Consider the following 61484-nt stretch of genomic DNA (forward strand, 5'->3'; position numbering starts at 1 on the left):
TTGCTCGCTACCGTTTTATAAACATTATTTTATGCTTTCTATATGTATATGTATATTACGCGCACGCGCGCGCTCGTCTGTGTGTGTGTGTGTGTGTGTGTGTATTTTGTGCGTAGGATTTTTGGATCGGGAGTGTAGACAAGTAAGTAACAACTAAATAATAAAAATAAATTCTAAACGTTCTTTGCTGAATCGATTTTCTAACGCCGCGAAACAAACACTTTGATGCTAGGATAACCGAGTTTTAAATCCGCAACTGCCGTCCGCTCGTCTCCGACCTAAGCCGAAACGAGGGAGACCCCCCAGTATGTACCAGGAACAACGATCTACCTTTTATCCAACGGTTACTATATCCATGTAGAAGTAACCGACGAGAGAAATTTGGTAAAATTTGCCGATAGAAATTCGAAATCGACCATTCCTTTTTAATCAACCAACACTTTGTATCATTTTAAGAGCCGACTCGGTAAACGGATTCAAGATTACGATATTATCCAGCGAAACAATTTGTAGGGTACCGCACCAACCGACACTTTCTTTCGTTGAATCGACGGTGAAAATTGATTTCCTGCAGACGGCGCAGGCGAACAATTGGTTCGAGGATCGAATCGGTGTTCGCAATACGTATTAAGGGAGGAGCGAGCAACCGGCGAGCGGTGGGAAGCGCGTTCTGGCATATCGAAAGGCGAAGGTTCAAAAGTCGGACGTACGATGATGGATGAAGAATCATTTAGAGAAGAAGCAGTGGGGTCTCGCGGGGAGGACTATTAATTACGACAAAAGGGGCCGCGGTTCGGAGCCGAGTATATAAGCGGCAGAACTGAAAAGAACGAACGATTAGTTACTTTAACCAAATTATCTCGCGGACAATGGGGCCAACAGGTGAGAAGTCTTCTTTTGCTTGGTGCTTCTGCGCCGGAAGATGGTCGCAACGTCGATTAAATGCCATACGGAAATGCACTCGTACGCAGTACGCGTAAGTACGTTTCTGTGGAAACTGAATTTCGAAATATGTACCACGACGATTAGATCGTGAACGTTAGCTTCAGGGAGTCACACGCCATTGCAAAACTTGTCTTTTCTTCGTTTCGATACGTAAAATGCTCCGGTAAATGTTTCTTCTCGCTATCGTTAAACCGTAAAAAAATATTATTTATGGGATCACCAGAAAGAATTCCTCGTTGGCCAAATTCGTTGCCTTCGAAAGTCCTCTGGACAACGTAATGAGAATGACTGGCCAACCAGGAGAAAACGATTCTCGTTATACATACATATATGCCAAAATCGGTAGGCAAATTGACCGAGCACATTTGAGGTACAGTAGCTTATCCAATATGTAGAATGTCGTGGCGGTGTCCGAAACATGAACAGTCGGGTCGTTGTCGTTTTCCCATTGTGTCTCGAGTGGACAGGATGATCGTTGCTCATTTGTTTCTTGGCGGGAGTGGTGGTGGTAGTGGTGGTAGTGGTGGTAGTGGCGGCAGCGGTGGCGGCGGCGGTAACAACAACGAGAACGACGATGACAGGAACGGCGGACAAGGCTGCCTGTAATTTCATACGTCAGCGCCGAATATTAATTCGAATTCCTCCCTTAGACCCGCTTTCCTCCTCCCAACGAAGCGCGGCAACAGCGAGCGAATCGAGAGAAAGGAGAGGGTGTAGAAGCGGAGAGAAGGGGACGAGGGCAGTTTTTGTCCGGTAAATGAAATATCTTCGGTAGCCGGGCGTCCTGCGGCGATCGAGTTCGCTTCCACCGGCTTTTGTACCGGCACTGGATTCTTCGGGGACTCCCCGTAGCGGATAAGTGGAATCATTTCAACGATCCACGAATGATCGAAGTCGCCGCCACGCTCGACTACCGAATAGCGTCTCTAATACGACTCTTTCCGACTGCTCTTAAGAAATCTATCTTGAAGATTGGATCATTTTTAGTCAAGGTTAACGCGCATCGCAACTCTCGCGATGCTAGATCGTGGAATATTCGCCCTCGATGAACCTCGAGGTGTCCCTATTCCTTTTCGAGATATAAGCTTCGCGAGACACGGAATTTCCCCACCCCGCCGCCTAATTCACGAGCGTTGTTGACTAAAGCGAGAGGTCGTCATTCGTACTCTGAAAATAAACGTAGTAAGACGTACCTACCTGTCGATACGAGGCGCGGTTCTAACCTTTTCGTGCCTTACAATTCCAACTACTTTACACTAATTATTTTCCTGGATAATTCTTTATCGTTGAGATTCACATTGTTCGAGGATAATTCGTCTTCGTGGGGTGTTGACCTTTTATGGTCAGTCGTAATAAACTACGTATGTATACTATAACAGTTCCAAGTAAAGCAGTATTTCTATCGACGCTGTTGCTTGCTGTATTTTTTCTATCATATCCCACCTTTCTTACCAGCTTGTTTTGTCCAGTAAATTTGTTGGCCGCGAGCAATGCGGCCGATAGCTTCAGTGCGTAGCAACAGTTTGTTTCTCGGGGCAAAGTGACCCCGAGTACGTTGTCGTTCGCGATGTTAGGCAAACGCGAGAATAGAATCAGTGTTTCTTACGCGGTTTAAAATTATTTCCAGAGCATCGTGGCTCTCCTTGTTTTACAAATCGTCAGAATAGAGTCATTTGTTCGCCGATATAAATCTTCGGTCGCGGTAATTTACTTTTTCCCATTGAAATTGAAACTTTGCGTTACCGGTAGGTACTAGAATCAATGCATCGCTGAAGAGGACTGTTGGCCGATGCTCCACGAGCAAGGAATGTAAGTACGTATATATATACTTATGAAAATCTCTATAATTTTAACAACAAAGTCTAATTGTTTTCTTGCATTTTTGTTGCAATCTCCGGACCCGATCCCTACATCCTGGAAATCAGCAGCAGGACCATGGTGACCGACGGATGACTTGTTCGATGACTTCCACTGGGCAGCATACTGGTCGTCGTACAGTAATCGCAGACGGACGTACTTACCTACTTACTACTTGGTCATTGGTGAGTCGTGGTCGAGTAATATGCGCATTGTATACCAGTTTGATGTTTGAGAAAATTTACTTCGAGGACTTGTGTTTTGAATTTATGAGTGGACGTTTATTCTACGTGAAATATATTTGTTTTGTTTATATTGGTTAAATTTCGTAGCTTAATAAGGGCTATGATCGGTTTCTAAAGCCTGTTGGTTAACTAAATGGGCCGAAAAAATCGATCGGATGTAACGTCTAAGTACTTGTATAATTGGTCGTTATCGAGTAGACTAGGCTTTTCTGTCGATGATAAGGAGTAGGTGGACGCCGGTCCGCTCCGCTCCGGTCCGCGCCCCGCCGCGCCGGCAGCTGCTTATTCGTTCCTCTCGAACACACGCGGATCGTCTTCTTTACACGGTCGAGAGCCGAGGCGGCTCGAGATTATACGGCGTGTCCGGTCGTTAGAACGAACAGACCGATCGCGGCAGATATCAGAAAAGCACCAGCAACGTCGTCGTACGCTGAGTGGCCGCGCCAAAAGAGAGGGCGAGAGATAATTAAGGCGGTCTCGTAGTAAATACTTGTTCGTCGGTGTGCAACGGTGTGCGAGCTGTGCGCGCGTCATCTATATACGCGTAGCTATGTATACACATCGAGAGCAGTACATATCCCATGACACATATTGATGATGGTAGCACTGCCATCTTTTAACTACTACTCGACTCTTTTCAGCCTTTCTTTTTCTCTCGTTTCGTCGGCGGATAAATATTTTCGATAACGATGAATCTGAAAAGGGGGGCGGGGTAATTGTGAAAAATATGTACTCGGTCATTCTGGATCCAGAAATTTTCCGTCCGCGTGAAAATCCTCTCTGTTCGTCCGACAAAGACCGTTACTCCGAACTCTCGATCATAAAAGAAAACATTTCCTGTTGCAGCAAGCAAGATGAAGTAGCGTAGGAAAAAATAAAATCTGATAGAAATTTGCATACACAGGTACGTCGAAGATGCGGCTCGACCGTCCGCGTGTCGCAAAAAAATATGATTAATTCGCGAAATAATAGCGGGCACGCTGTTGCACGCTAAATGCTGCAGCGTGTGCGCGTTACATAATACGCGTATATACGTAAGTACAGAGATAAGCGTATAACACGATGACATGTATTGATGATGCCCGGCATCGCCGTCTTTTCTTTCTTTCCGAGCAGTGGTTGCGTTGCCAAGGGAGATCGGAGAGGAACGACACGACGATCGGAACGGGAGAAGAGCACATTAAGAAGACAATTTGGCAGCGTGCCGGTTGTTAATTTTAATTACAAAAATAACACGGCAAAAACTTTCGCTGCCAGTTCAGCCGCTCTACCCTTATAAACGAGCTGCATACAACGAAATTACGAATAACGAATTTTACTCTTGTCCCGAGCGCAACGTAACGCTATCCAAATATGCACGTATACCGACCGAACAACTCTTAAACTATTAGCGCTAGAATATGTCTCTTTACCGTTGCCGACGCCACGCGACGCGACTTTGCGACGATAGTTGAACTTTTCTGCCAAGTCGGGGAAAACATTTTCTACCCAATATGTAATAGGTAATTGTTTCCTCGGAAAGCATCTCGTTGTATCACGTTGATCCTTTGAAGGTTTATTCCAACGGATTTCCAGACAACGTCTTGCAAGGACCCGTAGCAAGCCGCACAGACCAAGCTGCGGAATAATTTGTCAAACTTGTCACCGTGACAGCGGCGCGACCGTGGTTTCGCCTAATGAAGCGTCGCGAAATTCCTCTGCGAAACACATTGACGATTTATCCGGCTCATTGCGTCCGACTAGCGCGTTATGGGAGCGGCGTTATTTCACGGAACGTTATCGCGTCTTTAGCTCCGTTCCGCGTTTCTTTTTATACAAGAGTTACCTCTATCGCTCGGTCGACACTTGCGCGTAAGTACAAGCTTATACGAAATGGACGGAGGACGTCGAAACGTGTTCCTTGTCAAGAACGAGTCTCTGCAGGGCTATTAAATTAATTACTGTCGTATTCGAAATTGTGAACGATGCGCCACTTGGCATGCTCCGATCGCTTCTTTCCGTGCATTTTAATTACCAAATGCTCAATTATGCGATGCGTTAATGCGCGAGATGCAGTTAGAAACTAATGGCTGCCGTTACTTGGCAAACTCGCAACAGTAGTGTGAATTTCCGAGCGAGCCGACCATTAAGGGAACTTTCCTGGACCCGCGTATGCGTAATCTCTGTAGATTAATTCAATCAACGACTAGAATCAAGTACAAGTTATTTAATTTCGACCTAACGGAACGTTTCTCGCTGAAACTGGATCCTTGTTGATGACAAAAAAAACAAACTCATTCTCAACGTGGTTTATAGTTTCGTAAACAACATTACAAACTACAGTAGTAGGAATATTCCGATTTCATAGAAATCTCTGACATCGAGTGGAAAAAGCGATCGATTTTACGCGAAGCGGTTAAAAAGGTCCTTTCGACAGGTATACAGGTACATACATACTATGTAGACTCGATGCGAGCGTGTTCTCCGATGCGAGCGACAAAGACATCCTCGCCGTGGTCGATGTTCATTTAAACAAGCCGGCTAAAGCAGCTGCCCTTAAGTGAAATTAATTGACAACGATAACTTAACATACAGATAGCAGACTGCGAAGGCAAAGTAGCGCGGACCACCGCCCGCGTACCTACTTACTTACGTGCGGTTTCGTGTGCATTACATGCGTTCGCGCGTGTATGCGTGCGTGCGTGCGTGCATGCGTGCGTGCGTGCGTGCGTGCGTGTACACGATACATGGAACGGTAGTATAAGCGCACTATTCTGCTGCACAGTCGCCAGCATAAAAGGCCAGGTCCGCACATTGGCTTTATGATGCAAAGAAGGCCTACATTAGCCGGCAACAATGGCTCGACCAGTGCCTCCTTCCCCTCCTTTTGCACCCACCACTCTTCGGCACCCCCGCTGCGCTTATAGTATATTTTTCTCACCGGTAACAGGCTTGTTAAAGTAATAACTCTAATTACACACCATCCGAATACATCTTCTCACCTTGTTCAATGGGCCGAGGAGAGGAGCGTCTCGTCTTCTCTGCTCCAATCTCCTCGTCTACGCTGGATCTTTTATTGTTTCTTGTACGTGATGACCGTATGGCTCGAGTCGAAAGTTCCTGTTATTCGCATCCGGTACAAACTAGAGTCTCGGACTTAACCCGTGGCCATGCACATCATTTCTACGTGCTACGTAGTACGAGCGAACCGAAAACTCTGACAAAACTTGGCAACGCATCTTTCGTGTTACGATAAAATGCGATTAGAATCGGCGAGTGGTTGAAAGATGATAGGCATTGCGACTGATCTTAAAGAGCGGAAGTTCGTTTCAGCGGGATCATCGGGTTTTAGTCGATAGTAAGTGTAAGTAGGTACGTAGCTAGAGTTGGAGGCGCAGCTCCGTAAACGATCAGGATCCGTTGATCTCCGTTTGTCACGGGCTGGCCATCATCGGCATGTCCTTTCGCATCGACGCGACGATGCAACGGTTCTCTCGTTCGAAGGAGCTGCCGGTGTCGTGGTAGCCGCGCGTACAATTCGTCTTTAAATCCAATTAAGTCGAGGCTCGAGTCGGTCGGCGGTCGCAACAATAACACTTTACCCTTTACAATGCGGTGGCGCGGTTGCTTAATACCGCTTGCGCCACGCCTCCTAGCTGTCCCTCATCCCTTCTTTCTTGCCCTCCTGGTCGACAGGCCAAATCCCCACTCCATCTATTGCTCCGATGCCCTTTTGTTTCGCGGTACATTTCTCTTTCTTCCTCTTGTTTCTCCTTCTCGCTCGTTTTGCATCGCAACTCTTTTCTCTCTTTTCTGGCTGGCTGGCTGACTGACTGGCTGGCTCGGCCCATCCGACTCTCCGACGGGGTTCTCCAGCAGCGCTACGCTCGACTCGCAGCCCCCGCAAGGACCATAAAACGATAAATTAAGCCGCACCGAGACCAAGAACGACCGTAAAGGCATCATTCACGGGGCACCGCGTATTATTACCGATCGATGAGGAAGATGTCACTCGACGAGACACGTTGGCTAGTTCGCGGAGATTTACGGGCTGAAATATGACTGTGATGATAATGACGAACCTCTACCAGTGAATTTTTACCGATAATTCTCCTTGATAATTATGAATATAATATCAGATGTTGTTACGGGGCTCGTAACGATAGGTCCAAGAAGCGATACAATGGACACGGGTAACGATTAAACGATACCCGTTGCAGAGCATGTAAACCATGCACCATTCCTGACGAGATCATTTCTAATTAAACGTTTGATTTCGTTTTTTCTAATGACGGGGCATTGCGCGGAACAATAGTATACGCGATAGTTCCCTATTTCCGTTACCGACTAGGAAACTACGCTACAAGACGTCTTTTATAATTATACAATTATTCTTGCAACATTTACTTTTCGGCGACTCGTTTCGTTTCTGAGAGCAACGTTCTAACGACTGGTCGAGTAATAACCCAATAATAATAATAATAATAGTCAAAGCATGGTTCGCGGTCGATCACGATTTCCAATTGAACGTTCGATGGAATCGCGTGCGGCAATTGCAACGAACATGGATTTTCTCAATGAAACTAATTCCTAATTAAAGTAATGGCAAGACGATTTCGCCACAACCTGTCACCCCTAGTCGTTTCTTTTTCAAACGAAAGAAAAACAAGAACTGTGACGATCGAAAACCGTTCAATATCTAAGGCAACGGAACACTTTTTGTCCAAGTGCATAAAGTAGTGGCCACGGACGGTAACTATTTCTCTTGGAATGTATCATTATCATTGGGCAAAACGGTATTACCCCATAATCGCGAAGAACGATCTCCAGAGAGACACTTAATTTTCGCCGATTCGCCTAGCCGGCCGGAGTCGTGTATCGAACTGCTCCGAAGCTCGTTCGAGATTGATAATAAGGGCCAGCCACGATGATTGGCCACGATCGTTTCGAAGGACCTCGGTCTCGGTCCGGTCCGGTCCGGTCCGGTCCGGCATGGCGCGGCATGGCGCGGCGCGGCGCGACGACACGATCGTTCGCAATCACAAGCAGCTTTTTCCACGAGTCAAACGCGATCGGTGGTAATTACGCGTTCTCCTTTGCCCTTAATAATGACGGAACAATCCGAGCCATTTAATTTCCAGCTCTCTCAAGTCCTCCCTTCACGGTGCGAGGGAGGATTCGTCGGTCGAGGGAGAGTCCGTTCAAATGACAGTAATATCGCTGTCTTGTGGTTTTGTGCACCATGGTCTGATTATAGCCCACTTCCGCCGCGTAAAGAACGGTCTCGGGACAAACCTCTTTAATGGCCTCTACCCCCTCCGCAATCGCCGGTTCGAGCACCGCGAGTATTGCGGGCTAAATCGTTTTACCCCCGTTTTCTACTTTGGTTTTTTCGATAGAATCGCGATAGTTGGGCGGAATCTTGTCACGAGTACAATCAGCTTTGCAATCCGACTCTGTCCGTACCGAGTCCGCGAGATTAAACAAATTAAAAGACACAACGGTACCTACGCGTTTAAGGTAGCCGCGGTTTCAATAATTACCGATTTCAATATTACTTCGAGTGGCATCGCAACAGCTGCGGTCCTCAAATGCCCAATTATGCTCGGCGACAGAGGCTGCGAAAAAGATACGCGTCCTGCAGGGCACCGGCGTGTCTCGCGTGCAACGAACTTGAAGCTACGGGGCCAAGATAATGAATTGTGTTTCGTTTCGGTTGGTCCGAAAAGGTACAACTCCGAGCTACGAGAGACCGCCTAATTAGACAGAGACATCTGTAGCCAGCGGCTTTCAAACAGCGCTCAACAATTATCACTCACAGCTTCGTTACTTAATTTAATTTACAGTATCATAAAAGACGGAACGTGACGCGCGTGCGAAAAAACACCGACGTACAATGAAATTTTCGTAATTATAACTCGGAATTTATTACGTAACAAAACGCGTTCAATGAGATGATTCGTAACTACGATACTTCGTATGTACGATTATTCGGATCCGTATTGTACGCGATCGGACACCGTATTAAAATCGAGTCGTTTCATCCATCCAGGTACCTACTTACTTACTTACTTACTTGTACGTCCATGTACTCCGTAAGACAGTCTCTCTGGGTCATGTAATTGAGAACAGCCAAATATCTCTCCGTAAACGTATCGATGAGAAAATAATTTTTTCAAACCTTGTATAGCTTATTTAGAAATGTTAAGTTACATATATTTTGTCAACCGCCTATGCGTTCCTTCTACACTTTGAAGGAACGTTCGACGTAAAGGCAACTTTGCATCACCAGGCACGTCTCTCTCTATATCTGGCATCTGCAATTTTCTACTAATCTCGCTCGCCACCAGGAGAAGATGTTATTCCCCTTTGCCAATCGCGAACGTAATCTTTCTATCTATTACATACGACCCGGTTCAGCGCGTTCGTATCTTGGTCGACGCAAACTTTTCATCTTACTATCGGTGTGTGTACTTACATACGTACATTACATTATTCACGGGGACGAAAGAAGGTGTTCCGGTCGATGAAACGAACGCATCTTTACCGTGTTGTTACGCTCGATTTTCAATTCGTAAACTTTCCACGATACCTACCTTGACGTAGCGTCAGGTAGGTACGTACTCGTCTCGTATGTACATATAGTCTCGAACGTTGTCACCGTTTCGGTAACGATTAATATCAATGAAAGAATAACTAAGATCATGAAGGAAGAAAGAACCGAATGGTCGTTGAACGCAAACAGTTATCGGGATATTGTTGAGAATACCGCGTTTAACGTCGTTTATGCGCAAAACGGCAGGCGAGCGTAGCTGGAGATTCCGGTTATAAGCCGTGTGACAAATTGGTAACCGTTAGCCAGACAAATGCGAGGACCCGTGGTCATTGGAATCAAAAATTTGCAATCCTTTATTTAGTCAACAAGGTAGAGGGACACACCCGGTTCCTCCTTTTGTCGCGACACCCTTCATTAGACCCGCTGGCTCTTAAGGCAAGTTTACAGCTCGTCCCCGAAGAATGTGTTCTCGGTTGAATTCGCCGATCTGTTAGCAATTCGAAACGGGCGGAAATGCACGCCGAAAGTGTCCGGTCAAAGAATCGTTCGCATTAACGCACACTGTTCCCCGATATGACGGATTAATGTCTTCCGGGAGTCACGTTTCATCCTACGACGATCCTTTTAGTCTCCATGCAACCTCCAACAGACGATTCGTTATTATTTATGCGATAAACTGATGAGAAGATGAGACGCGATTAGTATCAATGGAAATTAATCAGCCAGTCGTTTCGTCGAAAACGTATATTCGAATTACATCCGAATCGAAATTCTCGGTCCCTCGTTTCGGAATACGTACATATGTACTTACTTACGTATGTATGTATGTAGATCGAAGACTGAACGTTTTCTGAAAAACTGTAGAAAAACAAAGGAACCTAGACACCTTAATATCAATGGGTTTTCACGATTCGTTTGACGATAAATTTTTTGAAAGATTGCACAGATGCAAAATACGCAACGCGTACTTACCTTCACAATCTTCAAAAAATATACATATTGTACATAGTGGTTTTCGTTGCCCGGTTGATTATGGCAACGTGCTAATCGTTCGAGACAGCTCGACACTTATCTCGTTTCTCGTAAAAAAGGGTTACGGACGAGTGTGCCCATTTCTTCGTACGACGATCTCGTATCACGATTTCACGTTTTACATACGTGCGCCTCGTCAGGGATCACCGAAGAGATCGTGCTGGCCCGATCGTATTACGGGATTCCCGTCCCTTCCAGTTCGTTCGACCACATTTCTTGCATGATCGCACCCGAATTCGTCCGTCGCGGGCATGGGTATACCTACCCGTAATACCTCCCTCTTCATTGATGCTCGGCTAGGATGCGGCTCGGCTCGGCTCGGCGCGGCTAGGATGCGGCTCGGCGCGGCTCGGCGCGGCTCGGCGCGGCGCGGCGCGGCACGACGCGTGTATTAATGATTCTCGTTAACAGCTCGCGCACCGACAGGTAATCGACGTTACATTGGAAGAGACATTCTCCAATCATCGATCCCCCTCTATCTCCGACGGGTCGTCAAAATGCTCGTACATATATCGTTAAGTATTTGTTGAAAGCGAACAAGCGTAAACGTCGCCGGATGTTTTCTGATACTGGTTTCTGTTCGGTAGTTTGAACGCGAACGAGAGAGTGGATGCAAAAGTAGAGAAATTTTCTCGGAAATTTAATCGCAAGCGAAAGATTTCCGAATGCGGCAAAGAGCATGCCATGGAAGCCTCTTACGGAGTTCCAAGAGTTCATCCTTTCGGAAGAGATACCGTGGACCTCCCACGTTGGGAATACGATACGTGGGTCCCGGGTGACGATCCCGATCACTAATTGACCGTGTCGGTCTCGGCGATGATCTTTAAAAACACCCGGCAGGTCGTAATTGTCCGAGACGTAGGACGTCGTATCGTCCTAATTTAATAAGCCACGCTGAACGAACCTGTACCTACCCTTTACTCTGTCAAATAATCGTAAACGAGCCTAGAGAATAAGTAGGAAAGGAAAAGAATCAAGTCGATCTTATCCTTGGTAAAAAATGATTTTACGCGGAAAGATGGGAAAGGTACGGAGAGGGATGATTGGTCATGGACGGAAGAATTCGACGATTGTTTTCTAACATGCCAGTACGATATTCAGCACGGTAGCAGACCGATCCGTCAGCACGAATGCCACGCAATCACGGCGAATTACTCGACTGATTGGATCGTTTATGCTGATCCTTTGATCTCATCCTTCTTCCACCCTCCGCTTCCAGATAGCTCATCGCGATGTGGCCAACCGTGGGTCCGTTAGAGTTTACATTTGACCAAATAAGGACGGAATAAAATAAGGAACGATGCCCATTCGTGGATCGAGCTGCGGTCAGGGACAATCAGCCGGCGAATTACCGATATGATTGCTACTGAAATATTCCTGCCGACAAAGGTCGAAACGTCCGAACGTTGGTTCTCGGTGCTTCTCCGAAAACAAGTCTCCGTAAGTTTACGTGTGCACAGCATGCACACCGTGTGTACCGAGCAGCTAAATTAAAATAAACCAGTAGGACCTGTAGGACTATTAGGTAGGTTATTGTTTTCCGAACGAAACGAATTTCGCGACGACGTTCTTATCTCGGAAAATGCTTGGTACGCGTGGTATCGATCGTCTAACTGAATTAGAGAACGAGACAGGGGATATGTAACAATGGCGCACGGTCGCGCAACGAGTAAGTATGTATAAGTACCATAGGCCAGCCTTTTCCCCTTTCGTGTTTCACCGACATTTTACCGGAGGCAATTTTCCAGTACATGACAATGGGAATGCGCGTTCGAAGATGACGATAAGAGTAATGGCGCGACGCGGTTCCCTTCTTGCTGTCATTATCGTTGCTGCTTTATTATCGCGTCTCTGAGTAGACGGCACGTTATTGCCAGCCGTTAAACGAGACCAAAGGACTATAACGAAGCGGCGGTGGCGGCGGCGGCTACGAGCGTTGCCGCTGTACTCGCTGCCGTGAATTAACGCGAGCATAAATTCCCATAGACACCTCCTTAATCGGCGTGTTCCTCTTCACACCTGCCTCCTTCGAGAGAACACATTCCCGTCAGACCCGGTTATACATACGCGTTCAAGGCACCATGAAGACGTTGCTGACAATACGGCTAATGCATGATACAGTAACTGATACAGTTATCTGTTCTTAATTGTCTGCTGTTCGCGAGTCCCTCTGACGCGTCTTATGGGAGATTTCGTATCGACGACGACGACGACGACGACGACGACGACGACGACGACGACGACGACGACGACGACGACACGGTCTTGGTACATACGCATTAATGTCTATTTTTCGTCAGAGCCACGTTAACGTTAAACTTTCATCAACGACCGAGTCGACTGTTTCTACAGTCTAGTTTCCCTTAGGAATGTCCACCAAGTTCTAGCGAATTTAATTATTTATTTATCAAAAAACCGAACGATACTTGGTATTGTTCGGATCTCTGAATCTCTGCAACGTAAGTACACGCACAAGGTGTCTGTTACAGTGAGTGGCATAAGGTAAACGAAGACACGACAAGGTAAAGAAAAATGCTGTAAAAGTAGATAACCAGGATGCGTTTCGCCCTTTGGATTATTGCCTTACGAGTTTTCGAAAACGAAACGATACAATCTGCGCAGCTTCCGAGGAGGAAACTCCTGGGCACTAAAAGATACGTTTCAGATTGAATTTTCTGGCCACGGAGTATGAGCGAGAAATTAGCACGGTCTTTGGTCACGAGTCTGAGCGCGGAAACCCCGCGGGCACGCAGAAGGATTTGCCGTGATGGTGGTTGTAGATGGATTCGCGGCAAAGTCGGTGCGGAACGACGGCAATTAATAGCGGGTGCCTATAGGGTGCCTGCGGAAGTAAAAATAAAACGGCACGAAGCTCGCCCCTTTGGCGGCACTACGGCGGCGAGTCATTAAGCGGACAGGCAAGGGGAGAAAAGAAGGGGAAGGCATTGTATAATATCTCGTGCGTTACCGCGAGACCAAAACGGTGCATGTGCACGCGCGCACGCACCGTGCCATTCCTCTTCTTTCTCTCTCTTTCTCTCGGTTGGTTTTTCGGGACGGTTTGAACGGCACGAGCCGTGTAATAAACTTTCTAATAGCCAGCGATCGCGTGTGTGTCTTTTCAATCGATGAAATCAACGCAAGCGAGTCTGTTTAATTTTTCAAACAATTATTTTCATCGACTGTCGGAAGCTACGGATGCGATGCAGTTTTATCGTAAAGACCGCCAACCGAACCGAATAATTTCGATAAACCAAGAAAGAACTTGTTGGCACGATAGATACCGACCGATGAAAAATCGATGTTCATCTGTGATATTAATTTTCATATCGTGACCGGAATGTTGATTTGACAGGCGATCCAAGACGAATCGTTCCAAGATGATCAAAATGATCCAGGAACGTAACGCAAACGAAATCGGCGGTGGCGGCGGCGGCGGCGGCGGTGGCGGGGGCGGGTGGGGTAAGGAGGGGATGGTCGAGGGGGTGTGCGAGGGGGTCTGATCAAGCACGATCACGCAGGCAGCCTCGCTTAATGAAGGTAATTAAGTTTTTCTGCATCTCGAAGTCACCACCGCCGCGCCGCGCGGTTGATGGATGCTTCGGCCGATCTACACGTAAGTGGTAGCATGCAAGGGTGTGGAGGGGCCAGATAGACCGAGCGAGCAGACGAATGAAAAATTAGCTGTTCGGGAGCACGTTTTTGCGGCGACCCTTCGTCACTCGCGGCGAGTTTATTCCCGCCTAAGGTGTATCCCGCGTCGATGCACTCGTTACTCCCTGCAACGAAACGCGCCCGCTCTAATCCGATAAATTACGCGTTACGTCCAGTCTGCCGATTTAAACGCCGCGCGACGCCAATTTCGTGCGACCAGAAATTATGACGGATATACCTTTTCTACCTTTCAGGCGACAAACCGTTCTATGCAACAACGCCGCGCCGATAACGTTTTCGAAACACGTGCGAAATAAGAAACCGCCGCGAACAATAGCAACGAGACCGAGTCGATGGATAACCATATCCGGTAAGATAGGCGGCCTGCGGACCAACTGCTTGCTGCAAAATCTCAATTTAGCCGGAGTGTAACCATCCGTCGAAAGATTAAAACGATTACCGAGATTGAGGAACAAGATGGACCGAGCGTACGGTAACGGGGATCGAGCACCAAGTAGCTAGCTGGAATTCTTGTTAGTCGATTACGTCATTAGTAAGAACCACCGGGTAACAAGAGAAAAAGATGCGCGGTCGTGTATACGCGCGCGCTTACATTTTGCATTTATTTCATTGCTAGACGCGTGATGCACGGGAACGTGATACGCTCGCGTGTCGGCATGCGTTTCATTGCTATTTTATCATCGGACAAAGTTAGAAGGCTGGCTGCTATCTGCCGCGCTAGGTTTTAGAACATGCGCGGTACAACGAATTACAAAGTCGTTGGAACCAACCTGAAACGATTAGAATCGATGATATCGTTTCGACGCTTTCCGTACGAATATAGTCGTTGGCAAGCCATCGTAGGTACTTATAGAGGAAGCGACGAAGCCCGATCCCGGTCGAGGGATCGTAAAAATCGTGGGCATTGCCGGATCGACGAATTCATCGATGAGATCGAGCCGACGAGTCGATGAAGGGACCGGTTAAAGGCGGAATGTGGTCTTGCCGCAAGAGAGACTTTGTAACCGATCAGCCAATCGGTACTCTTGCAAGCTTGCGCAATGCTCCGAAGAATGGGACGCGATACATCCAACGGTGATATCCATTCCCGTTCCTCTCATCGGACGTGTGCCTTTTAAGACAGCGTTTCCTATAATGTTATTCGATTACATGGTTCAAGAATTTCAACTATAACCTGATCGACGTAAACTCTCATTGGGCGTGATTCCTGAAACCTAAATCCACTCGTAATGCGTGCCAAGAGACACAAGCGTCAGCTATCGTTTCGAGCAGTATTCTCCGTTTTGGCCGTTCTTGGCTACTTACCGGTCACGGATCTCCCTTCACTCTTTCGAGCACCGTGCAACTCGTACGGCCCTGGCCACACGTTACGGGCTTCAAACCACAGAGCCTAACGTTCCCATATGTATCATATGTTCTGTCCTACCGTACACCGTCACCGTCACCGTCACCGTCGCCGTCGCGCCGTCACCGTCACCGTCACGCGCACGCATACGCACGCACGCGTGTCAATTCTCACGCACTCGTGCACGCACATCGTCCACTTAAGTCCTTTCGCGAGCAAAAAAATTCATGTCGGAATTTCTACGGAGCGATTAGGTTCGCGCGCGACGAAGAAAACGAACGTGTGCTGGCTGGCTGGCTGGCTGGCTGGCTGGCTGGCTGGCTGGCTGGCTGGGAATTGAAAGTCGGTTAAATTTACCAAAATCTTTGCAAGATATCAAACAGTGTCTGTCCGGTGATTGTAATAAAAGTTTCAAAGGACACTGTAAATGAAACAAACGACTGCTACGAATGTGCAAAATTTCCACCATAGATTTCGAAACATCCTTAACAATTACCGTAGAGGGTAGGTACATAGTACAAGTAAGCAGGAGACGGATATATGTACATACAGGAAACCGTGCCGGGGACAAACTTTAACAGCTACAGAACTGGCTGCGGTTATTGCGGCCTTATATTCGTTTACTTTACGTTAATCATGGCGTTTTATAGTAATTCAATAGCGTCTTTCCCGTGAGTCTCTATCTTCCAGCCAGCCTCCCCGCTGTCTACTGGATTACTTCACAGTGTTTCGTTCTGCAATCGATCCTGCGTCGCCGGATCGTACACGCCGGTTGGTAATCCGATCGATCTATCGATCGGTCGATCGATCGATCGATCGGTTGTCGTAGTTGCCCCCGGCCAATTCACGGCTCGTCGATCAAGCCGTGTCCCCTTCTAAGGAGAGCCGATTTGTTCGTTAATAATCCCATGTCGTTACTGCTTAATTAATGCCTCTCGTAATTAGCCTCTCTAGGCGAAGGTAATCTGTTCGTTTCTCTTTTTATTAATAATCGCACCTACATCGATTAACCGGTTCCTCGTTCCTCTTGCCCTTACTTCTCGTGTTTACCGTCGGTTTATCGTCGGTTTATCGTCGGTTTACGATACCAATGAGTTACGGCCCGGGGTTATACATATTACCATTACTATACAAATATTTCTTTACTTTGCTCGCAGACGCACCAACAATTTCCTAGATATTTTCAACGGGACACCAGGCAAGAGCCTCCATCTGAATTTCAATTAAACTTCTCTAATCGTGGACGTAGCGCGGCTATATCGCGATGATACGGTTTCGTATCTATGTAATTCTCTGTCGCACGAGAAGCATTAAGAACAGGATCCATTACGAATAATCACTTCTGACAGTATCGCGGCGGACAAAAGTCATTGCTCCTCGAGGGACTGGCCGAAGAGGTTTTCTTGAATATTTTTCGACACATAATACTCTGGGCGGTTAGCTCCGTGCTCGCTCCATCAACTTCGATCAAATCGTACGAGCAAGACGGAGAGAAAGACAAGTCTCGAGGGTCTCGATAATAAGCTTAGACATCATCTCCTCGAACGGGGAGAAGAGAAAACTCGGAGACTGAGAGAGGACGTTTGCGGTTAACTCGCATTATAATGTTTACGATACAATTCCGATCAACGAAGCGCTTCTATTCGTACCTACCAGTATGTATCTACATGCTACATACACAAGTACATATGTACCTAATAACGCACGAAACATACCGAACGATTTTACGAGAAATAAATTCCTCGATAGAGAAAGAGATTTCTCGTACGAGAATCGATCGTACAAGTCTGTACCTACTTGATCGCGTCTATCCTTTCACGATCCTACTCGTCAGAACTGTTTCATTAGTTTTTTTGTTCGGCAACGTGTGTTCTTGGAATGACAACGATCTAAAAGAGCAATTAGTTTTTCAGACGACGTAGGTAGAAAATTCAAGAGAAACCGACGCGACCTACGGGATAAATCTTCCTGAAAGAGGAACAAGAAAATCAGGGAAGATATTGGACGAAGACAATGTGTTGGACGATGAAACAGACAAGGAAGAAACGAATGATATTTTTGTGGTAGCTGAAAGTTAAGGCCGTGGCCGCAGAGCAAACGTCGGTCGGCCGCAATCTTCGGTCAATTTCCGAGCAAGAGGCAGGCAATCTTGCTGTGCAAACAAAAAGGTGGCCACCGGTGGGGTTATCTTTCGAAAAAGAAACGGGACGAAGCGAGATGGAGGGAATCGTTGATCGACCCTTTGTCGGTGGCCTTTCGTCGAGCGATGCTTCAGTGGCAATCGCATCGATAATTTCACTTCGTTTCTCGACTACTGTACCCGACCCCCCTTGTAAATGCAATCCTAGGATGCCTCGCCTCTCTCCTATCCTCTCTCCTATCCTCTTCCTCATCCGATTTTTCCAAACTCACAAACACCGTTCTACAGCCTCGCTTCGTGGAACTTTCATTCCGTCCAATCACCTAAGATAATGCACCGCGTTTTTCCCTCGACAACGTCGATACAATGCTTTCTTTCCTCTACCTACTCGTCCAAACAATTTACGTCTTATCGTCTTTTCTAACAGATTTTCTTCGTTCAATGATCGTTGGAGAGCAACAGGTCGGAAGAATACAATAACATGCGTCGGAATAGAAACAAAGCTATCGGCAGTGTTTCACAGAATCGTTCTAGTCAACGTACGCAGCTAAATTATCGCGATTTCCCTTGCACATCAGTTTTCGATCACCACTCTATTACCGGCCAATCTAATTAATGTCTCAGAAGTTTCCTTATCGAAGGCAGTTGATTCTATGAGAGTCCGGGGTTAAGACATCGGTCGATCGATCTTTCCACGCGGCGGTGAAAACAAATGAGCTCCGGACAGCCGAGGTTCGAAGCGGTCCTTTTGAGGCCCTTTGATGCCCGGCAGCTCTTGGGTCAGCCAGTGCACCATTCACGGTAGCCGTTCGGTCTCTTCACTGACCTCGATTCTTATTTTTATTTCTTTATTTCCATCTCTTTACTCGATATGTACATATTTCGTTTCGACCATCGCCTAATTCTCAACTGCTTCGCTACATCCGATACCGTCCGTTTATCAGGTAAATAATATGTAGTGCCCATTAATAATACCCCTTCCTATCTATCTTATTGACATTCGTGGCATTCGTAATTTGGTCATTTTTGCATACCTTTACTATCCATTCTCTCTAACAAAGAGAGCTTACAAGACTCTTACGATTAGATTAAAAGATTATTCTCTCCAGTAGCAAGAAAGTAAAAGATATTGTAACTCTGACCGTTAAGGTATCAAAGTATGTATGTACATGGTTTTATTGATTTTTTCAAAAGATACAATTTACGCGAAAGCAACTTTGATCGCATTGCCGCGTATTTTCGCTAGGCCTACAGTTTATAAGCTAAACCATGACAAGCATCCCTCGAGCCGAAATGTGGCAAATCCTCTCTTACCCGAAAGGGTAATTAATTAAGTTTGACTTACCGCATGAATTACAGGGGCTCCAAGTCAATTAATTAATTGTAACTTAGTCCACCCTCGCAAACGGTGCTCCAAGGGGATTTTGTCACCTTTTAAAACCTGTTACGGACAACTCCGGACTTTGGAGGCAATATAATGAATATCCATCCCAAGAAAACTCTCCTTTGACTCTGTTATCGATTTAGAAGCTATCAGGATAAAATCTATCGCCAATTATTTTATTTATTTATTCAACGAGAGGGGCGGGGCGGGGCGGGGAGGGGAGGGGATGGCCGTAATAAGAGGAAGCGAAAAGGATAGAATGAGACCGATAGAGTGGAAAGGGAGGGTATGAAGGGTGGTGGGGGATGTGGTTTGAGAATACGCGAGAATAAAAGAAAAGTAGCAAGAAGAGTAATGCCTGGGAAAGCAGTTAAATTCGTTGCATGTGTGCCCTCAAGAGATTTCTACTCGCCCCTACACCCTTTGTTTCCGCGTTAGGTAAGCTTTTGTTTCGGTTATACGAGCGAGGATACCGCAATGCCCCGAGACCCAATAAAACGAAAAACAGAGCCCCACTTTACAATGCCATGCATTTGCATAATTTCGCGTAATCTCCGCCATTTTCGCTCTTCGTGAATCTCTTCGCCCTTGTACCGCAGAAGGAGACGGCTACGTTAATTTCGCGAGCTCGGTTAGTTTTGCCAAACGTTTGCAAAGTACATGGCGTTACGCGTTACAGGTTCTAACGCTCTATCTACGTATGTAAGTACGAGTATGTATTTACGTAGCTGCTCCTAACCGGTCCTAACCGGTCCTAGACAATCGTTCGAAACGCTCAAACAACGACCATCGACGACTATCGATAAATATTTTAATCGATGTCTGTTATTGACGGGGTAAAGGAGCAAAGATATTCGGATAAGTTTCGCGGCGTGGCAAGGGAACGACGGACAGTAATGGCGAACGGAACTCGCTGGAGAGATGAATTCGAATGATTAAGAACGATTGGATTGTAGGTGCTCGCTTCAATTATGAGCAAGGCACGCCATTCCCTCGTTATATCGCGCTATTCTCGAGTTACAACGACCGAAGACGCCGAGTGCACCGGCCAGGACGCGGAGGCGCGAACTTTTAGTATGTGTGAACGCTCCTTTATTAGTAGCGTGACCAATGATCGCTGACGCTATTAATCAAACCGTCTAAGGTCGTTCTGTGTGTGCCGCGCATACACCCTACCGAGTATGTAATACGCAAACCGTTCTTCCTCCTGCAGGGAAAACATTGCACGAATGGAAAATAGATAAGTTTACCAACACGCGTCTCAACTCTTAACCCCCTTGTCTAACGTTAATGTTATTTTTCAAAAAAGTATTCAATTCGCGTTAAATTGATCGCGACATTACGCGAAGCATCCACACCCGAGAAAACTAATTTCACCGCGTACGACGTATTATCGTATTTTGTTAATAAAATGAACGAATCGATAGATCGGTTCGTCGTAAAGTTAATAGAATCAGAAGTCGTTTCTCCTTTGCGTTGAAAATAACGGTGAAACGATGCAAACGCTGAAACCGAGAAAGAAACTTCTTTTGCTTTACCACTCGTTTAAGCCAGATACCAATCTCTTCTACAAATTAATTTATGGAAACATTTGCGGCGCAGTGAAAGCGGAAGTAGCGTGTAAAAGAAAGGCTAATCAGTGTAACGTGCGTACGAACAATTCTGCGTGTAATCTTTCTGCCCGGTATGTACACGCGTATCTACATCAACTTATCCGCAGAGTAGGTTTTTTTTAATTAGAATGATTTACGATATCCAATTATGATAAATATCAACGGTATCTCGTGACCGGTAGCGAATGTGTTGATTCACCGGCTAGAACGTAACTTACCTACTTGTCTTTTTCGTTTGTCAAAGTTCAATTTGCCGCCCAACGTTCGCATACCGCTCGATTAATTAATCAACCGCTTTCGCACGCCGTGACACGTTTCTACCCGAGATTCTCGTACATCTCGTTTGTGCCTCTGTAATTAACGCGTCGGATTGTTCCGTATGGTGCGCCACGGAAACGAGAATGCGTGTTAGTGCGATCGAAACGCGACGCACCGCGTCCCGGCGGTCTCATGGATTCGCGTCGATCGTGTGCAAATCCAAATGCAATCTGGCAGTGCCGGTGACAACGAGTAACGGTCGAGAAACCTTAGGTGATCCGATGGGATCGAATTTCGAAACAGACACGACTGCATCGTATAATGGCCGGGCGGTATTACAGGTACCTACTACGTTCGTATACTATGTACCTTCATCCACAATCCTTATGATAGTTTCGCATTTTATTTTCCCTACTTATTCTGGGACTCCTCGATTCGTGTGCTGTTAATATTCTAGTTCAGGATATATAAAAGTGGACAAATTATGGATACGCGGTAACAATTTGTCATTTTCACTGTTTGCGGTTCTAGAATATTTAACGCGATTTAAATTTACGAAAAATACTACCGAAAGTTGAACGAAAGGGAGGAGGATAAATTAATCAGAGTGATCGATAAAGAGGAAGGAAAGAACCTCCGGAACTTGTCGCGATACAATCTTTAATGTCATCCAGAACAGGTACCACTACTCCCTTATTAACGGGCACGGAATAATTTAGCAAACCGAAACATCTATAATCACAAAGTTTTTCCTCGTCCGGCTTTCTTTATCCCTTTTCGTCGAGTTTGCAATAATTTCCTTTTTCGGACGAGCAGTGGAGGGTTGGATAGGAAAGGAAAGGAAAAAAAAAAACTTGAAGGGGAACAGTGGTCGCTTAAAAGAGGTTCAAAGCGACTGACGAACAAATTACCGAGAAGTTTACCAATCCCGCGGACTTCTGCTTCTGCCCACCACCCTTCTTTACCCTCTCGTCACTCACCACCCTTCCCCCTCCTTGGCCGTACTCACCTTTTTTATATATTAATCCCACCGCAACGACGCGCTGATAATCTTGGAAAGGGCTGTTTTAAATTGGCTTCTTTGACGCGATACGCCGCGCGATGAGTTTCATATCGGAATAATTTTCGAGCATCCTTCTCTTCCCTCTCAACATCCACCCTCTCGCCTCTTTTTCGTTCATTTTTTAAACCGTCGTTTTTACCGCGACCCGTCGACAAACACTGCAATCGATTCGATAAACGCTACACCACGGCGACGATAATTCCTTCTCGAGAACTACCTACGTACTACATATGTATTTCCTTTAAACGCAACTTTGTATTCCTAGTTGCATCGATAAGGCCACTAATTTATTAGAGATTTTCTCCTAAGCAAAATCTTAACATTCATTCAACTATCAGTTTATTCGGTTACCGTAACGTTGATCGTTAATCTTGGATCGATTGTGACTGTACGAATCGTTGAGATCCGCGGAAAGGAATGATAAAGTTAAGAGTAACGTCGAATGCGAACAAGTTGCAGGCGTAGTCGTCGGCACGATAAAGCCACCGGTAAGCCAATTAAGTCCCAGAAGTGTCGTTAAACTACTACTCGTTAGCGCTAAAATGTCGCTCTGGCGGATAGGTAGGACGGTTTAAAACGAGGAAACGGACGTGAAAAACGACAATTAGTGGGCGTTGCGGCTTTATCGCAGCCGTCAGGAAACTACCATGCGAGTTGCGCACCGACGAAATTGTTACATAAAATTTCGCAAAACGTATGCTTACAACACTGAGTTTCTAGCCGCGAAATCCGTTGATGCACAAGCGACGTAAAAGGTATAAAAAACAGCATATACTGTAAGCGATAAGAATCGATGGGACACTATTATCGAACGTATACGTAGATATGTATAGACCCGCTGTATCAGGAGGACATCGAAATGGATATAATAATAATAATAATAATGAAATTGTTATATACACCAGGCGGACCGAGTTATACATACATACATATGTTCGCGACCCGATGAAACGGCAACCGATTACTGCAAATACGTTATTACCTTTGTTGATCCTTTCAATACTTATCGCTATTTACATCGCTTGATTGGTTCATTATATTTTTTCTCCGTTGATCCGTGTAATTAGCAATTTCTATTTTCTGTAATGGGGATTCGGAAGAGAAACGCGAGCGAAACGAATAAGCGCGATCGTTGTGGGCACGTAAAGCGTAAATAATGCACACACGCAGAAACATACGCATACGGTTGAATTACAGATGCAATTCGGTGTACATATTACGCAGCAACGGGAAGCTGTTCCAGGAAACGGTAACTTATAATTTTCTTAGATCTTGATCGTGAAATTAAGGCCATCGTTACGTCGAGTTTACCTGCGGGCAGACATACATACATACATACATACATACATACATACATACATACATAAATACCGAACGAACGATCACGTCTAATCAGCGGCATTGTTCCACGAGCAGATAAATGCGCAGAAGGCGGGTTTAATTCACGCCTGAACAGTCAACAACAGAGTCAGTTGCAAGGAGAAAAGAAAGTCGTATTCGCGACGGGTTTCTTCTTCAAAATGCGGATACATACATATTTAGAATGCGAGGAAATGAAATCGCCTGGTTGGTTACTCTTCGTGCTCGTTTGAGAACCGGAAAGATGGTAAAATAAAGTAATTGTTGCTATTACAGGGCGACGATGGGTCCGTGTTAATAGATCGCGTGCGTACGTATGTATATGTAGAAGCGTGAGATTGTAGAAGGCGCGGAACGCGGGTGAAGGTGCGCGCATCGAGGATTCATTCTCTCGTTTCTGCACCGGCTTGTGAGAACCCGAGCAATTACGTGCTCTTCGTTCGCTACGGAATATCTAGCTTGTTTATAACGAATTAATTTAGACGTCTTAATTGCCATCGGTTAATTGTTGCGGAACGCGGAGCGGCAACAACCTAGCGGATCCTCAGCTCAAAGACACCCGGAATTCGGGAAATGGGATTCCGTTGCTTTCACCAAGTCCATGCATGCTTCCGCTACTACAAGCGATCGTTCATTAAACTACACCAGAGGATTTCTCGACAAAATATCACTGATATTTTCATTATTGCGATCGCAAACTGATTACAATATGATTACATAGTTGCTTTTCAATTGATCGTTGGTACATAACTACGACACTAAAATTTCATAGGAAAACGGCGCGCGGTGTGGCGCCAGTTACTCACAGTAGGTTCATCGCTTAAGTTGCTTACGCGCAGAATTCTATTTTTCTAAATTACTTCTTCGTATATTAACGACTCGAGGAAATGATAAAATTAAACGCGTACGCGTCGGCGATTACAAACGCACATTATTCTCGCTTTCCTCCTGGGAAAGTTAAGGCATCGAGCGTGTTAATTATAATGAACGTTAAGTAACTGCCGCTATACAACGGCCGCGCTATTATCGTTTGTACCAAGCAACAAAATCGCACAGTCCTGCATCACGTCGGGGAAAGCAGTTTACAGCTTGTTACTTATCGCGATGGAACGCACTAATGCGGTAATGCACGAGAAATCCTATCGACCGGCAAATCTACCATGAATTGAACATAACGATGGTAGAAACGGTACAACCGGTGCATCGTAATGCATTTTTCGCAATTTTTCGCTTACGCGATTTTTTCCGCTTTTACGCGTCCCTTCTCCTTTTTATTACGCAGCTATCCGCAAACGATGAACCAATTCCTATTAGTTTGCGCGCTCATGCCGTGAAATAAAAAATTAGAACCAATCATCGTCGCTATCTTATTTCTATAGCGCGGTAGAAACGATTTCGTTCAACGTGGAAATCATTTCGCTACTTCCGCACCAAGTCGACGATAATAGTCAAAATCGGTCCGTAAACAATCAACACGTCCAACTCTGTATTTTAATGTACTTTGACTTATTGAAAGGTAGACTACTGGTTCGACGCAGAATTATTAACAAAAATCACGATAGTTTTCCATTAGGATAAATAGAAAATGAAACGAAACATGCGCGGTCTCTTAGTCTATACACGACGATCGGGCAACTTTATATGTATTATATGTATGTAGAAGCATAGGAAAGGTTCTGGTAGGTTCGAGACTGCCAGATTAAAAAACCAGTCGTAAAATATTGCAACTCTATATACATATACTGTGTATGTATATGTATACTCGACTTTGTCCACTCACGACGGTTGGAAGGTGAACGAAAGAGTGTTGTTCCCTTAGCTGCCACGACCAAAGAATTCGTTTAATCGTTTCCAGGAGAGGGAATGCAGGACGTTGCTGGTATAAATCGCGTTCAACAGACAAGAGAGACATTAATTGCACCGTTATCAAAATAATTAAATCAATAATTGGGTTTTCGTACTGGCCAACTATTACATCGAATTACATGTTATTTTATTTCACGGTTACTTTGGTTTTCATACGCGATCGTTTCGTGAAACAATTTTCACGATAATTATTCACCGTTCGAGATAATCGATAAAACAATCAACAATGTAATGCATATACACTTTCGATACGCGGTAATACTATTCTCAGATAACGCTATAACGCTATAACGATAATATATCGAAATGAAATTTCGAGTAATTATTTCGTATGTTAATTTCGAATAAAATTTATTCAACACTCATCGATGAAATAACCTTGATAGATACTTTGTGCAGCGTCGATCAGGAATTGCGATGCTTTTTAATCGTTTCGATAAGAGGGTAAATACTTTTTACGAGAAAGATCGTGAACCGACAGGAAATTGGCAATTGTCCGGAATAATCAGTTCCTTTTATATCTGCTTACCTTTTTTTTCTTCTTTTTGGCCGCGCATTAGTCTCGGACTGATATTTTTGTACGTAAAAGCGAAACACCACGAAGGATGCACGGTCAATCCTCGCGCAGTCGACGCTTTTTCTGTCCCGCGCTTCTTTTCTCGCCCGTTTCTGTAATGTTAATCGGAGTCAAGCTGCGCATATCCCCCGGTACCGAGAAATCTACCCTTTCTGCGGCTTCCTTTTCCTTTCCAATTCGTTCGAAGCAATCTATGATTATTTCTTCGTCCACGGAACCTACTCGACGAACGATCGAACGAACGAACGAACGAACGAACGAACAAACGAACGAACGGGATAGGTATATCCTAATCGTTCGGTTCATTACGAGCCGCGCGCACGCTCGCGATGACTATGACTGATGTTAAGCCACGACGAATTGCGATGCACATTACGACTAAATATCGCACTCTTTGCTCCATTCTGTCTAATGTGCCCTCTCGCAGATTGCTGTCAGGATGGGCTATCGAAAATACATCGGCTATAAACGGAGGTGCAGCGTCGCATTTAATTAAATATTTCGTGTCATGGAACGGTTGCCATTTCCTCGCGAACAGAAGCACGTTATTTAGTTTTTACGATCGATCGTTCCGCGGCAAATCAAGTCGTTGTATTTAAAAGAGAAAAAACTGAAATAAACGATAGCTAAGACACATTTATTCAAGCGTCGAGGGATGGGAATCGTTCATTAGGTCGAAACACACGAATTTCTTTTCATATGTATGGAACGATAGGTCCGTGAAATTTGGCAGAAATGCCAAGACGTTGCTGTTAAACGATCAAGCGAGTACGTTGACCGATTAATGGAAACTCGAAATCTATCACGCAAATTCGTAACACCGACCGATGGCGGCCGGCGAGAGAAGCAATTCAGGTGATTCCGGGTTCGCCATTTATCTTCCGGCGCGTTGGTAGCGAAGAAAGAAGGCATAATTAAATTAAATTAAGCCCGGCTGAGCTCTTGGCCTCCGCTCCTTCCTCCCTCCTCCCTCCTCCCTCCTCCCTCCTCCCTCCTCCCTCGTTCCCTTATTCACCCCCTCTTACCGTGTGCCGTTCCTTTGCTGTCCTACCAGCGGCGACAGCAGTCGACGCCGCCTTTATTTGCAAGCAATTTGCGCTCGCGGATCGTGGTGCAAAAAATCTGAAAATAATGCTGCCGTATTAATCATATCCTTCCGCCCTTATTCCTCTTCCTCCTTTACTTTTGCCCCCACCTCCAATCTCACTTGGTCCGCGCACCGACGTATGTATCCACTACGTAGCCACTTATTTGCGTCTCCATTGTGTAACAGAATTCAACGGACCTGAACGACGGAATTGAACGTCTTTCGTGAACAATTTAATTCGGTAGCGATTCTTTCGAACCGATATACAACACGTTCTGTTATTATAGCTGTTTATTTCGTTCCTTAAAATAGTACTCGTACGAATACATTTGAATATTATGTACAAAACCATGTTGATGTTGACGTTGTCACTGCTATAGGAGACGTCGTGTATCAGTTAACCTGATTTTTTGGTTAACCGTACGGTTAAAGGGAGGGTGTGTCTATTTAGAGGAGAAATGGAAATGACGGTAACGAAATCGCATTCTGTTTACTAGGTAGCCGAGGTGTTAATGCGACGCTCAGGATTTCTTTGGCTTCCTCGAGGGCTCGAGGCCGCTGCCGTACTCGGAGGTGTTGAGCATCCTGACTTTCTTCAGCAACCCCGTCCTTGGCTCGTCATCTGGATGCTTCGGTTTCTTTGCTGGCACCCCGTCGGCTCTGAAAACCCAGAGTCCGGTCCTTAATCGTCGCATTAGGGCTAACCCGCAATTTTCGGTAATTCGACGTAAACGACATATGGCGAGGACAGAGCGCGGTAATCGAAAATCGACAAAAAATTAGCCACGCTTCGAAAACCGGCGATACACCCCCCCTGCTGACTGACTGACTGACTGACTGACTGACTGACTGACTGACTGGGTCGATCTCGCGACCGAGAATTTCGACGGTAGTTATCTTGCCGAATTTCGGTGTTCGTTGCAGCGTCGTTTTCTATCGCACGATTAATCATCGCCGATGAAATAACACGATTACTACAACTTTCCAGAGATGTGTTCTCCAGCGCGCGAACCAACAAACTTTCCGTATCTCGTAATCTATCGCGGAAAAAATGGTGTTTGCGCGTGTTCAAGGGCGGTCGCAATCACACGTACACCCACGCGCAAGCACAGAACGCACACAGAGTAGGGCGTAATGAGATCCACAAAGGCGTAAACCTTGGGCCTCTCTCGATCCATTGGATCGTCGGACCGGGTGCCCGCCTTTCACTCATTAAAACGAACTTGTTCTCTCCCTCTCTCTCTCTCTCTCTCTCTCTCTCTCTCTCTCTCTCTCTCTCTCCCTACCACCCGGTGGAGGGTATCCGTCGGTTCCCGTACAGTATATCGACAGCACGCCCATTCGAATCGCATCGAACAAGTTAATGTTTAATGACAGCCACGAGAAAAACGTTCGACGCGTGATGAAAATGGTGGTGGGTGATACCGCTGATCGTCGAGTCATAGTACGGAAACGGAATCGAATAATTGACTGATTCGTAACTGTAACTTGTCGGTGACAGTGTCCTTGGTTCGTAGGAAACAGAGATGAACGGGTCCGATTGGAGAAATGTTAAGTAAACGAGATGCTGCGCCGAAAAGAATTGGGTTTTCCATGAAACAGGATAAACTGCGAAAGGCTCGACACATACATATAACGAATAGAGAACCACCGAACGATAACGGGCGATGAAGAGAAAATCAGAGTAGCGGTATGAGAGAGATTTCTACAAAGTGGGAGAGGATAAGAGAGAGGTAGAGAGTGGAGGGAGGGAGGCTCGTGCTCGTCCCGTGGTTTCCGTAAATGGCGCAGCCAGAGCCGGAAGTAGCGGTCGCATCAGTCTGTTTAATAGCCGTATTGTATAATTATGAACAATGGAGAGACGGAGGAGGAGAAACGGAGAGCCGGAGAGTGTCGGAGAGAGAAGAGTAGAAGCCTGGAGAAGGGTAGAAGCCAGCCGAATGCCATGTGAAATGCATACCCGACGAGATAGACGGAGACACACTTGGAGAGAACGCGATCACTGTTGTGTCAGATAGAAGGAGAAACGAAGGGAAACCGAGGGAGACGGCGAATAAACGAGGATGAGCACGACGAGAGCCGTATGGCTTATGGCTGCCAGCCACCGTACACCACGTCCGCTCGTTCGTCGTATATGACGAATGACACAAAGCGACAGTTTTGACGTATCTAACCTCTCTAGGAGCTACGAGCTGTCCTCTCGTTACGTGTGCGCCTACTCTCTGTTAATACACGTGGTTGCGTTTGTTAGGAACCGTAAAGGGAGAGACACCGAGAGGGGGAAATTTGGGTGCATCGCGGTTAATAAGTCAAGTCACGCATGAATCCGTCATTAATACCGACGAGTTTGATCGTCTTGGCGATTATCTACCAACCGGTCGACTCACTCCGATCACCTATTTCACCCGATCGCTCCAGTCTTTTCTCCTTATTTCAACTATCGTCGTGTTCGGTCCATTATTCTGTACCGTCTAACTAAACAAAAAACGTTGTAATACTTACCGTTCGTTCGCAAGTCTGTTGGTATGCTGCTGTGGCTGTGGCTGTGGCTGTGGCTGTGGCTGTGGCTGTGGCCGGTGCTGTGGCTGCTGCTGCTGCTTCGAAATATTCTTTTCGTATATTTTTTTGCTTATTCCGTCGATTCGTTGCGGAGTTTCTCTTAATGCGAAGCTCTTGGCGAAATGCCCTAGATGAAGATCCTTCCGATTGAAAATCTCACGCATATCCCGCGGGTAACTAGCGTAGAAGCGTATCCAGGAGGTGTAAGCTGAAAATCATTCACATTTTACTATTTATCATCGATTCGTTTTGCCACAGCCGATCCTAGTCCCAGAATAGGACAGGCGCAAACTATCTGACGTTCGAAACTCGAAAATCTGAAAATTCAACGAATCATGGGAATGGTGTCGAATACATTTCTAAAATGCATACGTCCCGCCCACGTGCGTCGTAACTCGGACGTGATCATTGACTACTGCGTGTGTAGCGCGCCCTTATTAATCGAGCTTCCATTAGGTTCTACGGGGGTTCGCGTATTGCGATTCTATGGGGTGTGTGCCCCGCTGTGAGCTATTAAGAGGCATTAACGGGGGCCGAGTCAAGTGCTGTGGCTAATAGTCGGCCCGTTATCCCCTCTTAACTTCTCTAGCTTCCACGCGTGGCTGAGAAACTCGGGGGTTCACCGATCCTGAGAGAACTTGACATGTGCCAGTATTGCTGTCATTTCGTGCGAAAAACTACCGTCGAGCAGGTACTTTTCTCTCCATTCTCTATACGATATTCCAATATACATACATATGTATCGCAAGTAGGAAGCGCCAGCAAAATGCACAGACTATAACGTAAATGCGCGCCGGTGGTATTTCGAAAAAAAGATTCGTATACGGTGGTTCCGATTCGATCTCCGTTAGGTGGAAAGGTGGCTGTCCTCCATTAGGAATTATACAGCGATTACGTTGGTCAGAAAAGGATCGACGTTACTTTTGATCGTCCTTAATTTTGATAATTAAAGGCGGTAGACCTTACGTCCTGATAATATCCGGCTTGATTTCCGTTTCTCTTCTATACCAAGACCCGTCTCTTCCGCACATAAGAAACTTGAAAAGATCTTTCTGTCGTAGACCGGTGTCGGCGCGTTGAAAAGGGAGAAAAATGTTTTTCTCCATTTAGCACATAAATCACCCACGGGGTTGGTATCTAGCTGAGAAGGCAGAGAAGCGATGGTAGGGGATTGAAGAGAGTGGGCTGTGTGTGTGTGTGTGTGTGTGTGTAGAGAGAGAGAGGGAGGAGATTGGGGGTAGGGGGGTAGGAGGGGAGCCGGCATTGTTCCTAAGTGATGTAACTGCGTCTTATTGTATTTGTATCCTGTATCGCATTGTTAAGAGTCTCTCGCCACAAAGCGTAAGTGGTTTTGGCGGAAGCCACATTCAGTGGTTGGATTGTGTTTGCCACCCTCTGCGAAAGGCGTACGAGTAGTACATATACACTAGATTCGATCAAACTCCCAACGTAAGTACGTTTCAACCACTCGTTTCCAGTGGAAAAACGATAAAGATTAAACGTTCATTTTATTATAATTTGTATACTTTCAAATGCACAAGATTTATTGGTATACGCGTAAAACGGTATTAGCATTCGAACGTGATTGCAAATATTTGTACTATTTGGCGACCATTTCAGAAAGTTACGCCAAAAAGGATATAGCCAGGACTATATGTATATGTACGTGTACGTGTACGTGTACGTGTACGTGTACGTGTACGTGGACATGTATACGAGACCGAGAAAATAAATTTCTGAGCTGGATCGAGGGTAGTGGTTGGAGATTAGGGGGTTGTTCCATAGAATTGTACTCGCTATTCAGGGCTGTTTTGCTCTATTGGGGTGATAATGTTACGAATTAGCGATATTTCCACTTGTACGTATACGCGTACGCTGTTCAACCGCTACATCGATCAGGATGAAATATATTTTTAGCAGTAGGAAAATGATTTTCTTTTCCATCTTCTTTACTTTCTTTCTTAGAATTTCAATCTCTCGGATCTCTTAGTTTGTTGGGTGTTATGTTGCATGGAAAAACATTCCTTATCCCTCTCCGGTCCTATCCCTCCATGTCTGGTAGCCAGCCAGCCTCTCTCCGGTGGAAAGTGCAGCGTCGAATCGTCGACGACAATTAATCTATCAATCACTCGAAGCACGTACAGGAACGGTCAAGTGGTTAACTGTGTACTGTCACTCAAATCTGAAGCGGCTAAGCGCTCAAAAACCGTAGCTAACCTTCGTGTAAAGCTACGCTTGACGCGAGACAACTGCAAAACTGAAAAACCTCTTAGAAAGATTTATGGTCTTTATTTTACGTTTTGGAATCGATCGGTTCATCGAGGTTGATCTAACGCTGTGAGACACCGTGTGGCTGTTGGTCGATCGTTACCGTTTCTTTCCTTGCTCCGTAAAATTTTGAAAAATAGAGAAAATCCGTCGTAGAAAGGCAGAAAGATTAGAATAGTTGAGCGAAACGGTGAATATTACACTCCCCACGAATAAAATACGAATCATCGTGGGCTAATGGATTTATTATTGCAGCAAATAAATTCCTCACCCTAACAGCCGTAATAGAACGACCGTGGCATGGCAAACAAGATCATCCTTCCTCGTCCACAGAGTATGTAAATAGCTGAATGGCGAACGAAAACCGAGACAGAGCGAAGAAGGCTCTCTCTAACGCGACCGTATGGGGTTACTTTATATGCGAGTAGGGTGCCCGTTGGAATTGGCTTAGTCTACCCTGAAGTCGGCTCACTTGTGTTCCGATCCAACTGAATCGAAATAGGTGCTCCCTCATCACGAGTACTTTGTGTGTTCGCCGAATTGTTAGAGGTCGGAAACGCGTTAAGCGAGAAACCGTAAAATTGATTCAACTTTCTCTTAAACCGCCTCTACCTAAACCACCACCTTGGTCGCGTACATACAACGCTTTTCGTTTTTCATTATTTCATGCGCGGCGGAATCCCCGGTAGAATCCATTAAAAAGTTTCACTCACCTTTACACGCCTTCGCCCGGAGCTTCGATTCTTGGAGCAGCAAATTCTCAAACTCGTTTTGCAGCGCGATCGCGGCATTATAGGCGGATGAGTGTTGGGACCGAGGTGTCAGCAATTTATTTAAAACATCGTCCATGCTTTCCTGTTTTATTCTGATGCGTCTGGACTCGAGCATTCGAACAAACTCGATTTCCGACGGTACCAGAAAGATCGTCGCTACTCCAGACAATCCGGCTCGCGCCGTTCTACCGATTCGATGTACATAATCCCTGGTTGAAGTTGGCGCGGTGTACTGAATCACGCAATCCACTTTTGGCATATCCAAACCGCGAGCCGCAACATCCTAGAGAGAACAAGATTCGGCTTAGGAATGAAATAGTGTATACATACCTAAGTACACACCATCGAAAGGTCTAATAAGACGAAACGTGAATCCATCCGTGAATGTTCTGTCTCGAACACCTTTTTTTCGAGACCGTGCGATCCGTTGCTACAAATGTCTTACAAACCGCCTTCGTTTCTCGTTTTGCACAGAGGTGAATGCGCGCGCGAGCGCGGCTCCCAGTGAGCGCCCGCTGTGGAACCCCAACGGCGAACGTTTGAACACGGGCCTGATTTCCTTGCGTTCGGTTAACCAATGATTTACCGAACGGAGCGCGTCGAGACCCTGCTTGACGGCTCTGGGACTAATCCTGGACCATCAGTAGGGGGGCGGCGTCTCGTGGTCCCGAAAATTCTTTCGCGGCACGATACGGATACGTCTGTCCACCTCTTTTTTTTACGTCTTTTTATCGAATTAATTCGACGCCGGTCTATCGACGCCAGCAGAGTCCAGGCGCTGCGCTGGTGCGAGGAATAAATATCGAACAATTCGACGTCGCGTTGCGTCGCCTCGCCTCGCCTCGCCACTCATCGTTTCGTTATGCCGGTTTATTTCCTATCATTCTCAACTTTTTATCATGAAACGTATTTGTAAAATACGCAGGATGTACATACATACAATATCGTTTCTAATGGACACAACTTCTAGAATTAATTTTCTATAACACCGAAAGAGTAGACAAAGTTTATATTATATTTCCTTTTTTCGGTAACAATGTCCCTTACGTCAAAACGTTTATATCATCTTTCTTTATCATTTATAAATTTTTCCGTGTTACATTCGCATATGGTTATCGCATATTTTTCATAATCGCGATGATCGATCGGCAAAAATAACTAACTGCAATTAGGATTTACAGAAAAATAATTCGATAAGGCGAAACCAGTAACCAAAGGGGACGCCTACGTGTCTTCGGAATAAACAAGCAGCGTATTTGCCACCACCGCACCGGTGCGATATAATGTAACGAAAACGGGGACGAGGAGCGATCGATGGAAGCGATTAAGACAGACGAACGTTTAGGAAAGAGAGACCGCAATCGCGGCCGCCAGGAAGATCGAGAACGGATCGTTCGCTCAAAACATCTCACTCGAGCTATAGATCATCCCTTGGATCTGGGTTAGGTTCACCACCGCAGAGACCCGCGTAACATTCCGTTCACAGGGGCTCTCGTAACTTTTCAACGTGGAAATTAATAACGATGCCACAGAATATCTGTACAATTTATACCGTAAAATGCACACGGCTTTTCTCACTGTTCAGTCTTTCAAATAAACAGTTAGAAAAATAAATAAAATTTATAACAGTGAATTTAATTAAATATTATTATCGAATTCTTATCGATCTTTATTAGCCATTCGAAACGGTCACTTTCACTGGTAATTACAATGATTAAAGAGTTATCACGGAGTCACGATAGATCCGAAAGTTGATCTTCCGTTCGATTAATTTGAACATGGTATAATCAGTAAACGAAAGAAAGAAAAGTGGTGCTGTCGGTGGTACGCCATTTTTCTTTCAACTATCGTCAAATAGGAAACGCATCTTGTCTTTCGTGTTAACGGCATCATTATTGCGTTCAAGAATTCGAAATTACGCAGAGTATTATTGCGGGACCGAGGCCATTTTCCAATAGAAAATTCTCAATTGTAACAACTAAATATCGTTGCTGTTGAGCTATTCGATATTTCAAAACTAGAGAAAAGAATTAAAGAAGGGACCGACGCATAACGGACAAACAATCGTAATTATACTCGTTACGAAGGCCTCGTGTGCGCACATAATTTTTAACCTCCGGACACAGCGTGGGTCCAGAGATATTAAATTCCGCCCTGAAAGAATAAGCCGCGGGGTAATTTACTGCTCAGGGAGTGCCGTCGGCTATTCCCGGCTTTTCTTCTGTCTTATCCTTCTCTTTATCCGCCCTCTCATTCATTTACCGTCGTTTTATACTAATTCCTGTTCTTGCAGAACAGTGTCATCGCTTTCATACAACGTTACACGATTCTATAATACTTAAACGTACCACGTAACAATTGTCACATGCCTACAGGTTTAAACATTACGCGGTAAAAACTTACCGTACAGAAGAGAACACCGCTTTTTCTTTGCCTGAACGTTTTGAAGACATCCGTTCGCTCCTTTTGAGTCATGTTACCGTGCAATTTGTAAAAGTCTACATCGACCAGAGGATCGGAATCGTCGTCATCTTCGTCGACCGGTTTCATGAGCACGGACGACAGTATTTCCGCGTGATAGTCAACCATGTCTTGAGTCGCCATAAATACTAAAAGTTTGTGCTGCCCGTGACTCTGATAATTTATATTACCAATGAGATATTCATGAAGCTTGAAACGAAAGGCAATAATGAACGATATACATATGTACGTGTACGCAACAGTGAATCTACCTGACACTTTCCCGCGATATAAGCACTCAAGGTTACCATCCTCAATTTTGCCGGCGTAACGATGTAACTTTGGATCACACTTTGGGGGACTATGAAATCTTCGTTTGGACCGTTTGTGTCGTCGCCGGTCGTTTCCAAATTTTCATTCGCGGCATCCACAAATACAGGACATTCCATCGCAAGACCCGCTAATTTTTCTACAGCTTGCGTCAAAGTCGCGGAAAGTAAGATCGTCTGTCTTCTGAATTTATTTTCACCTTCTTTCTCTCGAGTATCACTTTCTACCGAACTTGATACTTTATTTTCGTTGGATTTCGAGAAATCCTTCGATTTTACGAATCGTTTCTCTTCTTCGGAATCCTCGTCGCTATTAAAGCGATATCGTCGTCTTTGTCTTTCTTTAACGTCCTCTTTCTTTCCACAGCCCTCAGGTTTCCAATTTTTCTGCTCATCGTCGTTCTCTCCCCCTATCCTCGAATCAATGGTGTTTACAATATGCGCGACATTTCCGTCATTAGAAACCCTTTTTATGTTCTCTTCAAGTATTTTCATCGGGTCGTATTCCGAATTTTCGTTTAGGGTAGACAACTTTAAAGCGCTCGCTATACTGAAATTACGTTAGAAAACAATACTTTATCAAACGGTCGATCTATTCTTCATTTCCCAATTTCCGACAAAACGTACCCTGATATATCTTTTTCATACCCCATGTCAAACATTCTATCTGCCTCGTCCAAAACAAAGTATTTAACATGACCAAGTTTTAAAGCTGCTGTTCGTTTTATATGGTCTAACAATCTACCCGGTGTACCGACTAAAATATTGCAACCTTTTCTTAATCTAGCTTTCTCTGCTTTTCTCTTTTCACCCCCTGCCAAATACCCTGGCACGATCCACGTAAACGGCTAAAATTGTACGAAAAGCAATCAGTATACGTATACGCAATCAGTATCCGTCCACTAGAAAATATTATTTAGAACCGCTCACTTTAATTAATTTCAAAAAACACTCGTACGTTTGCAAAGCTAGTTCTCTAGTTGGTATTACTACCAAAGCTTTTACTCCGCTATTTCTGGTCAGTTTTGGTCTAATATTGTGTAAAAACTCAACTATAGGTAAAGCATATGCTAACGTTTTTCCAGATCCAGTTTGAGATCTAATTAAAGTATCTTTGCCTGAAAATATGCAAGGAATTGCTTTCTGTTGAACGATAGTCATCTTAGCAATTTGCATATTCTGTTTCAAGTTGGATATCTGGTAAAGTTTTTTCAAAAATTACTACAATTACGTTACCGATTTTTAAATATTATTCGGATAATAATACTTACCGTGAAAGGATGTATATTAAGGTCGGTAAAAGTTGTTTCCGTAAAGACCGGTTCGCTTATCGGTCTTACAAATCGTTGACCAATATTTGGAACTTTAGGATTATGTCCAAACAAGGAAGATATTTTACCACCGGTCTTAAAAGGCAGACGAGTACTTTTACTGTTTTGTACGTTACTATGACATTTCATCGATTTTTCTACAAAATTTTTATTCTTTTCACCGCGAAAATCTTTTGTTAACGGTGATTTATTAGATTCCTTGAGTTTAGGTTTTTTTCTTGGTACAACATCTTCGTCCGTATCTACTTTTTTAAGCGACTTTAACAAATTAACTTGTACGTTTTCAGACTCTGTTCGCTCAGAGAATACATTAGGTAGCGTTTTCCTAGAGTCCGCGTTCTTAATATTTCTCTTCTTTGCTAATAACGTTTTGGCAAAGTTCTCTCGCGTAAATTTAACAAACGATAGAGCAGAGTCATTGGAAATTTCAGTTTGCTGAGTTGCCAATGTCTTATCCGTTTCTACAACCGTCTTATCTGCATTTAAACGTATTTTGTCTAATGGTTGTTTGGACTTTCTCCGCTCTGTATCTACGGGTCGTGTTTGAAATTTTCTTTCCTTCTGTACAAGATCAAGTACGTTGGATTTATCAGTGTCCTTCAACCGTTGTGCGACGATCGTTGACAATAATTTTTGTTTAACTCTCTTTTTCTTTGTACCGATAGTTACACGAACTAAATCACGTTTCGGTTTATTGCTATTTCTAACTTTACTTTCTTCGGTTTTATTTTTTCGCTCTTTCATTAAACTAAGTATAAAATCATCTTCGTTTTCATGTTTCTACATAAAAGAGGTTAACCTCGTTTAAGTAACTGTTTAAAAGCATATCACACTTACCTCTCACTTACCTTCTTGGCAACAGGTTCTGCAGAAATATTTAAAGAAATGTTTGTGTCTTGTACAGTCATTGTTATCGAGCCGTCTTCTCAATTTTCACGCGTAAAAAACATAAAATAACGTTCGAAAAATATATGAAACTTAACCTAGAAGCACATGTCAAGCGCACATTTATGCTCCACTGACATAAACTACTGTGCATGCGCAGACAGTGGCGCGCGACTGGTTTCAAGGCTATTATTTCTTAGATGCTTTCAACGAACGATTAAAAATTCGAGAAAAACTGTTTGTTCAGAAATTTATATTATCGCATGCAATCGAATAGCGTAGAAACATGTTTCTGATCGCGGTTAGGACATAAATAAGGTAGGATAATAAAAGAAAGCGATGCTACACCGGCGCGTTATTATTGCTAGTTCGATTGCGATCGATTGATAAGATCGCTCGAACGAAAATTTATCGCGGTACATATTCGATAATCGAAGCTCGTGAACGATCCAGCGCGAACCCGTAACATCGAGGTTCTAAATACTTATCTGTTTACTTGCGGACGTTTCTGTTTACACTTTTAACGGAGCATCGGTCGAACGAGTGTCGATGCAGTAACGAAAATCGTGATTACTAGGACGTTCTGGCATTTCGTGTTTCCGATTCAACGCATCAAGGCGGTCACAATTCGCCATGTACAAGGTATGCTGTATCGGATTGTCATTGGCCGCGAGGATCATCGGCACATATACCATGGTGAGTGACGAATTCAACACGTAATTACAACATTAAACCGGTTTGTTGCACGTGGCAGGATTACGCGGAATATCATGAGATTTTCGCTCATAATTCGCATTCGTTCCTGCCAGCGATCAACGTTAATGTAATTTCACGTCCAATGTGTTTCCTTCATATTCTTCCAGTCGCTCTCGATACTCATGATAAACGTGCTAACGAGCAACTATTTCTCAAGAGTAACGGACAACGTATTCTTCGATTCCGTTGAAAATTGGGCTCTCCTTGGTTTGAATTGGATGCAGGTCTTAAGAAATTCGCAAATAGAAAGGAAAGGTGGGTTTTCGAACGAACGAACGAGCGTGTGTGTACAGACTGTCTCAAAATACGTGGTATAACTTGACAGAAGGAGATTCTTCTCGAAAATGTGTACTTGATCAACAAGTTTCCAAGTATCAGTCTCGATGCACAAACTGTTGCCTACTTAATCCTCCTGTTTTTAGCTTACTTTTAACTCATTATTGAAATATAAACGTAAAGTCAGTTATTTTCGTAGCTTGTAAACGCGGCCATTTCTTTTTCCCCCATTCGTACGTGTCTAGCAATTGTTGAGAATCCGTTGCATGGACTTAATTAACGACGCGACGATTACAATTTCGTACCACGCATGTTGCGACACCCTGTACATATAAACATTTCTTCAACGAAGGAACAAAAAGAGAAAAAGAAAACATGAAATTCGTAGCGGAAGCGGCCGTGGTGTTTCTCCTCTTGTACGCACTTTCATTCTTATTGGCCAGCGCGTATCTTGCCTTGGGATCTATCTCCGTGAGTATATTAAGTTTATGTGATCAGTTGCCCGACATGTTCGATCGATTCGAAATATGTATGTACTTTGGAAAACATCACGTTCAACTAGAACGTAAACGAAAAAGTCATGTATCGAAAATGAATCGATCGAAGGCTTCTTCGTTCGAGAATATGTATGTATTTTCGGCACGTAACAACCTCGCTGAAACTCGCTAACAATCTCCGCTAACTTCCGCGTACGTTCACAGAGAAGGACCAAGTGTGCCGTGCCTTGGATGTATTTGCAAATGTTTAACATAATAGATCAGGCTGTAGCACTGTCTATTCATCTGACGCACGAGCCTCAATACGATGTTTACGATAAATCAATATGGTACATTCCAGTGTCCAGCATCTATCTATGTAAGTACATTGGAATTACCTATCAGACTGTGCATTTTAATTGATACGATTGGACTGGATCGCTCTTGCCGGTCGCGATCTGATATATCAGTAGGTATGTACATGTATGTATGTAGCTGCGTTACGGTACACGTAGAACGAAATAACGAGTAGCGTTTTACATGTTTCTGTCGATCTAGTGGTATGCGCGTATATTTGGATGGTGGTGCAAGGCGCTCGAAAGGAATGGTCCGACGAAGAACAGAATCGCCATGATTTCGCCACGAGGGAAGCCACGTTCGCGGCACAATCGAACAATGATAACGGCCCGAAGACGCCGTCTTTTCTTTCGCAAAACTTGTCGATGTTCGAATCGCCAAGGCCATCCACGATTCTACCCAAGTAGTTAAACGAAACTCGCAAATTTGAAGAGACTCGTTTGTGCTTCGCGTCGGTACCTGTTTTTTTTTTTTTCGCACGGTGCGAAGGAGGCCAATAATCAACGAGCGAATCGTAACTAATTATCTAGATAAACTACGAACGCATGATTTAGGTGTCTTCAAACGTTAGCATATTTATTTATAGATCACCCATCCATTGGGTCCTCCATCTCCCCGTCCTCTCTAAAGCTCAACCACCGATCGAACGTTACTATTGCTTACGTCGTATTGTTAATTTACGGTAGTAGATATTTCTCTTTTCGCGTTAGTAAGCGTTCTGTTATTCTTAGTTGTCTGTTTCGCGAAGCTTGTTCGTTTCTGGAAAATATTCGAAACTTAAGTCCGCGTAATAACCGTTGATCACTCTCGACTAATGGAACATGCGCGGAGTGCGGGCGAACTACCAGAACGCGATTAATCTCGGTTTCGTAACGGGGAGAATGTATGTACATATAATAACGCAGGCGACTCGATAAATCAGCCCGGGGGTGCGACTAATAGAGTGTATCAAATGCGCCCACGGTGAAGCGTGGCTGCATAGAAAACATGAGAAATGGCTCCGTTTTAACGTCGAAATACTTTTAAACTTTCAGGATTTGAATCGCTCGCAAGCATATTTCCTATATGGAGGCCGCCGTCTCCTGGATGGAGCTCGATTTGTCCGAAAATGGTCGAAACTTTTCGCGAAACTTTCGAGAATAACGATCGAGTGCACAATAGTCGATAGAAGTATCCACTCGTCGCAATTCATTTGGGGCGTTTCACCGCGTTGCCCCCGCGATCATTTGCGTTCGAGTAAAATGCCGTAGCAGCGCAACCGATAGCACAACTTTGCGACACACCACTTCCGCAATAATGTATCTTGCCGTATAGAGCCGTACCAGTTACATATTTTTATAAATGCATAACGATCATTTTGAGACACTTGAGAAGAAACCTGTGTCCGGATGCCGTTCACTGCACACAATTTACGGTTCGTTTCAAATCCGTAGTCCGTTGCTAACGCCGCTGGTCTACGATTATACCAAATTTGTTGCTTTTAGATAGAAATTGGAATAATATTCGCGGAAAGTTCCGTAAGCTTTGGTGGTAGCACCTACCTCCGTACAACCAAGGACAGAAACAGAGAGAAATACGCGACGTGGTTGGTTGGAGGTGCTTTTAAAAAGAACTGAGCGAGCCAATTTGTAGGCTGTCGGAAACTTTTAAAACACTAGTTGACAGCCGTCCCCCACCCCTGTCGCAACTCGTGCACTCGCCCGACGCTCAGCCAACCATCCTGAAGGACTCGAACCGCCATCGAACGTTTCTCTTTTCCTGGGACTGGAGCACCAGTCTTCGACGACGACGACGACGACGACGACGAAACTTACCCCTCCGTGGCGTGGAAGCCGATGGATTGTAAAATAAAACTAACTTGGCTCTTTCGTGTTCTCGGGAACGGAGTACCGGCGAAATCTTATTCCCTTGGGTCTCTTTTATTTTCGCGTACCCCTTTTTTTCTGTTTCATCCTCCCGTGTGCAATTACGAAATAGAGTTTCGCGGAAAATGTATACGGAGCTAGAAGAGAGAAGATCCATGTTCGATGAAACGAAAATGTCGTCGTTTCGAGCTTAGACTCGGTGAAAATTGTACTGGTTGCTGTTACGTAGAAAGAGAGTAGTTATGCTTTTGAATAAACGGATACGCGAACTCGGTAAAGTAAAGAGAGCGTCGAACGTTGCGAGTTTCAATATTTCCTAAAAAATAAATTTCCCTTTCGTTATGTCTGTTGGATAACTCTCCAAGAGTTGGAACACTTTTACGTGTACCCAACGAGTACGGAGAAGGGTAGTCACACGCATGGGTCACATAAAAGGTAGCGCAACGTAATTAATCTTCTTGTATGACACTTTGGCTGGTTACAAGGCAGAGCTTGCCAGAAGCCAGAACACAACATCCCACTTAAGCCTCGACGCCCAGAAAACAATTAATACGAAATTGATTAATAATTATTGCGTTCCAATTTCGCTCCCTTTGTCGCTCGGTGTTGCCAGTCACGTAACCGTGAAAAATGAAATTTTCTCACCGACGTCAGATCGTTGGATCCTCCCCCACGGAAAGTTTCGTAACGATCGATGTCCGACGTATCGTAGAGTTTTATACAATAATTCCAGCTCGTTTTCCGCATTTTCAAACTCGAGACGAGAGAAAACGATAGGTGCATACTTAACGCTGCTCTTTTAAATAAAGACGCTTCGCAACAGATCATTTTACGAACAAGATATTCCTTCGGATGTCTGGTATTAGTTTCGAAATATCATGTATAAGATTAAAAAGTCCGAGCTCGACGGGCGAGTCGGAGCGTGCAACCGTTCCACTCCTTTTGTCACATTTATTTGCTCGCTACTGAAAACGGCCAGTCGATTTGGCATTACTTTTCCAGACAGACAGATTTTATTGATCTGCCGCGTTCGCTCTCTCCTCCCGGCGGAACTGAACGCTCCATAAAGCTAACCAATGCTAATACTTCGCATCTCCGCAGTGGCGTCCTTTTGCGAACATGGACCCTTCGGTTGGTCCGTTCACCGGCACTGGACGGAAAATCCGTCGCGACGCCGCTGTTCTAGACCGGAATCGGCAATAAACGCGTAACCGAACCTAATTCGTAATGTTGGCTCCGTCATTGTGGTCCATTGTGAATTCTCTTCCCCTGTTATTCCGGGGGCCAGGAGAATAATGGTGGGGTTATCGCAGGAAACTGCCAGTAACGACCGTAAGTGGCACGTACTCTTTGAAACACGTTCGATTCGTTTGTCCCCCGATCCTCCGTAAGTTGTAACGTTCACTGGTTTCCCGTTGCTTGGCAAAACATGGACAAGTGTCGGTCGATCACCCGAGAATCCTGGTTTAGGCGGTATCAGCGGGATTTTAGTCGTATAGACGGTGAGTTTTCGTGCCAAAGACGGGCATAACAAGTTTGCGAAAATATTTGCGAGTCACGTAGAAAAGTTTTCGAAATGTCACGTTTATACCGAATAGTTTGTTTACTGAAAATCGTTGGTTATATCAGCAAATCCACTTAGCATACGAATACGAGGGTAATCATCTTTTCGTCCCTTTCTCCTTGCGAACAAAAGCTGACCGATGACCGCTCCTAGGACAAGAGCGGGAGGAATCGCATTACTTTCGAATTTCTCCGTAGAAACGGGAGGTGGCACGTGCTCGTGCTTTATCCTCTTCTTTCCAAGGGGAGACGGATGGACGAGAGTGGGAATCGGGGAAGTAAATTTGTGAACGCGATAGTCGACATCGGTGACACATTAGCTGCGTTTAATACTACATTAAACACGATACAGAGCGATCGAATCTACGACGATCACCGAGACAAACAAAGTTTTCTCGATGTCACTCACTGTCCGAGTCATTAACGACCGAGGGATGAAAATCTATACGCACGTGCATAGAGTAGTCTGTACCTACTCCATCCGAACGGCTGACGGTTCGATTTAAAGATTCTCGGTTGCAAGATTCACGTTCGTGCGACGAAACCGAAAAAAAACAATCTTATCGTCGTGTGCAAATGCAATAATAACCACTAGTTGGATCAGAATGTTTCATAGACGCGATTGCGACTCGTTTCACGATATTTCATTGTGGCATTGTATCGTCACGTTAAGTTGAATTACTTGGGTCATTATCCTTCGAAAGAAGGAAAGAACGAGTAGAAAAGGGGTTTCCTTTCGATCGACTTTCGGCATCTAGACGAGCTTTCTACGGTCCCGCACATGCGCCGACCAATGCGCACATAGCAATCAAGAGCTAGTCTCGTTATCGTGCCACACCACCGGCAATTAGTAATTGTCGGCAACTGGCCGAACGATGTGACCTCGCTACGAACCGCTATCATGGTTGCACCTATCGATTCCACCAAGCAACTGGGTGGGCAAACTCGCTGGCTCGAGAAATCCTTTCACGGGATAGTTGATTGAAATTCGGAAGTGGAAGAGCGTCAATGTGTCTAATCGCACGGTTGTATCGAGAAACTCGAGGTCGATTCTCGGTCGGCGAAAAATCAGTGTGAGAGGAGAGGGTAACGGTGTTTGGTTATCTGATCTCGGTCGATTTAAAGTGGCGGATGCGAGCGACGAGAAACCGGCGCGACCTGACGGAAGATGCCGGTTTTTCGAGAATGGCCGCCGTAGGTGTCGAAGGGGAACGGGGCTTGAACGAGGCCGCAATTAGACGGTCCCGGGGTCGACGAGCACCGACGAGGTCGGGTATTATGCAAAGTAGATTTTAAATTTAGATGTGCACACGCGGGCACCCCCTTGGTACAGAACTTGCAGCAACTACTTTGTAGCTTTGACTAGAGAAGGAGTATGGTCACACGGATCACCGGAGACACGCGAGAGAAGAGGGAAGGGGCGAACGAAATTCATGTAGATACTACTTACTTACAAGTCGTGTGTCGCACCGCGTCGAGCCGCACCGCGTCGCGTCGCGTCGAGCCGCGTCGAGCCGCGTCGAGCCGCGGCTCGACAAATTAGCGTGTTTTAAATCGAATCCTAGCCGAAAGGGGAGAGCAATCGTTATAGACGATGTCTAAGGGAGAAGGGACGAGGAGGAAGGTGTGTGTGTGTGGGAGTAGGGGAAGGTCGAGGGTTACTCGACGAGCTGTTTTGCATATTTGGCTCGATCGCGCGCGCGACCGCGCGCACACTCAACATTTGAGGTGTAAAATATTAAATTCAGACGCCTCCGCCATATCGCCTACGTCCTCGAAAGAGGAGGAGGAGGAGGCGGCGGCGGATGGAAACGGTACGCAGATAGGGGTGCGACGCAAAGGGGGTTGAGAAGGGGTCTGCTGGCAGATGGGGGAGGATATGGTGAGGGCGGCTCTGCGGCGCGCACTCAGCGAGTTTACATTTAAATGTAAAAGTGCCGAGTGCTGCTAGGCGAAAGCTGCTGTTTTGCATTCGAAAGCTCATGATTGCCTCTGAGCTTTGCTTTTGACGTCGAGCGTTTCTCGCTGTCGACGGATGACGGGAGGACGTTTGCTCGTCCCCGGATTCGCAAAGCAACTATAGTTTTGGACAGACGGAATGATCTCGGAACTACCGGAAAAAATTCATACAAACGGAATGGATTATTTCGAATCGATTCTCTTTCACTCGATATCTTGCGGTTAAACAAATATTTTGCTTTTCTTTCGAAACACTATCCGCATACAGAGGTAATATAGGGTACGCTATAACGACGTTATTATCACGTCGGTATCAGACTGTTGTTTCGCGATCAAGCGACGTACAAATAAATATGACAGCACGAACGAGATTAATTGAATAGATTTTCGAAAGTGTTAATCATTTTTCCTTCATCGTTAATCGGTAGTGATTGCACGCAGACTTTTAAGATTCCATTAATCGCAAACATTGATCATTTGCTCGTCAAGTATTGAAAGATTTGTATCGGTTTAATATCTCAGCCGAGCACTTGCTCGGTTTAGATGTACGAAAGGAGGAAACCGCTCCTTCGGTTTCGGACAACATCTACCAGCGACCGACATCTACCCGTCATTCCTTCCATCGTTCTACATAATCCAACGATATTTTCGCTTTTTACCAACTCGGCGTCGTTCACGGAACGTCGTGGATCCTTTTTCGAGCACACACGTACTTACTTAGGTACGCAGACGCATGCGCTCACACAAGCATACACGATTTATTTCCGGACTTTAATCAATTCTCGGAACGGAACGACTGACACGAGGTTACGAGCGAGCGGGCCCGCTGTTATTCTTCTAATATGTATGTTTCTTATGAGCGCCGGTAAAAGGGCTCCGTGCAATTTCCTATGATAGATCGAGTCCCACGGACAAGTTCCATTACGGCCAGCCTCTGAATTATTGAACTAGCAATTCCCCGGCGACACGCGGGACACCCTGCATCAAAGTGTCAACGGGCTCATTAAGCCTCCAAATCAGGTGAACTAACGCGCTAACCGTTCTACCCTTGGTGAACATTCTTCTGTGACGAGTTAATGAATTTTGTTTCTCATCTGCTACGACGCAGGAAGCTACCGAATGTATAACGTACCTACACGCACGTGCATGCATCATCATCGAGTGTGTACTATAGACGACGACGACGACGACGACGACGACGACGACGACGACAACGACGTTGTTTTCAAATTCCAACGATTTTATTCGGTAAGGTTACAAAGCGTAAGGTTACTCGAAACTACGTTTATACGCCATTCACTCCTTTTCCCATATGTCATTACCCTCTTGCGGTAAGAGAGGAACGAGCATTTGCATTCCATTCGATAGATCAAAAAACAGAGGACCACCGATAAAGTAGGGCTATCTGTGATCCCTTGAAATGGGGCATGTGACTGCAAACTACGGTATCTGTGCGCGCGATCACCGTCACCGTCACCGTCACCGTCACCGTCACCGTCACCGAGAGAGACATAACCGCGATCGTTATCCAAAGTCGCCCTGCTAGTCCATATGCTGGGTTAATAAGAGCCCTAATAACGGGTGCCAGCCACCCCATCGATACATAGGGACTGTCACTAAATATTTTTCTTCCTGAGCGGTTGCTTTGGGAATTGAGCAGCGGTACCGCACCACTGTTCAATACTGTTGAATCGCTTGCTGATTTCCACCAGAATCGAATGCCCTGATGCATTTTACAACGATTCACACGTTAATATAACATTTGTTAACAGATACGTTATTCTTTTTAAGAGCGTATAGTATTTTCTTACATTCAATTCAATTCTTTGTAGATATAGTAAAATTCCTAGGATCCGTGATACACGGGAACTTGAGGAACAACTTTTCGAATATTTTTACAATTTCTGCACATTCTTTGGCAAAATACGCGTCGTTTGCGTTTCGAAACATTAAAATCCTCCAATCCGTTCAGGAGATATGATCTTTTAACGAAACGCGTGAAATTTCAGGGGAATCATTAATTCATGGTCAGACATTATATTTTCGGATTTTTGGGGTATGCGTATTAAACAAAAATGACTGTAATTGTCCCCCGCAACGAAAAATAATTACCGGTAAGTACTGTTAGCATCGATAGCCGAACAATATAATATTGTAAATAAGTTGAAAAATGAGCTCTGTTGTTGCGTTTTCTGTAACGCGGCCATTTTAACATAGAAATATTGAAACGCGTAAAGATAAAATGGAAAGACACAGGAGAGTAACACCGGTTTCGTACCAGTAAACTTGAGAAAATATTTTTTTATTAATTCGTCTCGCTTGAAATGCAAATGGGCCAATCACGCGTCCAGAAGGCTGGAGCGACCGACGCTTACTCGAGTAATTTATTCGTAAGGGCGTTAAAGTTTCATAAGTCGTGCACATAAAATGCACTCGAGAGTGGAGAGCAAGGGTATCCTGGTATTCGTTCCCGCTACTCACACCCCGACCACTTTCACCCTCCCCCGACCTCTCTATCCTGCCGCGGCAGAAAATTATGCAGATGGCGGAGAAAAGCTTTGATAAACACGACAGTCTCTGATCGTTATGCAGATCTGCGCCACTGTAAAATGGCGGCAATCTCTCCCTCTCATTCGACCATCCGCCCCTCTCTATTTCTCTCCCCTCTGCCTCTTCTAATTCTCCCTAGCTCGCTGGACCCAGGGGTGTTGCAGCTTCTTGCTCTCTTCCAACCATTCCCTTCTCTTCCTCCTCCTCCTTCTCCTCCTCCTCTTCCACCACCTCCTTTTCCTCTTTCTCCCTCCTTTCATCCTCTCTGGCTTCGTCACCCTTTCGACGCCTCTGCCACCGCCGCCACCGCCGCCACCGCCGCCACCGCCGCCTCCGCCTCTAGCATGGCTCGCTCCTGATTTTCACACCCCGGCCACGGCATTACCAGCCCAAGTCGAGGGTGGAAATACGCACCCTCCTGGTGATTTTCATGGCGCGTCTGCGCCGGCTTGTACCACCCGACGCGACGGTACGTATGCACTGAAATTTCATTGGAAGATCGTGCTGGCACTCCAAGACACAAACAGCTTAGGCTCGCATAAGCTCGAGCCAGCAGTTATCCACTGCTGTTCAGTTTCTTGTTTTTCCGAGAAGAGTTCGAGGTAGTGTCATCGAAACAGCAGAACCGCGTATACATACATATATTCTCCGACTAATCCCATTCTTGACGCTGAAACGACATCAAAATGGTCGCAGAGAAGCTACACCGTGCCGCTTTTCCATGTTTCATGGTCGCTCGCGACCGCGACTTGATGTTTCGTGGTCGTTGAACTTTGAACAGAAACTCGTGTTACGAGTAACTGTTGACGACTACGAGCACGATATGCAATACGGCGGTGATCTTGTATTCAGGCAGCGAAAGCATCGAAATTTTCTACCTTAAAAGTCATCGATGATTACATTTATCCGCGTATCTTTGAATAATCCTTAAACGCGGTCCGCAATTAAACGATGGTCGCGCACTGAAACAATTCCAAACATACATAGTTGTATGTATAAACGCGATACCTTCCGATTTATTGCGAGAATAAAAAAGTTCATACGCAACGAGCGTCGATTTTTCGAGAGCCTCGGTGAACGAAAGAACACATTTTCCCTCGTAGATTGTTTCAGTTTTCCGCTATGCATTATGTATGCATAAGGTAGATTTTTAATTTGTACCGCGTGGCGAGAAATCGTTACTCTCGATAATATTTCATTACCTTTAGCAGGAATTTGTGGGGGACAGGCGAGCATCTTGCATATCGAACGACGATAAATGATAAATAACCCATGGAGAAATTGTTGTGGCCGATCGGTAGGTTGGACGGTCAGAAACGATATTTGTGCGATCGTGCGTGGTACGCGGGCACCTTCGCAAGGCGGACCTTCCGATTAAAGGATACGTAGGTAGTTATAGAGTCGCGTGATTAAAACGAGTCGGGAGGAAACGTTCGTCGCAGCCGATTGGTCGGCGTATCACGAATGCTCGGGGCGTGGTACGGTTACCGACTCTCTTCGCCAATCGCTTTTTCCTTTCAATTATTATTTGATTACGTTAATCGTCCGACGTGATCCATCCCTGCATTGCGATTTCTTTAAAGCAAATTCGATGTAAACTCTTGTTGGAATCTTAACTGTTAACTTAATTTGTTAATTCTCGGCTGCGATTCTCCTCGCTGTATGATAAAAAATTCACTTAGATATACATACTAACTTAGGTGTACACCTACTTTTGTTGACGGACATTGTACCTACGTGGTAGGATCGTACGGGCGTAGTACATATGTATGCGGTTGGGTGCGCAAGCTGATTGACGATGACTGTAGTGCATCGGTGGTAGTATGGAGAAGCTTTTTTGAAGCCAGTGTGCATCGGGACGCGCGAGTATAAATTGGCTCGTCGCGAAATTGGTCTGACAGTTTAACTATGACAAAAGCACAATAGAATACGCCGTTTCCTGAATTCAGCATGCGGCTGTAATTCTCTGTCTGTCCATTCGTATCTCGCTCCCTCTCTTTACATGGTTTCCCCATATTCATCTTCATACATGCACCTCCTACCCGCCGACTGTTTTCTACTCTCCTTTGACGCATCCTTTTTCGTTGCCCATTTCCCACGCGGTCCGTTTTTAAATGGCGGATATCGCGGACAGTTTAATGTCACGTCGCCGTCACGAGTATGTAAGTATGTACTCGTTAGCGGACGATACTTAAATGTAATCGAATGATAGTCCCGGAACTGTTGGCGTTACGTGTTACCGTACAAACTGAATTCTGCATTTTTTAACTCGAACGGATACTTTTTTTTTCAAACAGCTGTTTAAGTTTCCAGAATACTTGAGGAATTTTGAAACTTGTACGACTCGAGAACACTCGGATCGGAACATTGATAAGTGTCGCTCGCGATACTTGATCTTTGTAGTTTACATCGTACAAGTACGAACGTTAGCGTTTAACATCGAGTGATTTTTCAAAGAGAAACTCGTCGATTTATCGAGTGTGATCGATCGAATAAACCGTCGTTATCGTAACACGCCGTTACCTACGGCCATAAATAATTAAGTTTCTCTGGTATAAAAACATTTCGGATAAAAGTAATTATCGGTCGAGTATCGAATTTTCAAAGAGTACATAGTTGGTGTTTAAGGTAACAATAATAATAATAATAATAATAATAATAATAATAATAATAATAATGACGACGATAGTGATAAATAATGATGATGATGAAGAATAAAAGGAAGAAGGAGAAGAAGAAAAGGTGATGATGATTTTGTTTTCATATTAAATCTAAGCGACGCTAGAATTAATGATCAGTGGTAGAAAGAAGGAAAAGGAATGTTGCATTTGATCGGCGGTTTGCTAAATAGTAAATTAATCGATACGACAATTTTCGATCCTGTCTTTTGCGATGTCGATGAAATTTTCAATCCCTTCGATACTTGTGATATCTTGTAAAGAAAAAGAAGGTACTTACACAGATACAAAAGTACACGATCGTAGAGAGAGAGAGAGAGAGAGTAAAGTTAGGAAAATGTGAAATGGGCAAAATGATCATTACATATTCGGCGTATTAGCGGACAACGTGGGAAAATAATTGAAGAAGATACGTTTAAGTAAGTCATCGTCAGACCTTCACGGTTAACAGAAGCCATTATTTCTCAGAGAGGAAGATGCATAGACGAGTATTTTTTAATTACACGCATCACGTCATCGGAAGATTTTTATTCTATTATGTAACTTAATATTTATACGATATAAAGACGTTTAACCGATATTTGTATCGTAGGAACGTTAATTACGTTACCGACACGAGTTTGTCAGATGCTCGACTATTTAAGAACGGTAACGTACAATACGTGTATAGAAATGGCCCGAGTGTCGTGCGATAATTGATGAAGAGAACAAGTACTTATGTAATCTGTGACAATTTGTTGCCTTGAACGATCGATTATTGTGGTTTATCGATTCGAAAGTGTAGGTACTCGTACCGAACAGCGACGTAACAAATCTATGTAACGAATCGTTCTCTTTAAGATAAAAATGTTTCGGAATGGGGAAGGAAGAGGATTGTATTTAGAAGCATAGTATTAAAAATGAAAAGTTTCGAACGCGTCGAAGCGAGGTTATTGCGTCAGAAAAGCCGTGGTTTCCGCGCACAATAGTAAAAGAACGAATTTTCCACGTGGAAGCTAGTCTGGTTCTAAGTGGTCGTCGTTTGATGACGGTTATTACCATGATGTGCTGTTTCCTGCGACCGTGAGTATCTTCCATCCATAGGTTGGCAAAAAACGGCGTGGTGTGCGCTTGTGTACGCGGCATGCAGTGGAAGCATAGCCGGCACGAAACCTCTGATTCGTGCATATGCACAACCGGAGCCGGAGAATGCCATGGATGCCGCGCCGAATACGGTCGCTGTCTCTTTTTTCCTGCAACCGCCTATTCCGTCATTATATAATATACTCGTTTACACAGAACATTATTGCGGCAAATATGTCATTAATGTCGGAAATCACTGGCCCGTACTGCGACCGCCCTTGCGTGATGCGGTTTTTCAGAGTTTGCTGCGACGATTCCCGTTCACGGTGTGTACGCGGCTGTCCGCGGACAAGCGTTCTTTGCACAATTAGCTTTGCTTACCCGGAACTCGCCAATACGTTTTTACTAAACGAATCGCTGTCTCTCGTATTCAATATGCACTATACGTATGTATCTATGTATCGTGTATGTTCCAAGACTGCTTCGGGCCCTCTAATCTTCCTCTCGTTCTCTCCCATTTAATTTAATTTAATGTCGACATAAATTCTGTTCGATATAGAAGAATTCTTTGTTCGAAGACGTCGAGGTAGAATCGTTGGGGAAAAATTTGAAATAAAACGGTAACAGGTTTTGTACGCGCAACACTAGGCGGCATCGCAAACGAAACTGTACTATAATATATTAGAAATATGAAAATCGGTCTCGTATCTACCAATAAACTCTTTGTCGGTTTCTTTGATGTTTGCGTCGTCACCGAACGAACGATCGTCGCGAAGCAAGTGGTCTCTTTCTCGCTCTCTATCAGTCACATCCCGTGGGTAATCACATAACTCGATTGAAGAGAACGAGCGAGCGAGCGGGCGGGCGGGCCAATAAGAGGCTCCCTTTAATCGGGTTACTTCGTTACCGCGTTGCTCCGTTACTCGGTTGCGGTGATATCAGCGGAATATCAATTGTAGTAATTAACCAAGACGCTCGTCGCGGGCTGAAACTTTGCTGAACCTCTAGAGCACCGCACCGCACCGCACCGCACCGCACCGCACCGCACCGCACCGCACCGCACCACACCAGCTAGGTAGGAAGCTAGACGGAGAGAACACGAAGAGGATAACACCTTTTGTCAGACGCGAATTAGCCCGACGGAATATTCAAATGACCGAGTCCGCTCGAGCGGAGATCTTGGAAGCATTTCAATCGGCGGCGTTCTTCGAACTAGCAGCAGGAAAATCTGGGATTCTTTTTCACCGAAACTTGTCGCGAAACGATTACACCAGATTGTCCTACGGTAGGTAAATAAATAAATGATATTTTATCATTGTTCGTTGAGGGTGAACGTGCCCGAGGAAATTCGTCAGCAATTAGACGGATCGAGTGATCGGTCTCGGTGAAAGCAAAAATGGACAATGAATTAGAGTCGGCTTCGTGATCCGGTAAAATTAAGCCCGAGGCCACATTATAGTAATGCGAGATTCATACGCAGTGAGGAGGGTGATTCTCGAGGCGTACACTCGACACAGCTGTCTGCTGGAAACGTACATGCTATTGTGCAGCCCAGCATACGGTCTAACCAATCGTAAATGCCGAAAATCTAATCGAGTAAATTGAATTTCGCGCGCACAATACCAATCGCGGCGGATTATCATCTCCAATTATTGTTTTATCGACGAAATAACGCCGCTATAGGCTATTTATTCTTGTATTCTTTGCGGTTGTCGATCAATCGATTAATCTCTATAAGAGACGACTCTTGCGCCTTTCAATTTCCATCAAAATACTCGAATCGTCTATTTTACCCCGTACCCCATTCCCATCGTCCATTCCCTCCTCCTTGTACTCAGCTACCAAATCCTTGAACCACTATGCCGGGCTCAAAGAAGCGGGGATTGCCGTATTAGGCGAGGTGAATTATCGTAGAATCAAAATGATTCGATAGATGGGGTGCCGTGGCACGTATTGCAACGTAGGGGTGACTATTTCTGCACGTTAGGGTGCCAAAACATCCACCGTTTTACGATTAAATATTGTCGACTCGTCTCTCTCGCGTTGCTTCGTTCATAAAAATCACTGCTATAGTCGACGATTACTCGTTACTTTTAAAGAAAAGTTACGATAGTCGTGTTTGGCTCTCGATCGCGAACAGAAAAATATATGTCATGGTTTCTCTCGCACGAACCACTCCTTTATCCAAAGGCGTCAATAGTTTTACGATCCGGCATGATTCGATCTGTTCGTACGGGGTAATTTTTTGGGCGTGGAACCGCCTATTAGATCGTTTTGTTGTACCGTAGAGCAGATCGATTCTGTTCGTCCCGCGACTCGTAACCGACTTCTACGAAAACCGATCTTGGAATAAACGTGGAATGAAAGCGGCTTCGGACCGTCTTATCTCCGAAACTAGCCACCGCATCGACTTCAAACTAAAATCGCTATATGTATCTCCGGAACTAATAAAGCTATCGACTCGTACAAACTCTCGTTTTAAAGGGCATTTCATTCTCTATCCGATCACTATAAAAACTATTATAATTTATTTTATCTTCTATGTTTATTTTCACATTTACTTTGACGCTACATACCTAAAGAAGTTTCAGCAATTCCTACTGATCATACGACTGTATATTATACGATATGATGCAAAAATTAGGCGATTAGAAATCATTCGACCGGTCATGGTAGGAAGAGGTATACACGAAGTGTCGATACGTGTTAATATATGTATATATGATTGCTAAAATTGTGAAAAAATTGTCAAGTAAAGTTAATCAACCATGACCTTATGGAAAATGGCCGGTTAAATAAGCTGAATTTTTCATATGATGTATAGTTCATGATGTCCTGATGAAAAGTTCCTAATGCTCAAGCTCCGTAAATTGAACATTTTTCGAGATACAAGGGATCAAGAGTCAATAATAGCGCATCTTATTTTATAGACCATGTTTGAGCATATTTAAGTGTACTGTTGTACATTGTTCATTTATTTGACCACTTCCACATTGTATAGGAGCTTCATTGTGCGTGGAGCATGAAAACCTAAGCCCTAGAGATTTGGAGGAAAAATATGAATGCATAAAACGTGGTTTATCTTATGAAATTGCCATCATTACATGTATATCTACAGCAATTATTACATTTCAATTCATGCTGGAGCAGATGAATCATCTTCCAAACTTCTGCTGCTGTCACTGTACCTATCTCTTCTTGTATTTCTCTTCCTGTAGCCTCCATTGCAGCTATAATCTCCTTGCATGGAGCCATACTCCTCGAGTTTAAAGAAGAACAGGGTCAAAATAGACCCGCAGAACGGGGTCAAAATAGACCCGCAGAACAGGGTCAAAACAGACCCGCAGAACAGGGTCAAAACAGACCCGCGGAACAGGGTCAAAACAGACCCGCGGAACAGGGTCAAAACAGACCCGCGGAACAGGGTCAAGTCAGACCCGCAGTAAAGGGTCAAAACAGACCCGTAGAAAAGGGTCAAAATAGACCCTTAGGGTCGAAATAGACCCGTAGAACAGGGTCAAAATAGACCCCTAGAACCGGGTCAAAATAGACCCTTAGGGTCGAAATAGACCCCTATAGCAGGGTCGAAATAGACCCGTAGAACAGGGTCAAAATAGACCCGAGACTAAATAACTACTTCCTGATTTCTTATTATTGGTTTTTTGACCGTAAAATATAAAAGTGCTTACTTATGGTAGTTCGTAAGAAGCATTTTCGACGCGGATATCATTGTATTTTCAGTGTCACGCTCTATGACGTCGCTTCTCGTCTCGAGATATCTCGATGTTCGTTAATAATATATCGATAAGAGTGCATAAGTTATACGAGTGGCTCGCGGCAGCAATCATGGAAGTGTAGGTCGCTAGAATGATCTACAACTACGATCTTAAATTAAGCATACGACACTCGAGATCTCCGAAATGTAGAATTATTAATTTCGTAATATCACATCTGTGACGCGAAGGTCTGTTTAACCCGGATATTGTCCGTACTTACCCTGCAGACAGATAATGATAGTAATATAATAATATTTTACTTCAGTCTTATTCTACTTTATTTATTTCATTTTATCAAGTACCAATCACCGATCTTGGAATAAACGTGGAATGAAAGCGGTGAGAAAGGACACCGTCGAAGCGTATTTAAAACGCGGAAAGATAAACGGTGGCGTGTCAAGAGTCGTCAGGTGGCCGGTTTAAACGACACAATGGCTCAATTCGGGACGAAAATCCGCCGGCTAAATCTCCCATTCAAATGCAATTTCATCCCCCTGCGACAAATGGGGCCTAAGTAGCTACTTAGTTGCGCATTTGGCTTGAAATTCTCGATACACCCTCGGTCCCAGAGAAAGAGCGTGGTCCTATAGCGCGACGCGCACAATCTGAATTCGCGATGTTATCTTTGGTGCGCGATATAAGCGCGCTACCTGAATCTACACGTGACGGTAATCTGCTTGAAATTTGGTCGGCCTTATGGCCACCATGTATCACGTTACACATTCTTTGCGGGGATGCAATCTTTACTTGTACATGCCGCTACCTATAGTATAGGCGATGCGTAATTATTTATTTTCGTCGATCACACAAAATCGTTGCTCGACGATTAACTCGGTCCCGGATATAGCCTGGGTCGTCCCTATCCTACTATCGGGACAACGTAGATTTCGAATATAGTGGATTGGGCATTTTTTTCTTTTTCTGCCAACACTTTGGAGAATCTGCACGGTAAAAGGAGCGAAAAGTTTGATGCGAACGTACCATATACATATGTATATGTAGATAGAAGTTTGCATAATTGAGAATACATAGAAAAGGAACCGTCCGATACCCGATATAGTTATTTAGCAGCGACAACGAGCCTCGACGTTCAACATTTTCCCGAGAGGCTGGCATACAGAGACACTAATTAAATCGGCATCAATTATCCTGGCAAGTGTTTTGCGTATGAATTCGCGACTAACGAAGTTTCTATTCCCGAGCATACAATTACGAGCGATCGGAACCGCGGCGAGGGTCCCTAGGTTAGCCGATACCGCACCGCACCGCACCGCACCGCACCGCACCGCACCGCACCGCACCGCACCGCACCGCACCGCACCGCACCGACGGAGGATAATTAGTTTTAATTGCCCCTGCCGAAACTTATCCCTTCCCCGTTGACGCATTAAGACTAAAGTTAGACGAGCCACAGGAGGTTTAGGTTTCGCGAAGCGTAAGCAGGTGAGGTATACACGTACTACGTGACACGGTTGGTAAACCCAAAGCTGGCTTTGTTAAGCTCGGATTCTGAGTGCCTTTGATACGTGTACTTGCACGCTAACTAACCAACCTAAGCTATCCGCAATGGGCTCGCGTACGTACGCAAGCCGAGCGTGTGCGTTATACACCTTCCTACGTTGTCTATGCCAGGGACGTCTACTCCGTGGATCTCCCGGAAATGTCTGCTGGATCGAATTTCGAGTTAATTACGAGAAAAAAAAAAAAATAACTTTGCGACTCAATTTGTTAGCTGAGAAAGACAAAATAGCACGTCGGTCGGTTCAATAAATTTTCTCATTAGACAATGCTAGGGAGTTTAATAGTAAGATATGGAAAGAGTGTCTTGCAAAAAATTTCTTTCCTTTTTATTACATTTCACGCATGCATTTTCGAAAATTATTTCAATCGGTCACTTGGTGCGGCACAACGGTTCTTCCAACCTGTACTATCCAAACAAGGATAATATCTTATCTCCACTGCGTATGTGGAACGCGTCGATCTAAATGTTTAAAGAAAAACCCCTTTTGGTTAGGAGAGGGGGGGGGAATCGGACACCCCAGGCTACGGGGTTTATGTCCGGGGGAGTTAGATCTGTGGCGTTACCTCCCATGCTCGCCACCAAAGAGGTCGCGCTCTCACAAGCGATCGAGCGAGCCTTGCCGATTAATTTGCTTTAAACTTTTCAATGCGTTATTAATATTGTAGGGAGCATGAGTAACTCCCTAGTTACTCCCGCAGATGGCGCGATTGGCGCCGATGCCAACCGTTGAGAGAGGCCGGGATGCTATAGGGAATTTGTTCCTAGGTACTCCCTGGGGCCTCGAGAGACAAGAGAGAATCAGGAGGTATTCCCCGAGCAAGCCTGACAGACGGTCCAATAATATTATGTGTTTTTATGTATTCATGTATCACTGTTACGTTAATGATTTCAGTTAGTGCATCATTAAAGAATACACTGTCAAATTGCATGACCGTAGGTGGACAATGTCGACCGGCTCCACTAATTCCGTGCGTTCCAGACGCGTCGCAGTTATACGATTATTGTGTGAAAATTCTGTTGAAACTTGATAACACACTACCAGCGGACACTTTAGCCGGCCATCGTGACCGATTTTCGAAACAATTCTATGAACCGAAGAAGTTGTACAACACCGTAAAACAAAGACAGTATTTTAAGCATGTTATAACGACGCCTGCGTTACCCGAGGTAAGATTTTTCGAATTAAATTTATTTTTAAACAGAATTTAGTGATTCGAAGGAATGGTTTCTACCATAAAATGCTCATAAAAGCTGTTAAATTTCTTTATCGATTTACCCCATGTATAATGTTTATCGAAGAATCCACCAAACTTTTTGATACAATCCGAGTTACGAACGTACGCGACGCCGAGGGTGGTATCGCCACCAGAAGAATCTTTAGCGGAAAGGTAAACTTAAATAAAGTACGAATAGAAAATGTTAATACTAATTAGAAAAATGATCGCTTATTACTCTTACGCGATAGAAGATTATTAATTGTTCCGAACATATGTATTTTAGAGAAAGTCCCATCGATCATTTACAGCAAGAAAATAGTCGCCAGAGACAAGAATCGCATCGTCTACCGATGGATCATCAACGAATCACGGAAGAGCTTCAGAGTCGTGTCATGCAACTTGAATCGGGTTTGCTTATTAACGTAAAAACGTTTAATTAATCATTAACATTATGGTTTACAAAAACAGTCTATGAACAAGTTGTTTTTATTTTTTAGGGCAATGATGAACAAGAAAAACAGGTAAATCAGGACTCTCTTAAACAAAAAAGCAGACACGATGGCGAAAGTTGATGAAAGCGAAGGTGGTGCATCCATACGTGTACATTTATATCGCAATCTAATATAACTCTCTGTTATGTTTTGTAGAAAAGTATAAGTTTTGGAAGAGAAATTTGAGAAATTGAAAGATGTATATGGAAAATTAAGAGAAGAACATATCAGTTAATCAGGAAGGTAGGAATATTGTAATTTTCATAGTTTTTAATATCATACAGAAAATATTATGCTCGTTACGTGTACCTCGTATGTAACAGAAAGCCGAAGTGGACAAGCAAATTGTGTTATTAAAAATGTCAGAAGAAAAATCGAAACGTCGAACCGTTTTTAGCGGAACGCCGACGGACGAGTTAATAGAAGGTGAAGATAAACTGAACAGGAAGGTCGAAAAAGCTCTCGAAGGACAAGAGGATTTGGACGATATAAAAGAAGAAGTAAATACCACGAAAGGTGAAAATTTGGTTAATACCTTTCTTTTACTAGATTTACGGTTATATTTTATTTTTATTTCGTTCCGGTAAAGTGTAATATTTTGAGGCGTTGATTGGCAAAACTGATTTTATAACTTGTAAAAAACGGCTTTAGGGTCAAAGTAGACCCGCAGAACAGGGTGAAAACAGACCCGCAGAAAAGGGTCAAAACAGACCGCAGAAAGGGTCAAAACAGACCCGTTAGAAAGGGGTCAAAACAGTACCCGCAGAACAGGGCAAAGCAGACCCGCAGAACAGGGTCAAAGCAGACCCGCAGAACAGGGTCGAAGCAGACCCGCAGAACAGGGTCGAAAGCAGACCCGCAGAACAGGTCGAAAGCAGACCCGCAGAACAGGGTCGAAGCAGACCCGCAGAACAGGGTCGAAGCAGACCCGCAGACAGGGTCGAAGCAAACCGCAGAACAGGGTCAAAACAGACCCGTAGAAAGGGTCAAAACGACCCGCAGACAGGGTCAAAGCAGACCCGCAGAAAGGGTCAAACAGACCCGCAGAACAGGGTCGAAGTCAGACCCGCAGTAACAGGGTCGAGCAGACCCGTAGACAGGTCAAATAGACCCGTTTGTAAGGGTCAGAACAGACCGTAGAATAGAATAGACCCGCAGAACAGGGTCAAAAGAGACCCGTTGTAAAGGGTCAAAACAGACCCGTAGAATAGAATAGGCCCGCAGAACAGGGTCAAAAGAGACCCGTTGTAAAGGGTCAAAACAGACCCGTAGAGTAGGGTCAAAATTGACCCGAGACTAACTAACTACTTCCTGATTTCTTATCTAAAATAGTCACTTTTGGATATCAGGTAATATTTTATTAAATTTATTCGATAATAAAATGGCGAATGGTTTATGTTGATATCTCTGATAGAAAGGTGTATTTTTATTTCAGTAATTGCATCTCCGAAGCAGAAGATATTATCGAATATTCATTAAACTGGTATCGATAATCCAGCGACGTCAGACCTAACTTGTACTCCTCAATACTCATTAAAAGTGCAATACACGTTGCATATGTTTTGGGTCTTTATTCAATACATGGAAAATCTACATGAAACACATCTATTGATATTGCATCGGGCGATAGTAGTAGGAAGTTAAAAATGTAGATGAAGAAAGTCATATATATTATTTGAATTTTATCGTGTTGTAGAATCGACGACGAATGTAACAGTGGGAGTTGGAAGTTTGGTAGAGGCAGAATGTTAAGTATGGATACAGCAATAGAAGAAGCTGGTAATCGAATACAGGTAATCGCATATTACATTTAGTGTAATATATAATTGTTTTTATCCATGGTTATGACATATTTATGATCAGACATGGTGGAGAAATCTCGCGCTGGTGATTCCGGGTTAAAATTAGAAGTGAACGAAAAATGTTAGATTCATGTACAGAATTAAGGAAGAAGGAAAGGTACGTCGCTTATTTTGACCGTTATATTTAATTTATGAATATTAAATATGGAAAGAGATTTTGAGACCGTAGGGCACAGCCTCTGGAACCGAATTCTAGAAACGTAACCATCAATGGTCCGAAGGGCTGATATCAGCAGCGAAGGCGGTGCATTTGGTGGTAATCTTTTATTGTAAGTGTAGAGGATTTATTTCGGTTTTTTGTTTGTTATTAAACCGTAAAATTTGTTTACGCGTGTAGAGAAGCAGAGTAAAAGCAAATAGAAATACTTGGCTGCACTCTCAGAGGCATCGAGAGACGTAACACAAGCAACTGGAAGTGTTGTTGCAATTGCTCAAAACTGTGGCCATCTTGTGGAAGAGATGGTAATTGTAGTTACTACTCGTTATACACTATTTGGATACGATGATAAAGAATAAGCGTTTAAGTTGTTAGTATTAGAAAGAGTGAATATTTTGAACGATTTACAGATGGAGGCACAAGTTGATGTTTTGGACTCGGAAGAAGCTTTGGAGACTGAAGATTACGTTGCGGCTTTACGCCGCTTCAGTATCAACTGAAGTGATAGAAGACTGATCGGACGTATACCGATGAATATTAATATCACTTTTGAAATATTCGATGACATTAGATCAAAATGAAATGAACAATGTATTCATCGCCTGACGCAGTATGAAGAACATGTGTAGAAATGGAAGTAAAGAGATTCCATATAAAATATATATAGTTACGAGCACAGAGTATGGAGGTGGTCCATATAAGACGTATGTGTAATCGAATGGCATACAGAAAAGTTACCGTTGAAAATGTAACTGCTTTTCCTTTCTTTAAATGTAACGTACTGTGACTGCACCAGGTCGATGTAGTTCTTATGTTTGTACATAAAGTACAACACTACTATGTCCCTGAACTTATTCGTGAGGAAGTTATCGACGCTAATCAACTTGTAAGTTGCAGTACAGAACGTATGGTGAGTTATTAGAAAGTATGAAATAATGTGGTTTTCATAAATGCGAATCATCATTTGTCCTTGTTAAGTGTATCCTCATCTGGGAAAGTAGTTGTTATGTAATCGAGCTATCATTTATTTGCTGAATCGAGAGACAAGTGAGGAAAAAATGAGATCTTTAAACGTGAATGTCGCAGTTGCACCTTTTTTTGTTTTTTAGTATCCGATGCATATCAGTACTTGTAGTAAGTAGCGATACATGCATGCTGTATCGGAAGTATGCTGAACGATGTACCTAGTACATATATGTGGACGTCACCTGCCATGCTCGCACAGAGGCCAGATGGGTCGCGCTCTCACAAGTGTCGAGAGAGCCTCCGTTAGGATATATACACTCGCGCGACGACTTTCTACCGGCGCGGCTACGGGAGCTCCGTTAGGT

General features: G+C 44.5%; 2 protein-coding genes and 1 pseudogene across 3 annotated transcripts; 2 read left to right on the forward strand and 1 right to left on the reverse strand.

The window, feature by feature from the left end:
- Positions 1-27351: 27351 nt before the first annotated feature.
- Positions 27352-37742, reverse strand: LOC122398132 (probable ATP-dependent RNA helicase DDX31). Of its 2 annotated transcripts, XM_043397766.1 has the most exons (9): positions 37550-37742; positions 36642-37481; positions 36301-36567; positions 35998-36218; positions 35314-35920; positions 34985-35215; positions 32522-32864; positions 29484-29748; positions 27352-27641 (listed from the first exon to the last, which is right to left on the reverse strand). In XM_043397766.1, exons 1-9 carry the CDS (start codon positions 37607-37609, stop codon positions 27503-27505), a joined length of 2973 nt encoding a protein of 990 aa, XP_043253701.1. In that variant the 5' UTR covers positions 37610-37742; the 3' UTR covers positions 27352-27502. The 2 variants fall into 2 exon arrangements, with proteins under 2 accessions (XP_043253701.1, XP_043253703.1); XM_043397768.1 differs by lacking the exon at positions 36301-36567.
- A 451-nt stretch (positions 37743-38193) lies between these two features.
- Positions 38194-40000, forward strand: LOC122398415. The gene is made up of 5 exons (XM_043398225.1): positions 38194-38282; positions 38450-38597; positions 39007-39089; positions 39320-39473; positions 39653-40000. The coding sequence occupies exons 1-5, from the start codon at positions 38220-38222 to the stop codon at positions 39856-39858; spliced, it is 654 nt and encodes a 217-aa protein (XP_043254160.1). The 5' UTR covers positions 38194-38219; the 3' UTR covers positions 39859-40000.
- A 17096-nt stretch (positions 40001-57096) lies between these two features.
- On the forward strand, positions 57097-60653 carry LOC122398457 (annotated as a pseudogene).
- Positions 60654-61484: the final 831 nt, after the last annotated feature.

Source organism: Colletes gigas, unplaced genomic scaffold (assembly GCF_013123115.1).
Source record: "Colletes gigas isolate AHSC1104 unplaced genomic scaffold, ASM1312311v1 Colletes_gigas_Sc00011, whole genome shotgun sequence".
NCBI lineage: Eukaryota > Metazoa > Arthropoda > Insecta > Hymenoptera > Colletidae > Colletes > Colletes gigas.

Coding starts and splice junctions, on each gene's coding strand:
- LOC122398132 (XM_043397766.1), bottom strand. CDS start 37,609: ATGACTGTACAAGACACAAACATTTCTTTAAATATTTCTGCAGAACCT. Junction 37,482..37,549: donor CAGAACCTGTTGCCAAGAAG/GTAAGTGAGAGG, acceptor TCTTTTATGTAG/AAACATGAAAACGAAGATGA. Junction 32,865..34,984: donor GCGGTGTTCTCTTCTGTACG/GTAAGTTTTTAC, acceptor TGTTCTCTCTAG/GATGTTGCGGCTCGCGGTTT.
- LOC122398415 (XM_043398225.1), top strand. CDS start 38,220: ATGTACAAGGTATGCTGTATCGGATTGTCATTGGCCGCGAGGATCATC. Junction 38,283..38,449: donor TCATCGGCACATATACCATG/GTGAGTGACGAA, acceptor ATATTCTTCCAG/TCGCTCTCGATACTCATGAT. Junction 39,474..39,652: donor AGTGTCCAGCATCTATCTAT/GTAAGTACATTG, acceptor CTGTCGATCTAG/TGGTATGCGCGTATATTTGG.